This window comes from Gouania willdenowi, unplaced genomic scaffold (assembly GCF_900634775.1).
Source record: "Gouania willdenowi unplaced genomic scaffold, fGouWil2.1 scaffold_306_arrow_ctg1, whole genome shotgun sequence".
NCBI lineage: Eukaryota > Metazoa > Chordata > Actinopteri > Blenniiformes > Gobiesocidae > Gouania > Gouania willdenowi.
In genome coordinates, this window is record NW_021145067.1 from 1 (window position 1) to 52191 (window position 52191).

Sequence of the window (52191 nt, forward strand, 5' to 3'; positions counted from 1 at the left end):
AGGGACTTGTGTTCATTATGGGGAAGTGAAACAATACTGTGACTTCTGTCTTTCACTTATGGAATCATTTCTCCTTTTACACACACACACACACACACACTGTACTTGTTTATTGCATTAAGTGCTGATTTACATTGCAAAAAATTGAGAATAATGCAAAGGGTTAATGAAGTCCAAGTTTTTGTCTTTGGATGATACTTTTTTGTGTTGGTCTCAACCTTTTCATGGCTATTTATAACGTTAACAACAATAAACTACGACAGATTAAAATGCAGCTTTCAGAACATAACAGCCATTGATTCCTGGCCTTTTTTCCTCAGCTCATGTCATACTTTAGTCTTTTAGGTGTCGAGGAGACTTTTGTGAAGCATGCTTTTATATTTGCTTGACCTTCTGTTCTTCATGAGCCACATTTATTCACTTCGTCAATCGTTTGACCCAGTCAACGTCAGAAAAGGCTCCGTAACAGTCAGTGGTCCCATTTCCACTTCATCTCCAAACAGCGTGTAACCTGATGTGATGTTCTTTCAGCGGAGCAGCATCTCATCATGGTGGTGCATGTCCTGGTCCTTTCTGGAAACAGATCTGTCTCCCTTTGCTCTCATTGACTGTCCTCCCTCTCCCTCCCCTGTGTCCCATCATTCATCTCCTCCCCCCCCCCCCCCCCACCTCCCTCTCTCTCTCAGTCTGGCTGTACCTCGTCCTCGCCTCCTCTCCTTTAAGAGGTTTTCTCTGTTCTCTCGGTTGCCAGGTAAAACGCCGGCATGTCTGGGTGCTGTAAGGCAGGGTTAATGAACATCTGATAACAGAGGGGGTACGAGATTCCTGAAAGGTTTAATAGTAGGTCATGGGTAAGGTTTCTTCACTCATGCTCAAGGACTTTAAGGAGACTTGTTTCTCCAAAGGGATTTGTGTAGACTCATTTGCGCGTATCATCTTTTTTTTCTTCTTCTTACTGCAGTTATTTATATCTAATATTACCATTGAATGCATACATTATTAAGATAAGTCTAAGGTACACTGGATTTAATTTAAAAACAAACACGTGCAGCCTAAACTATTGTTTAACTTCCCCACACTTACTCAAAAACACTAGGTGTTGTTGTCCTTGAGCTATTCCTTATTGCTGTTACACTACCTCATGTCTGCCAACTGCTGTACATGCAGATTATTGCACTATATTTTAAGAAGGTAGATATTTTTGCAAAATTGGAGAGAGCTTGTAGAATCAGATGCGAGAACTTGAAGGAAAAACATGTGTACATGCATGTTAACATTTTAACTTGTATAAAAATATTATTTATTTATATGATGGGAAGAAATGTGAACCGGTAAAGTTAAAATTAAACCCAAAGAAAATATTCACATGTGCGTGATCTGAATATGAAGTCACAGAAAAAAATATTTACAAAAGTATATACTGATATTTACAGTCATAGCAAAACTAATTTGTACCTGATAGGGCTGGGGGATTTTCGCTAAAAAAAAATCTCAGATTTTTTAAAGAAAAAATCTAGATTCGATTTTCAATGCACTTAAAAATGACTGCGAACATCAGATATGATATCAAAAGTGCAACTTTATTGCTGTGATTGTCCTCAGGAGGTAAAATGTATAGAACAATCCCAAAATAAAAAGTAAATAAGGCTCTGTCATTCAACAATTTCAAGCTTTAACCCAGGTTTAAGAAAAGTGCAACAGCAACTTCACAATAGCTTCAATTTTGTTTACGAAATCAGATAACTACATATTTTATAACATATAACATTACAATTAAAAGGGTAAACAAAGAGGGGGCTGGCTCACATTGCACCACAGGAACTCACAAGGACGGAACAAAAATGGGAAAAAAATAATATATAATATATATATATATATATTTATTTTTTAAACTCGAATTTGCAAAATAAAAATGGTTTTTTTCCTACAAATTCAATAAATCGATTAAATTGATTTTTTTTTTTGCCCAGCCCTAGTACCTGTTGAAATGTTTCCTTCAACTTCTCACATCACATTCTATTTTCCTATTTTCCCAATATATATTTACCTTCATGAATTTTGTTCAAATTGAGTTATTATGAGAGAATTACTAAAAACTTAGTGTTTTTAGTGCAAAACTGGCTTTAAACTGGAGGAATAGGAAATGATTGTCTGAGCTTTTAAAGAAGAGGGTGGGATGTGAATCCCCTGCAAGGATCAAGTTGCCTCATCTTTAAATGACCAAAGCTACAGAAGATGCTTCCGCGTAGCGTCAAGTTATTTCTCTCGTTTCTTTACGTCACCATTTTTATGTCGGCTAAAAAAAAAACGTAACGCTTTGGGGTGAGTATTTATTCCAACCTAATTTTAGTAATTATGTTCCTCTTTCTTACATCAATACTGTTTAATCCAGTGGTTCTCTACTTGTGGGTCAGAACACCAAAGTGGGACACAGACATATTTACAGTAGGTCGCAGGTCTTTCCTTGGTCAAGAAAAGAGAACTGTCCTCTTATTTTGAAGGATATTTTTGTATCCTTTAAAATAAAATCATTATATCAGAAATTAACATCTCTAACAATTGGTGGTGAATCTCATTGTGTTGGTAAAAGGTCCAATAAATTACACTTTTTCAGTGATTAAGTAGTAACACATTTTTATTTTTTTGTTGCACTTTCTGTTTATTATTGTCTAAATAATGGGGTAGTAGTTTAGTACTCAAGGAAATATTTGTGCTCCGTAGAAAATAATTAGATTTTAAATGTTTTACTGTGTACATTACATTTTTTTTCTAATGTTGCTCTATTATAATCTTGATTATTTCACGTTCACATTTGAACAGTTTACTAGGTTTAGGCCATGGCTTGTTATTTTTAGGAGGAGTTGCGTCCCGATCCAAGAGCAGTTGAGAACCAGTGGTTTAATAATTAAAAATCATTAGCTTTCCCATTAGATCATAGACTAATAATTTCACTGCCCAGCTCCAAAAAGCACCACTTTACTCCTTTAGTGTTGTGAAGATCTCACAGGTTTGTAGTGAAAGTTGTTGTTTTGGAACTGGGTCACTTCATTCATCCATAATAACTTTATTCACACTAACTCATCACAGGTAGGCTAACCATAAACCTCTCACACCTACAATGCTTAAGGATCCAGTGGGGGAATTCATTACAGGGCAGAGGTTCTCAACTTGTGGGTTGGGACCTAAAATAAGGTTCAAGTGTTTGCCAAGGTGAGAAAAGAAGTTTTGTTTTAAAAAAAAAAAAGATTTATTCAAGTAGCCATTTTTTTTTTTTTTTTTAGACGTATCATACTTCTGGCACTTGTTGGTAGAAATGTGGTAGTTATCAAATAGTTTATTTGGTTATGTAACAACGACCCAAAATGTCACAAGTCCTGAATTATTATTAAAAAATTGTAATAAAACCAGAAATGTAATAGCTGTTCAATATTGTAACAAAAAAGCTGAGCCCGAAATGTAAAAAAAAAAAAATAAAAAAAAATAAGGTAATAAACACAAAATGTTAAATTTAGTCAGTAATTTAGCAAGACGCTCTATAAACTTTATATTTATATATATTTATTTGAAGGTAAGTGTCAATTCCCCATAAGGCTTTAATTATGTAATAACGCTTAAAGTTTTTACATTTTGGGCTCTGCATCTTGTTACATCATTGAGCAGTTGTAAAAATTTTAGGTTTTTATCACATTTTTTTTTTTGTTTTTTACATTTTGGCCTCAGCACTTTTGTCACATTATTGCCCAGTTATTACATTTTGGGTTTTATTAAATCTTTTTTTTTTTTTTTTTTTTTTTTTCAAATAACAATTTGGGTCTTGTTACATTTTGTGTCATTGTTACGTAACCAAATAAGCCGCTTTTAAGTTGTATTATTTGATAACTACCACATTTCTACCACCTAGTGTCAGAAGTATGGTACGTCTAAAGAAATGGCTCCTTGAATAATTTCCTATCGAGGTCTACCAAGTCTAAGACAAATGCTGATGTGGAGAGAAAAAAAATATAAATATGTTTTAATATTTTTGTTTTGCTTCAGTATATAAACTGTTAATGGAATAAAGAGCACACTACATGTATTTGGTTGGTTTGATATTTCACAGTTTTTGACTCAAGGAAGTTAAATGAACTTAAGAGATTTAGCTAACCTGTGTATGCATGTTTATTATCAATATATTAAAAAAAAACCAAAGCTCCAGACACAAACATGCATTAATTGTCAAACCAACCAACCTTTACTTATATTTCTCCTGTTGCTAATGCTAACTAGCATAGGATGATAATCATGTTGTGGTGGGCTTTAAATAAGGGATGAAATCAAACGGTGCCTGCTGGATCTTTAATGTTTCCACATTTTAAAAACTAAAATCAAAGCTCTTAACTAATACAATGAAATCTAACTACTAGTCACTAGATAGAATTGAGTAGACTAGTTGACGTTGATGAAGCTAATGCCGCTGATGTGTCCAGGTAAAACTGTTTCCTATGACTCACTGAGGCACCCCGCTGGACGACTCACGCCAACTGGTAATAACACACACCATGTAACAAGCCTGCATCCGTGACTGGAGATGAGTGTGTGTGAGTGACACGTGTGGAAGATTCTGTAGTGTAGATACAACCATAGAGAGTTCTGCCAGTATCATTTTTTTTTTTTTTTTAGGCTAATTTTATATTTATTTTCCTTTTAGTATTTTGATCATCTATTCCTATTTAAGTCCACTATGACCCAATCAGAATGAACCCCCACACTAGAATATGAATTCTTATGAAAATATGATGCTGAAAATAGTATGGGTGTCTCGATCCAATATTAATATCTAATATCGATCCAATATCACCAAAAAAAAGAGTATTAGATTAAATCTCTAATATTAGCACTTCAATACATGTTTTTCTTTTTATTGGATTTATTGAGGTTATTTTTAGTGTCTTCTAATTTAGTTTTCATTTATTTTATTCAATTGTAAAAACATTATTAAGTTTAAGCTGGTTTAAAGTTTATGCAAACTATTGGTTAAGAACCAATGGGTCAGTTTTACTCATAACTACTGTTGCTGACTTTGGTTTGACTCATTTTGACTAATATCACTTGATTAAGCCTTTTCTAACATTCGACACACAAAGTAAGTATTGAAAGTATGTATGATTCATGCTGAAATCCCATCTGATCAATATCAGTATTGCACAATATCCAAAGCTGTAATATTTGTATCATATCAGAAGTTAAAGTAGCTGTATCGGGACATCCTTAAAAATGAGCACAACTGGCATTTATTCCCTATGTGTTATCAAATGTAATCTTTTTTTGAGGGAATAAAGTATCTGTTAAACATGTTTAATCCTGTAGCCAGTCCTGGGTGCAATACCTTAATAGCCCACAAGGGGCACCAAATAATAGTTCACTTTTTTAGGGATTAGAATTTTTTTGTGTTTTAACGAGAGTTTAAGGATTTTTGTTTTGATGTCATTGAACTTGAGTGTTACTTCCACTTCTGTGGGCAGCATGCACCACTTTTAGTCCAACAACACTCGTCTGTAGAGGAATGAATCATTCTCGTGATGATTAACACACAGAATGCTCGTGTAGATGTAGACACCTGACGCGTGCCTTTGAGTTTTAGATGTGAAGCTGATAATGATTGAAATAACATGACTCGCTCCTCCTTCATCCCGCCGACTAAGACTTGGTTCACTTTGCATTTTTCTGACATTTGCGTGTGTGTGTGTGTCTTGTTTTTGTGTCACTAATTATTCTTTTCAGAAATCCTAACACGCCTTCAAGGACGCACTGCATCTAGTACTTACAAGGCCTCTTTTGATATGATTTCACATCATTACATAAAGGATCATGTGATTGCTTTTGTAGTGTTTAGTATGCAGGACAATCTAAAAGACGGTTATCACTTGAACACACTTTTGAGTGGAGTCCGTTACCAACATGTTCTTTCTTCATTTTGTGTGCAGATTTTCATTCTCCGTCACACATCAGTGGGTTGTACCCCGTTCAGCAGTACACACCTGACTTCTATGTTCGAGCTCTCACCGACGTGCAGTTTGTCAAGGTTGGATCTATTATAGATATTATCAATGTATCATTGTCCCACACGGTGCATTTAGATTTAACTCCAGCAACTTAATTTTGCCTTTTTTTTCTTTTAAATAATATGTTCAGGTTTAATTTATTCAGTCAATTTACTTTGATTTCCCGACATGTTTGGACTGCCAACTGTCAGTCTGAATAAATGAAACTTTAACCCTATCCCTAACATTAACCTAGGAAATAACCTAAAATGTTTCTTTTTTTTTTGTTTATGTATTTTTAAAGGTGGAATTTGCTGTGTTTAATATGTAAAAAAAAAATAAATGTCAGAAGTGGGATTCGACACCACACCGGACTCAAACAAGGTCCAAGGGTTTGGAGGAAGACGGCTGAGGATTAGAACCCAAGCTGCTTGAGGTCCAGTGTGAAATATCCACAGTCAGTCATGATTTGGGTTGCAATGCTCTCACTTTTTTATGCAAAAATTGAGAAGTAAATGGTGATTTCTTCACAGTATTCTAAATTTTTGAATTCCTGTTTTCATGAGTTTTATGAGCTGGAAGCCCAATTTATGTAAAAATAAACAAATAAATACTTGAAATCGTTTAAATTGTGGACCCTGAATCTATAATCTATGAAAGTTTAACTTTTTGAATGGAATTATGGAAATGAAACAACTTTTCCTATGATATTCAAATTTTTTGAATAGGGTCTGTACATGTATGCACATACATACAGTACATACACATGCATGTACATAATATTAATATTTTACTGCTCATTATACACTACTACACAAATATCAATTGAATTTGAAATAATACAAAATATAGTGGCAATATTTAAATTCATAATATGCTCTATCACAATATATACTTTTTCTTATGTTTGAGTATTAATATATTTTATACTATTATATGCATATACATCCTAGGTCAAATTGTTGTTGTACGGTATATGATTTATAAAGCTTGTTCAACTGGTTTATGATGCTGCTTTGTTTTATTTCATCATTTCGGCACTTCCATAATTTAGCCCCTGCTATTGTTATACTCATCTTTTTCATTGTTGTTCTAGCACATTGCATCTTGAAATGTCATTTTCCTCTTAAATTATATTCCCCTTCTCTCTCTGGAAATCTTTTCTGCAACTGTTTTGGAAGTGCTTTATGTATCATTTGGACAGTTTTGAGTTGGATGAGGTCTGGGAGTTTAAAATCTGCTATGTTGAAGAATAATCCAATCCTGATGGCTCTTTTTTTTTTTTTGCATTATGAATAACTGTTGGATGTTAGTTCTGTACATTTTTCCCCAAACTCCTACACAGTAACTCAAATACGGTAAGACAAGTGTAAAATAATTTAAATGAAGCAAACAAAAGTGGCTGGAGACGCTTGTGATAAACCTCACACAGGACCATCACACCCAGCTTCACACCACGAGTGTTTTTTTCCGCCTCCTACTGAAGACGAACCCATAACGTTCCGTCTCCTTCCTTCCCGTAGATCACACGAGATCAATACCAAAACGGCCTGATGACGTCGCGGTCTGTACAGCACGCCTCAGTCCGAACACAACCAACGACTCCACCTGCCAGCATCATTGTTCCTGAAACCCAGATCCTGTTGAAAACGGGCCGGATGAGATGACGCTTCTCCTCCGCAACGAGCATACTCACCGCACACAACCAACCACCACAGCCAGCTGAAATAACGTTTGACCCCCTTCCTCCCCTCCACGCCGCCATCCCAACCTGCCTGATCTTCCGCTATATATAGTTTATTAAATACAGTACAGCATGCCTCCTAACCAGAGTTTTAATTATTTTAAGCAGTTTCTTGTTTTGTTTTTTTTTTTTTTTTTTTTTATTAAATATCTCTAATTGTTAATAAGTGTCGGCTAATGCTCCGTTTGGTTTTAATTATAGTTTATACTAATAGATACCATCTCTACAAATGCCATGAGTTGTTGTTTTTTTTTGCAGTTAAATAGGACTAAGGGAGAAATTTCACTTAAGCAACTTTATCCATTCTGTTTCTATTGTTTCCATATTGTGAGAGAACCACCAGGTGTCACTGTTTGGATAAACTGGTTAATCTCATCCTTTACACACCTGGCCACAGGACAGTCAAACGTGTGACTGGTCGTTTGTTGGCCGAAAGAAATGAAAAGCAGTGCCTTACAAATGAGGTAACTCTGTGACGGACTGGTGCTCTGTCAGCGTCCTGTGACCCTGTGAACTGGTTTTCAAGTCGAGGTAGTTTTATCCTGAATAATCTGATCTTTATTGGAATTTTCTGACTTGTTTTGACTCATCAGTGTGCATCCAAATACAACACCTCATCCTCTTTTTTTTAAACTGTAAATGCATGTATTCCAAGTCAGCCACTCAGCCCACAAACCTTCAGACAAGTTTCAACTTGCGCTTCTTCCTCTGTATCGCTTCCAGTCCAAGGACCTCCAGTCAGAGACTCAGGGAGACTCCGCCCTCTTCCCCACACTCCTGTCCTTTTATGATGTACATACATGCAAGTGTGGTTTTAAAACTGACCTGCCGTCACCTCCACCCCCTCCCACTGCATCCATACAGCTAGAAGACAAAGACGAGCCCAGCATGTCGACAGAAGCGAAAGAACGTAACCTATGACCTGTAGAAACTCCTAGTGATGTGTTTATTGATGTATTCTGAGAAGGAGGGACACAGAACCCCCAGGGACTGTATTTATATAAATGGAGCTGAAGTTGGGGGTTCAACTCTGTACATAGATAAATATATATGTAAATATATATATACAGACGTGCGTCCAGGGGAGACTCTTCGACTTGGAATTACACCCAATGACCACGATGAGATTATCCAGATTAGAATCGGAGGTTTGCACATGTGACATCCCAGCAAATTCTACTGCGTGAGATCCAAAAATCTGTAACGAAATCCCTCTCTTTTTTTTTGCCCAATGTTGCCCACTTATACCAGGTATTTGTTCGAATAAAATGCGTGCTGCACTATTGCAGAGATGACATTGGTGTCCTCAGGGTTATTCTTCCTCTTGCACATGCCTGTATATACGTATATAGAGCCTTGAAACCCGAGTTGTAAAGAGATTTCCTGCTGATAATAGACAGCCAGTCTGTTATTGTGATTTGTTTTAAATTTTTATTTTAGTTTTTTGACAATCATCAACATTCTGAATGTGTAGGTACGTTATTCGTGACGCCCTTTTTTTGAACTGCTGAAAGGGAAAAAAAAGGTGCACAAAGACTTTTTTTTTTTTTTTTTAAGGTCCAATTTTAGTGTGTGTGGATGTTTACTGTCACTTAAAAGCTTTAAGGCTGAGGCAGAACAACGCTGTTTGTAGTCTGTGAGGGTCTAGAGTCCTCTCCACATGTCTGAGCTGTTGTTTCCCTGGAAATTATCCTCAACTATTTCTTTATACTGCCTCTTTTTGCAGTTTTGATGCCCCTGGTTAATGCAGCCCTGGCCTGCCTGTAGGTGTCCCGGTCCCCGGATCTGTCTGAGTGCAGCATTGCGGGCCCCAACGTTAACGTTCCTCACTGTGTTCTTGAACCAGGGCTTCTGGTTTGAGAACACTTTTTAACACTGTGGAGGAGTACTGCTCAATGTCCAAGTCCATGAAAACTTTCCATTTTGTGTCATCAAAGCAGTTTTGGAGTGATGAAGTGTCCTCCTTCCTCTATATCTGTACGGTTTTTATCTTAGGCTTTGTTGTGGCAATGATTGGACTGTAGGCTGGTGTTAAAAACATGGAGAAATTATAAGACTGTCCCAGGTGGGGGCACACTGGTTTTGTATGCTCCAGATATGTTTGTGTGTCAAGAGTTTTATTTTTCCCTTAAAGTTTTTGTAAAACCTGGGTAACACGTCTTTCAGATTGGTGTGGTTAAAATCCCCTGTCACAACAAAAGTGCTCTAAGGATACCTATTCTATTCCCTGGCGATGACGTTACACAAAGTTCCCATGGCAACCCTAGCGTTGGCCCGAGGGTGCACGTATACAGCCATGATATAGATGGCACTGAATTTGACACACCACTCATTCATCAACATCCCACAGAAACCTGCTAATGTGCCTAACGCTGTGTTACAATTAGCTACATTAACTCTTGAAATCCTTAATTTGCTTTGTGTGTGGTTGGCCGCTGCTGTCAGACCGGGTTACCCTTGGAAATGCGCAAAATCGAAAAAGCTCTCAAATATCGCAAAAATGTGTTTACTCTTTCATGAGGAGGACCACCTAGGTGTAACACTGCTCTCCCTTTTTATATCTTCCCTATAATAAAAGGTTTCTTACCCTTTCTTAGGGAGGGCTGGTGATGGTCATAATTAAGCAATAAAATAAATCAATTTATTTTATTGCAATAACAAAACATGCATTACTGTCTCATAATGATTGCACTTCTTGTAGTGTTGACCTTTTGACAGCATGTGCAGACAAGGAAAAAAATTTTTTATAAAAAATAAATAAATAAATAAAACACATGTTGAGCTTGATGTCCACTTTAATATGTTCCCACACTTAACACTTTCAGTTTTTCCTAGCTCCCCGATGCTTCGGTGTTATTTACAAAGAGTAGTATTTTAAGTAGCAAGTACTCTTGAAGACTAAATTGCTTTAATTGACAAAATGTCATTTGAGAGAGTTTTGAACAACTACTTTGTAGTTGACCTTTATTTAAATAGCTTTAAAAAAACATTAAAAATACATTAGATTCTTTTTTGGTGACACAAGTAAGTAATCTATAAGTAATGTACTGTAATGTACTGCTTCCAGTAGTTACCTTCTGGAAGCAGTAACTAAGTAATGTTAAGTAAAAAAGTAAGTTGCTTTTTTGAAAAGTAATGAGTAATTTGTAACTTACTCAACACAACGCACGAAAGGACAACAGAAACACAAAACAAGAAAATAAAATATACAAAATGACATCCAAAATACATCAAAAAATATTTAACACAAACATACAAAGCCTTCCTGTGTTAATGCTCAGGTTGCTTGTTATTCTAATGCTGATATGAATGGTGATCATGTGACCCTCCGATCAGATACAATCACATGTTTGTGGCCTCCCTGTGATTAGTTGCCCATGTATGACTGCCTTTTCCTGATGTTCCTTTTCCCAGGTGAACCTGGTGTCTGAACACATCTGGTGTAACGACTTCCTGGTTCGCAGCTTCTACCTGAAGAACGTGCAGACGCAGGAAACCAGGACCCTCACTCAGTTCCACTTCCTCAGCTGGCCAGCTCAAGGAATCCCCACCTCCACACGCCCTCTGCTGGACTTCCGCAGGTACTGTTAGCACAGGTCAGAGGTCACGACGGTCAAACCCTCAAAAGAGGAATCAAAACTTTCAGTTTAAATGAAATAGCACCTTAAAATGTTTTAATCTTGTAAAATGAAATAATAAAACAAATCACAACCCTTTACCCTTTGATTCTGCTCAGACATTGCTGCTACGTGCTAAGCTTTTTTTTTTTTTTTACCTTGTCTGCACATGCTGTCAAAGGTCAACACTACAAGAAGTGCAATCATTATGAGACAGTAATGCATGTTTTGTTATTGCAATAAAATAAATTGATTTATTTTATTGCTTAATTAACCTAAGGAAGGGTAAGAAATATTTTCTTATAGGGAGAAAAGGGATAAAAAGGGAGAGCAGTGTTAACACCTAGGTGGATGTGACCATCAGATCAGATACAATCACATGCTGTGATGAAAGTTGCCCGTCTCTGCTCTAGATCTAAAAGGGTCCAGGAGAGCCTGCAGATGTTTGCTAATTCAAGTGTTACCGAGGACGCTCGTGCCCGATCATCGTGCACTGCAGGTAAAGCTGCTTTTACTCGCTGCTTGTTAAGCTCGGACTCATCCCTCTCTCTTTCTCTGCAGCGATGGCACCGGACGTACTGGAACGTACATTCTGATCGACATGGTTCTCAACCGCATGGCCAAAGGTGAATACAAATATCACAGGAAGTGTCAGTCCTCCTTTCAAAATAAAGTTCCAGTTTTTTTTTTACACTTCTCTGTCAATCATCTTGTGCTTTTAGGTAAAATACTACATAATAATACTGATATTTGATGTAGCCTGTTTTGATTACATCAGAAATAAGGAATGATAACACACATGTCAGTCAGTTATTCCGTCTTTTTTGTTGTCCCTCTTTGTCATTTTATGTGTTTAGTTAGTAATTTTGTGTGTTTTTGGAGTCATTTTTGTGTATTTTTCATCCTTTTGTCTATTTTTCTGTTTTTTGTTTCTTTTCTATCATTTTGTGTATTTCTGTTGTTGTTTCATGTACTTTTCTGTCATTTGTGTATTTTCATTTTGGTGTATTATTATTGTCTTTGTTTATTCTTCTGTATTTTGTTAAAGGAGTCATTTTGTGCATTTTTTTTAATTCTGTTTTGTGTTTTTGGAGTTGTTTTATGTGTATTTTTCATATGTTGTGTTTTTTACCCCTGCTATTTTGTGCATTCTTTATGTTTTGTGTTTTTTCCCCCCATCATTTAGTTCATTTTTGAGTATTTTTGTTGCTGTTTTGTGTACTTTTGTGTCATTTTGTGCATTTACTTTGGGGGCAACCGCTGCCACTGGCCCATTTCTGCTCTAAATGATGTTTCATGATTTTGATGTTTCTATTAGTAGTTTTTAATTTTAATTCTATTGATTTTCATGATTTTTTCTTTGTGGAAATCCCACAGATTGGTTACGTTATGAGCTTTTTGTCCATGATCTTTACACATCACACAGTGTTTCTGTTGTTGTTGCAGGAGTGAAAGAGATTGACATCGCTGCTACACTGGAGCACATCAGAGATCAGAGACTTGGGATGGTTAACACCAAGGTCAGTCCAGAGGAATCAATGCTTTGACACCAGGAGGGTCAAACTCAAAGCCTGCAGACAATCTTTCTATGCTGAGCGCACATTTTTTCAAATTATTGTGCATTTTTTTAGGAAAGCAAGAAAATACTGATACCATATTTTGCACCGTATAGGCCGTATTTTTTGCCTTTAAAGTTTAGGGTGCGGCCAAGGTGGAAACTCATTGGTTGAAACAGATCAGAATACGTGGTAATACTCTGTTAACAGGAGTACAGCAGCCTGTTGTTTGAAGGTCACCCTCATCAGCCAATTGGGTGCGACCTATGTCACATAGCGGCCTTTACGTGGATTTTTCTTGGAGAATTGCTAGATTATTAAATTGCGACTAATACAACGGTGCGTTCAATAACCTGTGCAATAACTAAGGTGTCGGAATTGCTCCTTTTACCGCCCCAAAAAAATTGGATTTGTATGATCGGGTTTGTTTTTGTATATTTTGTGTGTTTCTGTTGTTTTGTGTATTGTTTGGAGTCATTTTTTTGTGTTTACTTTGGGTGCTGCACAAAACCACTTGAGTGTTCTCTAATAAAAAACCATATTACTATGATGTGATGATTGCAGAGGATGGATGGTCACACCTTGTTGTGCTTCTTTGGCGTTTCCAGGACCAGCTTGAGTTTGCACTGACGGCCGTGGCCGAGGAGGTGAACGCCATCCTCAAAGCTCTCCCCCAGTGAAAAGCATGGGAAACCAGCCTCTACACATGATTCCTGCTTTAGCTCAAAACAAAATACAGCTCTGTGTTTGTTGCCTTTAACAGTCCGCCATGATGTCAAGCTCAAAGGAAATATTTCATTACTTATCTTCCTGAGAACCAGGATTCCTTTAGATTTCTGCCTTTGGAAGCTCACTTATCAAATGTCTGTATTTGTCTTCGTCAGCAGACAACGCAACAACTTCAACAAATAAATCAATAAATATCATCTTAAATAATATGTTCATTAAAGTTCAGATTCATAAAAAGGTTCTAAATTCTAGATTCTAAATTTAAGCTCCTGAAGATGGTTTTGTGTGTTTAGGGAGTAAATTTGTGTGTCTTTGCAGTTATTTTGTGCGTTTTTTTCCCCTGCCATTTTGTGCATTCTTTGTGGGTTTTTTTTCATCATTTAGTTCATTTTTGCTGTCATTTTGTGTATTTTTCTCTAATTTTGGGTATTTTTTGCATCTATGTTGTTGGACAGTTCCTTCAACAAATAAATCGCTAAATATAATCTTAAATAATATGTTCATTAAAGTTCACATTCATAAAAAGGCTTTTGTTTTTTCCTAAATTCTAAATTTACTCTGACGTTTACAATATGTCCGTTCAATCTCAGCAGTAAATAAAAGGATATGTATCACAAAATAATAATAATATCAATGTGATAGAGAAAATAAGTTAAAGCAGACATGGGCAGAGGGCGGCCCGCGGACCAGATCTGGCCCTCGGTCTAATTCTGTGTGGCCCCCGAAGTAAACTCACAAAATGAGAGAAAAATCCCCCAAACGACCACAAAAAAAATTCACAAATTGACGACAAAACAGACTCCAAAAACAGAACTAAATGAGCTGATTCTCAGAGGATATGAATGAATGAGGGCTGGACTGTGACTGACGCTTCACTCTGTTCAAAGTGAAACCATTCAATCTCCATTTGTGTGGCTCCAGCTGTGGAAAATGTGTTTCCTGTTGCAGAAAAAAAAAAACAGCGTGGTCCTCTTTGTGTGCCATTCAGATCACGTGACCTCGCTGATTGTGTTGTTTACCTCAAGCAAATGAAAACTATAGCTAAAAAAAAAAAATGATATATATATATTCTAACTCTGTTGTTCAAATGCTATTTTGTATATGTGAGATCTTCAATAAATCTATTTGTGTTCAACTGCTGCAGGTGCCACACGTGTGACTTCTTCTGGTTACATATATGAATAACAAGAAAACTAAAAATAATAGTGCGTAGCGATGAGAATATCTACAGAAATGTAGTGATGTAAAAAGAACAATATTTGTCTTTCATATGTACACTCTAAAAAAAATCTGTAAATTTTACAGTGATATACTGTTAAACAACGTCAGTATTGGCCTGTAAAAGTAGAAATTGTATATTACTGTAAAAAATACAGCTCTTTTCTGTCAATATTGCAACGGTATAATACTTTAAAATTTACGGTTAAAATTGGATAAAAACACAGAAAATTACTGATAAAAAAACTAAATTCTGTTAATTCAACATACTTTCATTGTAATTATTTTTACGATTATTTTCCATATAAATAACAGTCGAAAGCTGGCAAATTTTACGGAAAAAAACGTATAAAAAGAAATGTTATTTGCCTGGAAAAATAGAAAATGTATATTACTGTAAAAAAATACAGCTTTTTTCTGTCAATATTGCAACAGTATAATACTTTAAAACTTACAGTTAGAATTTGATAAAAACACAGAAAATTACTGATAAAAAAAAATAAATTCTGTGAATTCAACATACTTTCATTGTAATTAATTTTACGATTATTTTCCATATAAATAACAGTCGAAAGTTTGCAAATTTTACGGAAAAAAACTAATAAAAAGAAATTTTATTTGCCTGTAAAAGTAGAAAATGTATATTACTGTAAGAAATACAGCTCTTTTCTGTCAATATTGCAACAGTATAATACTTTAAAACTTACAGTTAAAATTTGATAAAAACATAAAACATAAAATTACTGATAAAAAAAACTAAATTCTGTTAATCCAACATACTTTCATTGTAATTAATTTTACGATTATTTTCCATATAAATAACAGTAGAAAGCTTGAAAATTTTATGGAAAAAAACTTATAAAAAGAAACTTTATTTGCCTGTAAAAGTAGAAAATGTATATTACTGTAAGAAATACAGCTCTTTTCTGTCAATATTGTAACAGTATAATACTTTACGGCCGTGATGACCAAAATACCCATTTCGTCACATTTGGACAAAAAGGTTAAAATTAGGTGTAAGACACAGCTGGTCTGAGGAGAGATGTCGAGTGTTTGATGACCAGTGACTGACCTCTCTACAAATAACCCACTATCACTGTTGACATTCATGATAATGAATGATATCAAACAATGATAACAATTATCATTGTTTGAATTTATATGTAGTATTTTACAACTACAGATGTTTAATAGATATCATAAATATATATAAATATAACCCTCACAGCACCCTAAGGACTTTTTGTGTACTTTGACATTTTCATTTTTATGGCATTTTTTCTGTTTTTATTGGATGTTCCTCAAATTTGTCTAAGGATAATCATTTTTGGAGAAGTTCATTTTGGCTATTTCAGTAGTTTTCCATAGCCTCCCAGAGCTGGGACTGGAAAAAAAAAAAAATCACGCTCAACACCCATAAGGCCCGGAAAGTGGCCTCTACTTTTAGCAGCTATAAAATCACTATATTTTAATATTTTTTTATACTTTAAAAACTCAAGACTTGTAGAACCACTTCTGCTCGACACAAACATACCAAATATGTGTCATAACTTATATGTAGTTAACCCTTTATTGACCCGTATGCATTCTAAACGCATTTTTGCTCTTGAAGAGTCAGTAATACTTGCATAACCTTCATAAATGGGATCCAAACTGAATGAGCTTTCTTTGTTCATTTGCCCTAAGGGTTGGTCATACAATGATAGTAACCTTGTTTTGAACAGTTTTAAAATTTTTCTGTTGTGGCACACTAAAATGAACAAAATGCTGTCATCCCATTGAAAATCAATACAAATGTTCCATAGAAATTTTGTCTTCTGGGGGATTATCTCAGGAGCAGTTTACAAATGTGGGTATATTTTTATACAAGTTGGGATGACTGTGCATAAGATAAAAGTTCGGAGGGTGTGGGTGTGGTGTAGTGAGGGGGGATTTATTTGGGGGCGTGTGTGGCATCAAAAGACTTTCCTCTTTGAAGAAACAACTAAAAACAACAGCAATAACGTCAGTAAGAAAAGGTCAACTAAAGCGTGCAGTGTTATGATTTTCCCACAGTGCTTTCACAGGTGCACTGGTCACTATCCCAAAGAAGTTCATTTGGACTATAGCAGGACTAAATCAGGAACCTGGACTAAACCAGAACTAAGCAGGGCCCATTCACTGTTTCATTAAACTATACCAAGCAATCATGTAATGCACAAAAAAGAAAATAAATACTAGCATTTTCAAATCTCTCATCACACTTTCAGTGGTGATTCCATAAAGTTGCAAGTCTTTTTATTTTATTTGCCCATCTTTTCTTTCAAATGTGTCAATGTTATATTGTGTGTGTTGCAGTCAGAGACTCAGACAGGGGTGCAGGTGCAGGTGCAGGTGCAGGTCACTGAACTCTTCACCTCGCTTCTCGGCCTCTGATTGGATAATTGGTTAACAAGCCGTCTATGGCAAGCCTTTTAACATTTAAAAAGTCTGGCTGACATGTAGCAATTTAGTTTTCACTAGTGGAAATTACATTTGAACATGTTGAAATGTAATTTTGACATGTTGAAATGTTAATTCAAGATATCTGTAAAGCCATTTTCACACGTAACAAATATATTTCTACATGTCAAAATGTCATTTCGACATGTAGAAACTGAATTACAGATATCTGCAATTACATTTTTACATGTAACAATTATATTACAGATATCTACAATTACATTTTTACATGTAACAATTATATTAAACATATCTGCAATTGAATTTCCACGTGTGGAAATGCAGTTTCGGATATGTGGGCGAGACAATGACGTCATTTCGGATATGTACTCCAAATTACCATATTCATTTCGGATATGTAGGCGGGATAATGACATCGTTTCGGATATATGGTCGGGATAATGACGTTGTTTCGGATATGTAGTCCAAATTACCATATTATTTATAGATATCTACAATGTTATTTCAACATGTGGGAATTCAATTGTAGATATCTGTAATATAATTTACATGTAAAAATGTAATTGTAGATATCTGTAATATAATTTACATGTAAAAATGTAATTGTAGATATCTGTAATATAATTGTTACATGTAAAAATGTAATTGTAGATATCTGTAATATAATTGTTACATGTAAAAATTTAAGTGCAGATATCAAGAATGACCATTTTCACATGTGACAATTGAGTTGTAGATATCATGAATTAGAATTGCCACATGTCAAAATGTCATTCTGGATATGTCGACGTTGAATTACAACATGTAAAAATTGAATTGCAGATATCTGCAATTCAATTTGAATGGAAGTCAATGGCACATTTTGACATGTTGTAATTAAGTTACAGATATCTACAATGACCATTCTAACATGTGACAATTGAGTTGTAGATATCTTTAATTAGAATTGCCACATGTCAAATTGTCATTCTGGATATGTCGACGTTGAATTACAACATGTAACAATTGCAGATATCTGCAATTACAATTACCGCTACTTATTAAATGTTAAAAGGGCTTGCCATACGCCATCAGCGGGAGGGGGAGGGGGAGGGGGCGAGAGCGCACAGGAGCAGCTCTTGCTCTGAAAGTATATACTAGAACTTCATGTCTTTTTACATTTCACCTAATACAGGGCCAGAATTCTAACTTTCTGATTTATTTATTGAGGAAGTTCAAGCACAAATCAAAAGATATTTTCAATAAACTAGAAAATTAACTAAAATTAACTAAAACATATTTCTATTAAAACAAGCTTTTTTTGATCATATATTCATGAAATATTGATTATGTATTGTTTATATTTTATTTCTGTCTCCTAATCTGGTCATAAAAACTGATACTGAAGAAAGTTTGAGAATCTGCCTATCCCCCACACAGGCCTCATCCGCCCATAACTTTTTTGATTTGATACCACCACCACTTCTATTACTACTAATAAATGATAAATTGTAAATGGTCTCAACTTGTAAAGCGCTTTTCTACCTTCATCAGGCCCAAAGCGCTTTACAGGAAATGAACCTCACCCTCTCAATCACACACCAATGTACGCAGACACTGGGAGCAAGGTGGGTGAAGTGTCTTGCCCAAGGATACAATGACAAGTGCATCTATACATACTAACTGTCCTCTAATCTAGTATGAAAAAACTGATATTGAAGTTTGAGAATCTGCCCATCCCCCACACAGGCCTCAGCCGCCTTCCCCCTCCACCACTGCCAGAGTTTAACCCTTTCCTACCTCCTGGAGTGCGTCAGCTCCCAAATTTGATTTTCACTATTCAGCCAATTGTTGTTTTTTAAACTAATGTTATTCAGTTAAATTTACAAAATCAAAATTCAAATGAAATGTTTTTGTTTATATTGATATTCAAAACTGTATTTCAAAAAGTATAAAAGGTAGACAATTCAAAATAACTTTTATCTCATTTACAATTTTGTGTAATAGAGTTGTGCACGCGGGTATCTGCTATGTGTTGCAGTCTCTTGGGTAGTCCCCAGTTTTAGGAACAATAAGCGAGTCGTAATCTTGTAGTGTGCATGTGCAGCGCTTCCAGTCAAAGGTCAATCGGGATAAAAGCGCTATCTCCCAGTAAACCCAATGTCAAATATGCATGAATAAAGATTGTTTTACAGGCATTAAAAAGTGTCGTACATTAACAGATCATCAAAAATATATCGAGGGTGAGTATCTGCTTCCACGAACATTTTGGTCAAATATATTTGTTTTAATTTCCAATTGCAGACGGCACAAGCTAAATTAAATGATGACTTTTTGGGTGGGGGGATCATTCTTTCCTTAAAATTACACATTATATATAAATTGTACAATAGAAAAGCAGAAAGTAAGTCATCTTTACTTTTATCTAAACAATGAAAGAAATTCTACTTCGTACTTGGCACTGAAGTAAAACATTTCCCTCACCATCAAAATGTATAGAAACTGAAAGCTTTTCCTTGTTAATAATCTGACACACTGGAAAAAAGGCCACTCTAAAAATAAGCAAAAAACAAGTTAAAACAAGATATTTTTGCTTGAATAAAGCAAAAAAATCTGCCAATGGAACAAGTGAAAATTCTCTTGGTAAGATATCTTGAAATAAGACAATATCTTTAAGCCTTAGAAGATTATGGTGATCTTGAAATTAGCTGGGAAAACTCCTTTTTAGCTATAATTTACTAGTATTGAGATGTTTTTTGTCTCATAATAAGCTTGTGATGCTCAAAAAGAGTATTTTCCCCTCAAAAGTAGCATCTTCACCCTGTTTGTTACAAGCATATTTAACTCATTTTTATTTATTTAATTGTTACACTGTTCTAGATTTAAGTCCACCACCTACTTGAAATGAGATTAGAAACTGGCATTTTGAGACAAAATGTCTTGAAGTTATCATTCCTGACTCATATTAGGCAGTGCTCTTTTGCAATAACAAGACATAATTGACCATTCTGTCATCATTTTAAGTGTATTTACCTTATTGTAAGCGCTACAAAAGTAATACTGTTCTAGACTCAAGACACTCACCTACTCGATTCAAGACATTAACTTCTTCTTATAAGACAGAAAAAATGACAGTCTTGCACTTCACCAACTGTTTTTATTTAAACAGCAGCAAGTCCCAGAGGACTGCATAAAAGGGAAACAGCTTAATTTACCTCAACATTTTGGCTCACAGTATCTATGGAACTGCAATATAAAAACATAGCAGAACATGACAAATATGTGAGTGAGTTAAGGCCAGGTACAAACATCTGACCAATGTGCCCCTCAAAACATGTACAAAATGCACATTCAAAGCACTTGCTACACTTAAACTGCAGCTGCTGAACAGACAATTAGCTGTTTAAACTCAATATCAACTGTTAAGTTAAAATAAAAACATAAGCAGAATCTGCACTAAATTATGCAAATAACACACAATATATCACATGATATCGGTATGTACTAATGTTGTTGTGTACCCCAAATTAAACTAACTTTCAACTGACAATCAATACCAATGAACAGGAACTGTAGTACCTTTTGAAGGGAGAGGGGCAGTGCTATGCTACACCATATCTGACCACTGGATTTATTGGCCAATAAAAGCTTTCCACTCAGTCATGCTCTTCTTGTAAGACGATGTGAGATCTCTCTCATGGATTTTGTCTAAGAGGACCTCTGTCTGGATGACTGAAAGCAGAGTGGCTACACACTTTGGATAAGTCAGGTGTAGCGTATAATAGTAGGCCATGAGGTATAAAACACTCTCGCTAAGCTCGTCTTTTGGAAAGGTGGTTATTGCCACATCTCCTACCGCTAGGAGGCAGTTGGAGGGACAGACAATCACGACTGGGCAGGAGAGAGGGCATTTCTTCAAGTAGGAATTGGGGTCTTCTGCTTCCTGTAACACATAACAGATATCCTTCCGTTAGGATAAAGCAATTTGGTCATTTGGAACCAAGGGTAGAGGGTTGTTTACAAAACACAACTTTACAAAGCAAAATTCTGACAAAAGTTACAGTATTCAGAAGCTCCACCTTAAAGTGCTGTTTTTAAACTATCCCCAGTGCATTAACTGTTACACACACATCTAGCCTTCCAAAAGAACTAAAAACCAAGGCAAGGCTATTCTTGCTTGGCAGCAGGTTTTTTCACTCTTATAATAACCATGTAATGCATCCGTTCTTGTTCATACTGTGACATAACCAAAGACATCTACCCAGTGAAAATCATCTTTCTAAAAAACACTTAAAAAGGTAGGGTCTGGGATTCTCTTTTTTGGCCATTTTTACAAAATCACTTGAAATCCTATTTCTAACCCCATTTACAGCCACAAAGTTGGAAGCACTGACATGGAAATGAAACAAGTTAATCATCTGTGGAATGGACAGGTCTTGAAAAACTCCAGCCAAATATTTCCAAGACCACCTAGTAGCATTGGACAGTAAATTTGTCAATCAAACGGTCGTCGAATGGGTGGAGTCAGGGGCAGCGTTGGAGGCAAGAGGGGAGGACCATTTGGGTTGTGTATTTTCAAAATCTGCCGGCTGTTTTGCGAATCCCAGACCCTACCTTTAAGGCTTAGAACATACAGTATGTGAATAGGAATTACATTGGGTGTTGTCTGGGGAAGCACCTTCAGTTATCATTTTTACTACAGTCAAAATGATCCTGCAACATTTTACACAGCTCACCTCAAGGACATGCATCAGAGCCTCACTCGCATCTCGTACCCTCTTTGGAGGAGCAGACGTGGAGGGGAACAGTGATGGCAGCACACGTAGGATCTCAAGAGCCTGTTCAGCTGTTCAGGAAAAGATTTATGACTTTAACACTTGGACAAAGTGCACAAGGTAAAATCAGATAAAAAAAAAAAAAAAGGTGTACAACAGACAATGCTTAAAAAACAAAACATTTAGCAAATAATCGGATAGCAACCATAGATGAAAAAGGACGACAAAACACTAGCTCATGTACTTGACAATAAACATGCCTGAAGGTCCACTCTTTACCCTATTCTCTAATAACACCAAGAGAGCATTCCCTACCTTTGTCCATTCCCATTGGGGGTTTCAGCACCTTTTTACATACTCCAAAAAACTGCACGCTCTGGCAGAAGTCATGCCATCTTCCCTTCAATTCATTGATGAAGTTGGCATTATCCTTATCCAAAATGCGCTGAAGCTCCTCCATCACCTATGATTTAAGAGGTTATTGGTATTTTAAACATTGTTTGTGATACCATGGTTTTAATCATGCACAGTCAATAATGACTTACATGTCCAATGTCTTTAAAACAAGGATATGCTTCTAAAACCTTCTTGGGTCTGTCCTCCTCACGAACGGTATTTGAATCAATGAATGCTCGTCTGGCTACAAATTCCAAATCCAAGAGATGAGAGACATCCTGGTGGTTTGGATTTTTTCTTTTATACAAAGTTTGTAGGGTCTTGTAGTGCCTGACCAAGTTTGTTGGACTGTCAACATCTGCAGACTTGTTAGCTGTAAGACACAAAAATGCATAATTAATGCCTCAGTTTAAAAAAAGTTCATCTCATGTTGTTGGATGACAAAAAAAAAAAAAACATCAGAAATGTATTTATATAGCACCTTACAACAACGCTCAGGTTGATAAATGTTCTTTACAACTGTGAAAACCCACAAAACAGATAAAGAATTACCAGAAAAGGACAAAGTCAAAAACACGCCAAAACCATACAGTAACAACAAAATTATTAAAAGAATATAAAAAACACCTTAAAACCAAAACATCAAAGTGCTAAAAATCTAAAAAGCCTGTTTAATTAAATGGGTCTTGAGTTTAGCTTTGAACAGCGGCAGGTCAGTGATGGAGCGTAACTGTTGGGGAAGATTATTCCACATTGTTGGACCTGCCACTGAAAAAGACCGGCACCCCCCATTGCTTGTATCTGGATCGAGGCACCTCCAACAAATGTTGACCAGCAGAACGTAAAGCTCTGCTGGGCCGGTGGGTTTTCAGAAGCTCCGACTGATAAGGTGGTGCAAGACCGTTCAGGGCTTCTAAAACAAACAGCAGTAGCTTAAACTATATCCTGAACCGAACTGGGAGCCAGTGCAGAGACATGAGGACAGGAGTGATGTGATCATGTTTACGTGTTAGTTAGGAGGCGGGCGGCAGAATTCTGTACCAGCTGTAAATGGGAGGTGCAGGTTTTATTAATACCGACATATAAAGCGTTGCAGTAATCGAGTCTGGAGCTAATGAAGGCATGGACGGCCTTCTCCAGATCATTGCGGCTCAGAAATGGCTTTACTTTAGACAGCAGCCGAAGCTGAAAAAAAGCTTATTTTTACAACAGAATCTACTTGTTTGTCCAGTTTTAGGCAGCGGCCCAGTTTCACCCCCAGATTCCTCACCATCTGGAGGTTAAGACCAAGACTGGGCAAAGCCATTTCAGGTTTATTGGAGGCATCAAATAAGATCCACTCAGTTTTATTATTGTTTAAATGGAGGGTATTTTTGGGAGAGCCAATGTTTTATGTCTTTAATTAACAATTAACATAATAAGCCATAAATAGTATATTATTTTTTGTTATTATTATTATTATTATTATTATTATTATTATAATAATAATAACAAAAAACTACCATAAAAATCATATATTAATATTAGATCAACTTTAAATATCAGCCCTGATCCTAAATACCAAACAACTATTCATTTCTGGAATTTTAACCATTTAAATGCCATTTAAAAAAACAAAACAAAAAAAAAAAAACAACATTTTTTGTATAATAAATGCATGAGAACTAATTGCAATCTCATAAAATTGCATGTACGCACAAAACTACACCCCTACACAGATGCACATACCCCTACTACACACAGTCATGAGGCAGTTGGACAAACTCACCATCAGGACTGGAGAAGGCAGAGGGTGCTTCTTCAGGAAGGCTTTGGGATCTTCTTCCTTCAACACATAACACAGAAATATTTCTGATAGGATAATGTAGGATAATTTTGGAACTAAAATTAATTACATTCAATTAACAAGAGCAAAAATGCCACAGATGAGACATATGGGTTTTAAATACATAACATTTGATATGCTGGAGAGGATATAGAAAGTAATAATACCAGCTTTTTATTAATACCAGATTTCTGGTAGAACTTAATTTCTACAATAATGTTAATACTTTGAAAATAAAACAGTACAAATATAGTGTAAACAAGAATGCTCTGATGATGTCAATTTAAAAGCCTTTCACTTCTGTCATGTCAGTACTGTTATGATGACCAAAAAAAAAAGTGGGTTTATTAGTTAATCTAAAATATAAATACCTCATAAGGACAAATGTGTAAATGCAAAGTTGAAACTCACCTTCTAACTCACTTTCTTTACCGTTTGAGCCTGGGCTGCCAGTTCCTTCTGTGGACCGATCCAGAATTATAGTTGAGTCGCTTGAATCCATTTCATCCGTGTCTTTTGGCGGCTCAAGACAGCGTCTCTTTGAAGAGCTGCAAAGATTAGTCAATCAATTAGTTGTCAACAACTAAAATCAATCCATCTGACTTTATTTGTATAGCACTTTTCATACAAACAAAATGTAACACAAAGTGCTTAGTAATAAAGCAATATCCCCCGCACACATCCAACGCAATTACCTTGTGGTCAAACACTAAAATAAGAGCATCCATTAAAAAACAGGAAGTGAGGAATTTTTTTTTTTTAATGTCCAAATATGATTTAAGTTTCTATAATGTGAAAAAGTTCTAGCTTCTTTAGTCCTCTATGACAGTGACATTAATATCCTTAGGTTGTGGACCAAACAAGACTTTTGAGGACATCACCTTGGACTTTATATTGACCAGACAACTGATCAATTAATCTTGAAAATGATTAACAGATCAATCTTTAATGAAAATAATCTTTAGATACAGCTCACCTCTTTGAATGTCTCCAATCTGGGGTTCTTTTTTGGGGGGATCTCACATTTTGTAATCTTTTGTAGAGCTGTGAGTACACAGTGAGCTGCACAAGAAATTTAATACATTATTCAAATCACTGCTAAAAATGTCCAACATGAAACACAGTCATCAACTGGATACATTTCACTTACCCATGTATGGAGGCCTTGGTCCTGCAGCATGGGATAGTACAGCACGATTCTTTTTGCCATTGCTGTAATTTCTGGCTTTGATGGGTATCTGTGTGATTCTCTATCACCCTTTGCCCTCAGGATTGCGATCATACTGGTCATGGTGTTTCGAATGAGCCGGCATCTGAGCTCCTTTGACATCTGGCAGTTAAGCTGTTCACCTCTCTTCGACAACTCAAAATACTGTTGTCGGACTTGCTCAAGTTCTGTGTCGGTGTGCAACACATATTCCGGAAAGGTTAATTTCACAACCTTTTCAGGGGTTGTGTACTTTGCAGGACTTGCTTTCACAGGAGTGGATGTCTGTTGCATTGGTGATGTATTACAGGAGGAACTGCTCGATGATTTTGAGTGTTCTTGGCCACACTCCTGTAAGATAAAAAAAGATAATGAACTACTGCAAAAAGCAACATTTGTTTTTTTGTGACAACACAAATGTAGCATTGACAGCTCTGCACATGTATAAATAAACAATGTTCCATTTTAGGGGTGAATTGCTTACATCAACTAACTGAACACCTATCAATCTAAACTGAATTGATCACACATGTAGACTACCATGGCTGTTCCAAAGATACCATGCTGTTAGCTCAATGTGCTGCTGCCAACTTAAATAGGTGGATAGTTTAGGCCACTTAACTGAGAAACTGACCTCATCCAACGCACCATGACAGGCACGCCAGACTGCTTTTCTCCGTAAGAAGTTCTCTGGGCGGCTTAGTGGTTAGCACGTCCGCCTCACAGCAAGAAGGTCCTGGGTTCAAGCCCTGGGGTGGACACTTGGGTCCTTTCTGTGTGAAGTTTGCATGTTCTCCCCGTGCTGCGTGGGTTTCCTCCGGGTACTCCGGCTTCCTCCCACAATCCAAAAACATGACTGTAAGGTTGATTGGAGTCTCTAAATTGCCCATAGGAGTGAATGAGAGAGTGAATGCTTGTCTGTGTCTGTGTTGCCCTGTGATGGACTGGCGCCCTGTCCAGGGTGTACCCCCGCCAAGCGCCCTATGAGAGCCGGAGATTGGCACCGGCAGACCCCCGCGACCCTGTTAAAACGGGAATAAGCGGGTAAGAAAATGGATGGATGGATGGAAGTTCTCTGGGCCTGGGAAAAGATCCCGCAAGTCTTCACGAGACAGGGTGTTCATCATTGTCTCTGTGATGTTTGCAGCTATGAAACCATTGGAAGACAAACATAGCAAGATGAAACAGTGCCATTGCAATGAAACTGCATGAGACTGTTAGAAGTTCACACTACATTCAAATTAGGCAGCTAGTGTTAACCAGCTTAGTATAGAAATACAGAAACCTCATTGGCTGCTGTTGGATGTCATATAGACGTTACTAGTACAACAACTACAGCTGCCACCAACTAAGAATTTTCCTAGTGACCAACAATTTTCATTTGACCATTAGTTTACTAGTCTTCACAGTTTATGAATTTAGCTGGAAAATTCACTTTGCTTTTGGTCTGAACACAACATAATATTTATTATAATAATTTGTTATATAAAATTTGTCATAATATAACATTATCCCCAAAGCGCAATTGAGTTCCTACAGTTCACCGATCACACACAACCCTTCACACAACAGGTGGGAAGGAGCGTGATGTGACCAATGGGAGAGTTTGAGGCCCACAGTCATATGTGGAGCAGCCAGGAAGCAATTAGCTTCTTCTTTAGCTTCAATTAGGTCTCTGCATTCCTACGTTCAAAATGATAAAGAATAATATTTGCATACATTACCCCTTAAAATCGACACTGCGACATCATCCAAGTCTTCCATGCTGTTAGCTGACTTAGCTAGCTAGTTAGCTCCGCTAACCGCAGTTCGCCTAGCTGTCTCTGTTCGACTGCAACGATACACAATATATACTGAAAACGCACAAAACGTCGATAACATTCAAAGTGTGTGCGGGATGAACTACAAAGAATAAGCACGTATGTCGAAGGCTCACCTTACAATGAAACACACCGTCAATCCTAGTTCAAATTCTTTATAACGTTAGATTACGTTGGTTTACGGCCAAATTCTCATTTGCAGCAGCTAGCGGGCGGGTGTAACCATAGTAACGAGGTTTTACGGCAGACTTGCTCTACCGCCTGTGACCTGCCTGTGACGACTAGTTAACCGTCATCTTGTCTGCGACATCATTGCTTCAACATGATTTGGCGTTGCTTCATATGCTACATATTTGTGGCATTGTCTCTGAAACAACTTCTGAGTCACATTAACACCATGCACAGTCGCAGCCCTGACTTTTGCGTTGTGTGCGGGATTGATGGCTGTCCAAGCGAGTACAGGGTGTATAACTCCTTCTACTATCACGTGAAGCGGACACACGCGCATCACCTTCTCCATGTTGAAGCGGCGGAGGAGGAAGGGTCGATTAGTAGAGGTTTACCTGGAGCAGGTGAAAGGACAGCCGCAAACGACCAAACTAATGCACGCCCTGTGGCTGAAGCGGAGGCATCTAGCATCGGCATCCCTGCGGTAAGTTACACTAAGCTAACATTTAACGTAACATGTAAGTCAACTGTGCGTGATCCAAGCGCGTGCACTAAACATGTTTGTTTTTAGCCTCAGGTTGTAATTTTAAGATAAAGTAATAGCAGTGTTGAAAGTAATATGGTACTGTAATTCCACTAGTTTTGGCAGTAACGAGTAATCGAGTAACCAGCCTACTGAGATTTAAACATATGAGACAAAGTCCTGATAAACTTACCTTGGCTGAAAGGTGTAGTGGAGTGCAGATACGTAGATATAGTGGACTGCAGCTTTGTTTATCTGCCTCCTGCTGCTGTAGGTAGACAGTTGTTACTCATCCATCCCCAGGTAAATGCATTCAAACTTAATAGCAAGTCCCGTTAGTTAAAAGTTGTAATCCAGTGTTGAAATAGGTTGGAATCAGCCGGATGTTTACATATGCGTTCAAGTTGGGCTCAGTAAAATGACTATTAGGCAAAGTTAAATAAAATATCATCATGATGTGTTCAAATGTCAACGTCAAGAAAAATAATTTAGGTATACTAAAATAATTTAAGTGTATCGACACATTAATTAGAGAATTAAAGAAATGATTTATAAGTAACACAAGTTCCTTTTCTGACAACTGCTTAATTTTATATGCAGTAATTGGTAACTTAATTCACTTATTTGATTATTAGTTTAATTTGCTTATTGGAATTATTAGTTATGTAATTCAGTTGCCAGACTTAACTGAAAAAAAATCAGTAACATTAATGTTAGTCATTTAAATAACAAACTAGAAATTACAGGTTATCCTTTAAGAGTTTGAATCAAGCATAGAGGCTGTAATATGTGTATTATTGGCTTATCATTGGCTGGTGAGACATGTGTCATGACAGTGTGTGACAGGAAGTTGTCTCCTTCTAGCTTATTGGACTACATGTTAAGTTCAAAGGCCTTTAGTAATATTCATTTATTGGCAAGAGAGCAGGTGAAGGAAAACAATTTAGTATGTGTGTAAACCGTAGCACTCATGAAGTACAGATTTTTTCTGATGCTGTCAAAGTCATTGTTTTTTATAGTAGTTTTTTGTTTTCTTTTTATTAGTAGTTTTTGTTATTTTATATACTCAAAATAAGGACACCAATCAGTAAAAATATGCCCATCTTGTACCTTTTTTTTATAGGAAGAAATCTAACCAGCTAGCTTACCCAGGTAGTTGTCAGATTGTCTGGAGGTGCTACCTACAAATGCCAATATTTTCCCTGTTTTAATAGATATGTTTATTGTGAATCTCTTTCAGAGTGGATTTCAAGAAGATGGAGAGGGTCGCATGAATGTTGACCTTTCTAAACATGCAACTGCATTTCTTCTTCAAGCCAGAGAAACGCATCGACTGACACAGGTAATTTATGCCATTGATTTTCCAATTAGTTATATTTAATTTTTAGTAGCAAGTTTAAAAGCAATAAGCTTAAACTTTCAAATAACTCAGCCACTGTTCAGACCTGAAATCTTGATTGATCTGATCACAGGTGGACAGTTAAAGGTATGTCAGAGAAACACCTGACATTAGAATGTGTCTCCACATGCTTCTTCAGTGACCACTTCTGATCAAATCTCACTTCCCCGCTATATATGCATATGGCCATATACCTTGCTTACAAAATCTGTCCATCCACTATATTTGTTGAGCATGAGCTGAAAATAGAGACAACATAATACACCCAACACTTAAACTTTTATTTAGCACTGTCCACTTGTGATCCTATTGCTCAAAACGCATTTTAAGACAAAGTGTAAACAAAGTCTTAAAGCAGCAAAAGGCAACAATATTTCATGATAGTTTTGCTGGAAATAGCCTATTTTGATCATCGCACATCACTAGCAATATGTAATTGAAGGGTTATTACTTTTTTTTTAAAGTGTCTGTGAATTTGCATGTTGACAGCATTTTTATATAAATTTTATAATGTAGTATTTTTTTGTTTGTTTGTTTTCTGCTCCCCAGAGTGCTGTTAACCAAATGGTGATTGGAGTCCAGCAATATCAGGCCGCATTATTGGAGCACCTTAAACAGAAAATGAGCAACATGATTGAGAGACATTCTGGGGACCCAGTTCAACTAAAGAGTGATGCAATGGGGATATTTGACCAGTTTGTCGACCCTTTCTGTCAAATTTCTTCCACCCATTTGCAGGATAAGACAATCAAAGAACTGTTAAAACCAGTTGAACCAGAGATTGTTGTCGCAAAACAAACAGTATGCTATGTGAAACATGGAGACTCCAGAGTTCTTACCATTAAGGACCATTGTTTTCATTATATACCGTTGGTGAAAAGTTTGGAGCAGCTGCTATCACATCCAAGAACAATTGCAATGATTGATGAGAGGCCACAGACATGCAAGGTTGGATTTTTTCATGATTTCATTGATGGAGACATTTTTAAGTCACACCCACTCTTTTCCAAATTTCCCACAGCATTGCAGTTAGTTTTATATACTGATGAAATTGAGCTATGCAATCCTCTTGGATCTCGGGCAAACAAAAACAAATTGTTATTGATTTATTACACTTTAGGTAACATCAACCCTAAATACAGATCAAGACTTGCTGCCATTCGTCTGCTTGCCATGGTAAAATCAAAAGATATTTCCCGTTGTATTGATGAGATATTTCAGAGGATTAACCATGACTTAACTGAGCTGTGTGATGGTGTCCAGCTTGTCACTGCAAATGGTGAGAGGACAATTTATGGGGCACTTATGTCTGTGTGTGGAGACACTCTAGCTCAGCATGAAGTGGCTGGATTTAAGATAGGAGTGGGATTTGCCTACAGTAAATGCAGGCACTGCGAATGCAAGTTTGAAGACATGCAGGAGCAATTTAATGAAGATTTGTTTGTTAAAAGGACAATGGCAAGTCATAACAGGCAATGTAATGACATTGAGAAGGCAAATACTGACTTTCTGAAAGAAAATCTAAAAATGACATATGGCATAAACAGGATAAGCAAATTAACAGAATTTCCTCACTTTGATATAATCAATCAAACCCCACAGGACATCATGCATGTCATTCTTGAAGGGGTTGCCCCTTATGAAATAAAATGTGTTTTAAAGCATCTTGTGCTTTCAGGGCATTTGGACTTAGATGTATTCAACAGTGCAATTATTTATTTCCCTTATTCTCCTGTGGATGCAAGGGATAAACCTTGTCCCATATCTGTCAATACACTGTCATCAAATGACAATAAATTGAAACAGTCAGCTGGGCAGATGCTGGTTTTGTTAAAGATCCTGCCATTTCTCATTGACAAAATTGGAGAAAATGATTACACACAAATGCTACTTAAGTTGTTAGAGATAGTCAAAATTCTGTTTTCACCTATTATTGCTCTCTCAACTCTTTCAAGGCTGAAGCTTTTAATAGAGCAACATTTAAAACATTTCAAACAGCTGTTTCCAGATGCAAATATTATACCTAAACAGCATTACTTGCTGCATCTTCCTTCACAGATTAAGGCACTTGGTCCTGCAGTGAGGCATATGTGTATGCGCTTTGAGTCAAAGCATTGCTTTTTTAAGCAGTGGGCTTTGAAAAGTAGTTTTAAAAATATCTGTAAGTCTCTTGTGAAGCACAACCAACTTTATGAATGTAGTCAGAATGTGCATGAGAAACATCCAATTTTTTCAAGTGAAGTTGACATGGGCCCAGCCTCTGAGGTGAAAGATGCTCACTATGTTGAAGGAAAGATTAAAGACTTCTTAGGAATAGAGCATGTCGAACATATAGTTTCAGTACGGTGGATTATGCAACATGGAAATAAGCATACATGTGGAAAATCTTTGGTTATTTCTAATGTTATCAATGATACTCCAGAGTTTGCACTTGTGAAAAACATTTATATTTTAAATGCGTCAGTGTATTGTTTTGAATGCCAGCCTCTCTCTACAGTTGGGTGGAATGATCATTATTTAGCTTATGAAATAGAAGTTCCCGACCTAGCGCAAGCCAATATTTTCATGGATGCTGAAAAGCTTGTTGATTATACACCATACTACTTTGTTAACTTCAATAATAGCATGTACATTCCCCTGAAGTATGAGCTCACAGATGTCATCAAACATCATTCTTCATGAGTCTTTGAGTGGGGTACTTGTGCTGATTTTTTTTTTTTAAGGACAAACACAATTGATGACAGCATTTATTTTTACTTGTTACTTTTGGAATAATGTGGTGCAGTATGTATGAGTGTAACAGAACAGAGAAGGAAACATAATTCCAGCTTTTGCCTCTGTCTTTTTTACATATCACATGGACATGGTTTGATGGAAATGTAAGAAATATAGCCACACTGTACTGCATTGTGAGTTGGGCATGTTGCAGTTTTCAATAAAGCAGATTTGTTGTCTCAATTCAAGTTAAGTCTATTTCTTGAAACAAGACAATTCATCTTTTGCAAATAACACAGCAGCTTAAAAACCTTGTGAAATGTCAAAAAAGCTTGTTTCATCTGACATATGACTCAAAACAAGATGTTTTCAAGACAGTTTCACTTAACAAGGTATTCAAGATGCACTGTCTAAAAACAAGTTCCTTTATCTCACTTAAATCTTGCTCTTTAGGTGATTTTGTCTTATATTAAGTGTGATAAGATATTTTGACTAGAAATTAGAAAAATATACTTGGCAAGATTTTGAGTTTTTGCAGTGAGGCTATACATATCTCACTTTGCATGTAATGAGTCTATCATATATTAGTTTCACAGTTTAAGTTGAATAACAGAAGTGACTTTTTCATGATATTCTAATTATAGGACGAGCACCTGTGTATATATTAGAGTGCTGCAACCCGACCGAAGTCCGACGGGACCTGTCGGAACCCAACGGATTCGGTCGGGCTCGGACAAATATTTAGAACTTATCTAGAAATATCTTAATGCCTATCGGGCTCGGTTCGGATTCGATCACTGCTCTGTCGGACGAGGGCGATGCAGTTCCGTCTTTGTGTGTGTCACAGTTGTTAAGGAGTGTTTCTATTATCATGTACTTTGTTCAAACTTATATATTTGGGTGAAGATTTAATTAATTGTTTGTTTTAGTCAGCAGAGGACCCCAACACTTACCTTCAATCAAGACCCTTGGTCAGCCCTGTGGTGATTGTCTGTGAGACAAACTGCATCCTGGTCATTGGAACAGTTCCTCTGCTGACTTTCCCCAAAGAAGACCTCAGTGAAAGCGTGATGTATCTTCTTGGCTGTTATTACACCTTTCACCTCACATATCCCAAGTGCATTGCTACCCTCCTGTCTGTGCTACAGACAGAGGTTTTGTTAGATGCCATCCATGAGAAGGACATGACTACTTCCTACAAAAAATCTATGGCTGAATGGAGAAAGTTTCATGATTAAGACAGTTTAAACATCAGTTTTAGTTTAAGTAGTTCAGCAGCATTAAGTCCCTCCTTTTAAAATGTGGCTCCTGTTCAATGATGTTAAACTACAGTCGTGTGGGGCTATTGGTTATTGCTCTGGTTTGTGGTCTTGACATTGTGATTTTTGCACAATAAAAGTGTAGAAAGATATGTCTCAAATGTTTGTTTTGTTTTTTAACTCTTATTTTAAGGTAAATTGTCTTTCATTAAATTCTGATTTTAAGCATTATTTTCTTGTAAACATTATCATATTTAAGTGAAATGTGCTTGTTTTTGGAATAGCTGTTCCTATTTCAAGTTTTATTTACTAAGCTAATTTTTCTTATTTACAATAATCAGGTCTAAATAGGCCAAAAATAAGTGAATATTTCTGATTTTAAGAAAATTGTTCTAAACATTACAGCTTGAAAAAAAGACAATATTGCTTGTTTTTAGTCTAAAACTACTAATTTCAAGATTGCTTCATGGTTCTTTTTTAACATACGATAATTAAATGTTGTTTTCAGAACATCTAATTTCATCTTAATCTAAATCGAACAACAAAACCATGTATGTAAGCAGAGACAAAACTGATATAATCCAGACAGTAGATTAACACTAAAAAGACAGTTTGAGCAAAATACACAAAATCTAAATTGTTAACAAATAAAAATAATTATATTTTAAATATTAAACTTAATACACATTAAACAATTCATATATACCTTATAAATCAAATAAAGCAGACACAATAGAGCCCTAAATGATATATAATTTGATAATAACAATAACATGTCTACCTAAATAAATGCAGTTTGCTATTCTGTACATTACGTGTTGTTAAAGTTAATAGTATTCATAGATCTGCTTGACAATGTCATATATTCTCCTTTTTCTATGATAGTGTAATGTTGCTAGGCGACCAGCCTGCTAACTAAACGTTAGCTAAATACTCTCTGGGTTCTAGACTCAAACACGCTGTAATTCAGTCTTTAGATCAATGTGTCCAACTTGTGATACAGTAAAATCAACACCACTGTGAACATTTGAACACACTGTCAGACTCAGATCCACCTTTTTCACTCAATGATGTTCTGATGAACTTACTGCAGCACTGCCAACAGTAGTTGTTGATGTAACTCACTTTCCTTTACACAGGAGATCTGATCTTTAGATATTGGTGTATTTTTTTATTCAGCCTCTGTTGATCATCATAACTTCATAGCATTTATTCAGACATTCTCAACACAGACACATGGTGATACAGGACTGTGGACCAGAACATGTTATCAGGAGATACAAATGATTTCAGCCTGTCTCACTGTGCCTGATAGAAAATGTATCCCCTCTATAATCCTCAGGTGATGGACTAACATCATCTGCTTTATTCTGTACACATTTATCATCATTCATAATAAAACTTGTGAATTAGGAACAGTTTCACTTTTGTGGAGAAGAAGAACATGAGACAGATGTGACCTCATGCTTTGTGTTCTCAGATGGTTCCACTTTTAGGCGTCCGGAAAGAAGATATGTCGTGTTGACTTCAAAATAGTGTTGGATGAATCTTATAAGATGGGAACAGGTCCTGATAGAAAAAACAGGCTGTGATCAGTGGGAGGGGCCTATAATGTCACTGTAAAATCCTTCGCCGTCACATTCTAAATGATGTATCTTTGCTATTTTTTCAATGGATTCACATCAAATTTACATGTAATATTGACCCCAAGATGAGCAAAAAGATACATTATAACCCCGCCCAAAACCAAACAGGAAGTCAGTCATCTTGTCTGTCTGTCTCACAGAAGACTCAGAGACACTTCTGTCTATCTCTCTGTCTGTGTGGCTGTCTGTTTTGTGTCTGTCTGTCTGTCTGTGTAGCTGTGTGTGTCTGTACGTGTGTCTGTGTGTGTGTGTGTATCTGTCTGTTGGTGTGTCTGTCTGTCTGTGTAGCTGTGTGTGTCTGTCTGTTGGTGTGTCTGTCTGTTTGTCTGTGTGTTTGTCTGTCTGTGTGGCTGTGTCTGTCTGTCTGTGTGTGTCTGTCTGTCTGTTGGTGTGTCTGTCTATCTGTGTATGTGTGTGTGTGTCTTTCTGTGTATGTCTGCCTGTCTGTTTGTCTGTCTAATTGTCTGTCTGTCTGTGTGTCTGTCTGCCTGTCTGTCTGTTTGTCTGTCTATGTTTCTGCCTGCCTGTCTGTGTGTGTGACTGTGTAAATGTGTGTCTGTGTCTGTCTTTCTGTGTGTGTGTCTGTCTGTCTGTCTGTGTGTTTGACTGTCTGTAGGTGTGTGTTTTTCTGCGTGTCTGTCTGTTTGTGCAGCTGTGTGTGTCTGTCTAAGTATCTGTCTGTCTGTAGGTGTGTCTGTCTGTCTGTCTGTAGGTGTGTTTATCTGTCTGTGTGTCTGTCTGTCTGTGTAGCTGTGTGTCTGTCTGTCTGTAGGTATGTCTGTCTGTAGGTGTGTGTGTGTGTCTGTCTGTCTGTGTAGCTGTGTTTGTCTGTCTGTCCGTCTGTTTGCCTGCCTGTGTGTATGTCTGTCTGTCTGTGTGTCTGAATGTCTGTAGGTGTGTGTGTGTGTGTGTGTGTGTGTGTGTGTGTGTGTGTTTGTCTGCGTGTCTGCCTACCTGTGTGTCTGTCTGTCTGACTGTCTGTCTGTCTGTCTGTGTGTCTGTTTGTCTAAGAGTCTGTCTGTCAGTGTGTGTCTGTCTGTCTGTGTGCCTGACTGTCTGTAGGTGTGTGTGTGATTGTCTGCGTGTCTGTCTGTGTAGCTGTGTCTGTCTGTTTGTGTCTGTCTGTCTGTCTGTCTATGTGTGTGTTAGTCTGTCTGTCTGTCTGTCTGCGTGTCTGTCTGTCTGTCAGTCTATGTGTCTGTCTGTCTATGTTTCTGCCTGCCTGTCTGTGCGTGTGTGTCTGTGTAGCTGTGTGTCTGTGTCTGTCATTCTGTGTGTGTCTGTCTGTGTTGCTGTCGGTCTGTCTGCCTGTCTGCGTGTCTGTTTGTCTGTCGGTGTGTCTGTCAATGTGTGTGTGTGTGTGTGTGTGTTTGTCTGTCTGTCTGTGTGTCTGTCTAAGTGTCTGTCTGTCTGTAGGTGTGTGTGTGTGTCTGTCTGTCTGTGTAGCTGTGTTTGTCTGTCTGTCCGTCTGTTTGCCTGCCTGTGTGTATGTCTGTCTGTCTGTCTGTGTGTCTGAATGTCTGTAGGTGTGTGTGTGTGTGTGTGTGCGTGTGTGTGTGTGTGTGTGTGTGTGTGTGTGTGTGTGTGTCTGCGTGTCTGACTGTCTGTCTGTGTGTCTGTTTGTCTAAGAGTCTGTCTGTCAGTGTGTGTCTGTCTGTCTTTGTGCCTGACTGTCTGTAGGTGTGTGTGTGATTGTCTGCGTGTCTGTCTGTGTAGCTGTGTCTGTCTGTCTGTCGGTGTGTCTGTGTAGCTGTGTCTGTCTGTTTGTGTCTGTCTGTCTGTCTGTCTGTCTATGTGTGTGTTAGTGTGTGTTTGTCTGTCTGTCTGTCTGTCTGTCTGTCTGTCTGTCTGCGTGTTTGTCTGTCTGTCAGTCTATGTGTCTGTCTGTCTATGTTTCTGCCTGCCTGTTTGTGCGTGTGTGTCTGTGTAGCTGTGTGTCTGTGTCTGTCATTCTGTGTGTGTGTGTCTGTGTTGCTGTCTGCCTGTCTGTTTGTCTGTCGGTGTGTCTGTCAGTCTGTGTAGCTGTGTTTGTCTGTCTATGTGTGTGTGTGTGTGTTTGTCTGCCTGTCTGTTTGTCTGTCTGCCTGTCTGTGTGTCTGTCTCTTTGTCTTAGTGTCTGTCTGTCTGTGTAGCTGTCTGTCTGTCTATCTGTCTGTCAGTCTATGTGTCTGTCTCTCTGTGTGTCTGTCTAAGTGTCTGTCTGTCTGTCTGTCTGTCAGTGTGCCTGCCTGTCTGTCTGTCTGTGTAGCTGTGTGTGTCTGTTTGTCAGTCTGTCCGTCTGCCTGTCTGTCTGTGTGTCTGTCTGTGTGTCTGTCAGTCTGTCTGTCTCTTTGTCTTAGTGTCTGTCTGTCTGTGTGTGTCTGTCTGTCTGTCTCACAGAGGACTCAGAGACACTGAGGAACCAATGGACCCAATCCCAAACCCAGGATACAGAGTGTCAGTGAAGGAGGTACAGACGGTGTGGATGAGTGTCAGAGAGTCAGAGGAGACTTCATAGAAGGACAGACGTCCATCAGGACAGTCCACATACACTCCTACTCTACCAGAGGAACCACAGGGACAGGAGGTATGTGTGTCTATGTTATTGTGAATGAAGGAGTAAAAACCACTGTAACATCTCAGACTCCAGGACTGATTATTAAATCCAAACCAACAATCATTACTGTTTCCTTTCCTTCTGATTCCTCTGTAACTCACTGCTATAGAAACATCTCCATTCCTCTCCACCTCCCAGTAACAGCGACCAGTCAGACCAGTACTACACAGAACCTGATAGTAGTGATCAAATCTGTCCTGATGATCAGGATAAAGCTTCTTCTCCTTCACACGTGTCACCATCCTGTTGTTGTCAGACAGTCTGAGGTTTCTGTTGATGGAGTTTGTGTCGAGGTGAATGTGACAGAAATCTGATGAGACACAAAGAAACAACAGTTGATCATGTGATGCTTCATTCTCTCTGTATCACTGACATGTTCATTCACTCAGAGCTTCATGAGGACACTTTGAATGAACACACACACACACTTACACTTCCTCACACCAGCTTTGATCCTCTGCTCTCCTCCATGGTCCGCCCTGCAGGAGCAAACACAGGCAGTGATTTACACACCTAAAGAGTCCAAAGTGCTGCTCAGAAACCTGATGCCATCTCCATCAAGCTCTCCATGTTTCTACTGGTTTGTCTTCAACAGCTTCACCTTCTTCATCTCCTTCAAAGTGTTCCTCTCTTCATCCTCACTGATTGGTTCCACCTCCTCTGATCTTAACTATACACTATTATATATATGTATATTTACACTATTTGGTCCTTTGCAGTTTAAATAAGTTTGGTAGTCGTACATATTTTTATTCTTTTTAGTTTTTGAATGTGGATAATATCACACACTAAATCATAATTCTCCCTTTAGAAATACATTTGTCTTATGAATTCTAATACATTACAATGATAAATAAATGAATAAACAAACCTATTGATTGACTGTATATAGTGATTATTTCAAAAACATAATAAAAAGGAAAATTAAACATAAGACATCAATACATATTCACAGGAGTATAATTTACTAACCTCTCAACACTTCTCTTTAATAAATAATAACAATAATCTTGATAAAATATATTTATGACTTTGTATCTAAAACTTCAACATTCACAACATTCACATAAATGTACATATATATACACTAACACATATAATTACACACCCATATATAACTGATAAATAGAGATTGATAAAATACATATACACCCATACATATATATCTACACATAAACACACACATTAAAAAAATAAAATAAAAAGAAACATAGATTTGAACATTAGCTGAACAACTTTACACAAATAATTAACACTAGAAATAATAATTATAAAATACTTTAGTTTAAATATATTTTACTACTTTAACTTTTACAACTAGAATAGACTAAAAATGAATTAAATGAATAAATGAAGACTGACACACAAATAAATATAAAAATGAATGAATTAAATAAAGAAATAAGTAAACAAATATTTAAATAATTCAATAAATAAATAAATAAGTTGATCTCCAAAGGCACCAAATATGACAACACAAAATACTTTTGTTATAATGACAATTTACCAAAAACCTCTTGGGTAATAATAAAATAAAATAAAGAATCAGGACAACTTTGTTTTTTGAAAATAGCCAAACACACATTATAAAAACTTATAGACTCAAAATGGCTCCATCCAGATAGTTTTGATTATGTTAAACTCAGAAGAAAGAACAAAGTGTTTCCTACAAGAACATGACATCGAAATAATAATAATAATAATAATAATAATAATAATAATAATAATAATAAATAATCTGATCTGACTGATCTGGACATGTCATCTACCAGTGGCTGTTAGTGATTGGTAGATGACCGTTGCTATGGATACTATGGACAAATACAGAATGAACTCTCCCTCAAAAGGAAACACTCTGAAAAAACTCTGCTGCTGGGAAAAGACTAAACTAAAGTGTTCTAATCATTCCCTCCTGATAAAACAAGTAAAGACTGAAGGACACGTCACAGAAAACAATAATGCTGATGCTGCTAAAATATGTTGGTGTATGTTAACATGAAACACATCAGTTTAGAAATCATTAAATCAAAACTATATGTTCAATCCCATAAGGTTTTATAGATAACGCTAATAATTCTGTAATTTGTCTCATGTTTAATTAAAAAACGAAAACATTAATGAAATAAGATAAAATACTAATTATTGAACAAACTAAAAAACTTAAATTGTAATATCAAATTAGGAAAATAAACTAAAATACATTTTGGTTGAGAAACTTTTTAATAAAAGTTCAGCCTTTGTTTCAAAGTTAGATTTGAAATGTTTCACATAAAAATATCTCCTCCATAAACCAGTAATTATTTTATTTTTAAACCTAAAATATATAAAGACTAAGAAAAAAATAGGAACCACAACAATATTTATGTTTTAGTTTGATTTTGAATATTTCATTTAAAATCACTAATGTCCTAAAAAGTCACAACTTTCACATTATTACATTATTTAATAATAATAAACATAGAAACAAAACACATCAAACAAATGTTTTTCTGATCTTAAATCATAAATGTCCAAATCAACATATATTAAATTAAAACAGCTTTAATAGATAAACCAGAAATGAATTTCTCCTCTTTTTGACATGAATGAAATGAATGATTATGAAACTATATCTTGTGTGAACTGCAGTGAACTGGTAGAAAGAACATTAGATAACACACAACACAACTTGTTCACAACTGATACAGAAAGAATATAAAAATAACATTGTTTGACCTAGAAAATAAACACTTACACAACAGAATAATTACAACTAGGGCTGGGCGATATATCGAATATACTCGATATATCGCAGCTTGTAGTCTGTGCGGTGTTGAAAATGACCATACCGTTAAACTCGCGGACTTTTTTTTTTTTTTTTGATTTTTTTTTTTTTTAAATTTCTTAGTGGCATTATGCACAAAAGGTGCTGTAGTGGCAACACACAAAAACGAAGTTTTACCACTTCCTTGCAGGACATGAAGTTTTCTGACTCGTCTGTTCCAAACATAATCCAATAAAAAATGAAGAAAAAAGAGGCAAGCGTAGGATGAATCAATCTGACTCTTTAATCCACAAAAAATAGAAAAACTAAAATAAAAGTTCCAAAATCAAAGTGTCCTTATATTTAAAGCTCAGTCTCAAAGTCCCAAAAATAATAAATCCTTACGTAAAGACCACACTGACGTCCGACCGCGACAATGACGTTTCCGATGGCGATGACGTCATTGACGGTGATGACGACGATGACGTCACTGACGGTGGCACTGACAATGCTGACCACTTTGACTGTTTAGGTTGACGGTTTGAACAGTTTTTACGGTCAGAAACACTGTTGCTCCTCGTCCTGCTTCACTAAACTGCTGTCCTTTGACCGCATGGACTTCACCAGCCTGTGTTTTCCTTCACTTTTCGACACTAACCCACACTTTACGGTAGAAATCCAGGTTTACAGCAGCAAGTCAAAACCAATGGAGCACAGAAACTCTGATCATTTAAAAACGTCAACATAAATCAATATTTAAACAATATTACCTTTAAAACTATTTCAAAATTACCTATTCCAAACATATTAATATTTAAACATAAAAAATACTGACATAATAATGATATGGCTCTAACAGGTGCACTTAAATTTAGTGTTGTTTTGAAATGTCATCTTAATGACAACATGCACAAAAGGGCACTATTTGTTTTAAAATATTGTAGTGGCATTATGTACAAAAAGTGCACTTTAATTTTGTGTTTTGAAATGCCATGTGAGTTGCATCCTGCACTAATGTCTTGTTTTGAAATGTCTCCGTGACAATTTTGCACAGAACGTGCACTTTCTGTTGACAATTTTATGTTTGAGCCACTCACTGTTTAATAAATACAGTTATGTCAACTTTGACTTAGTTGTGATATCCCCTTTTTTGCATGAAAGTTTAAAATTGGCATATATTAATGCAGTATGATCAAGAATGTTTTAATGTAGACATATAGAATCATCATACTGGTGTGATTTTGTGCATCAAAGTGTTAATTCAAGGGTAATGCAAAATATCGAGATATATATCGTGTATCGTGACATGGCCTAAAAATATCGCGGTATTTATAAAAGGCCATATCGCCCAGCCCTAATTACAACACATAAACATTGATTAAATAAGATATTATGGAAACAACACACACACACACACACACACACACACACACACACACACACACACACACACACACACACACACACACACACACACACACACACACACACACACACACACACACACACACACACACACACACACACACACACACACACACACACACACACACACACACACACACAGAGAGAGAGAGAGAGATATATATGTATGTGTGGGTGAATGAATAAGGATGATGTCATGCTGTATGTATGGAGAAACGTGTAGTGAGTGTGAGTGTGCTAGTGGGCGTGTCATAGAGTGATTGATTGATGGATGATGACACTATGTATAACTGAGAGAAACGTGTTGTGAGTGAAAAATGTACCAGGGCGTGTCTTTGAGTGAGTGATCATGTGATAGAAGGATAGCTGTTTGCACACATATATACATACACACATATATACATACACACATACAGTACATACACAATGTAGACCCTGATTAATATTAACATATTAATCACATCTAATCTGTCTGTGTTTACAAACATTAATACGATCATATATCAGGTTGATCAACAGTAACTGAATATTTAAAAATAAATAAACTCTAATGCTTCACGTTTTAGTCGATTATATCTGTAACAGATTTAGTCGACAAAAATCTTCATGTCATTTAAATCAGGGTTTGTCAAATGGGGGTAAGTGTACCCCGAGAGGTACACAACAGCACTGGAGGGGTACGTGAAAGAGTAAGAGTGTATAAAATGTACAAATAAAAGCATGAAAAATATGTAGATTTTAAAATATGTATTTTCTGTTAAAAATGATGATGATAATGATGGTGATCATAACATGAACTAAAATGATAAAGGTCAAAAAGTGCTTTCGGCTAAAGATGCAGAAGAAAAAAGCTGAATCACAGAAATCCAGACAGTTCTGTGAGGAGTACGTTGGGATGGGCTTCACCTGCACTTCACAGGACCCACCGTTAGCACAGTGCTTTTTATGTGGCTAGCTGCTTGCTAACAGCGCCATAAAGCCCTCTGATCTCCAGCAGCATCTCCAGACTAAACACCAACCATATGCTGGGAACACAATGGAGTTTTTGTGAAGAAAACTGACTGAATTCAGCAGGGCTACAGGAAGTAGGGGTGCTGGGGGTGCTCAGAATGTAGGCGTTTAAATGTAACCTATGAAAAACATTTAGCACAATTTATAAATTCTTTATGAATATTTAGGGAAATGATTTTGACACACGTAGGCTATTACGTGTATTTTGTATTTGAATGTAATTATTTTTAGGCCTAATCAACACAGGTTCACGTTGACTTTTGAAGACATGGGTACGCAGCACCATGACCCAGAAAAGAATCACACACCTTTCTCTGATACACACCCACACACAGATTCTGAACTCCCTGGACATTCATCACCTCATGAGAGACTTTATCTCCACTCCCCCAGAGCACACCTCCACATCTGGACACCTGTAACCATGGCAACCCTCCCTGCAGCTCAAAGTAAGAGCATGGTGCCACCGTACACTTTCATATCTATTCATACAGTTTAACGTCACACTACAGTATTTTTACAAGGTGGTGGTGATGGAGATGGAGTGTGTTATTATGATTGTGTGTTCTGTGTGTAATGGATGTGGAGAGTTGTTAAATAATGTTTAAATAGTCAGATTATTTCCTTGTGGTGTGCATAAAAGGATTTTGGAGTCACGTGACATAAACATAGATGGTGCAGTGACTCAGGTTCATGTCAGCTGATCTAATCTATTGCATTGTTATAGTGTTATTGTGAAGTTTAGCTAATAGTGCATATATTCATCTGAGAACTGATGATGTCTGTGCGTTACAGACCCTGGCTGTGAGTGTGCACCAGGGGCGTAGCACCACATTTTGGGCCCTGGGTACAAATCATCTTGTTGGGCCCCTCCTGTAATATTTAATATGTACACTTTTTTCACCTGGAAACTATACTAGTATTCTTATATAAGCTTTATTTTGTCTTCACATTAACTCAGAAGTTCATGTATGTATTTATCATAGAGTGATTGATTGATGGATGATGACACTTTATGTATAACTGAGAGAAACGTGTTGTGAGTGAAAAATGTACCAAGGCGTGTCTTTGAGTGAGTGATCATGTGATAGAAGGATAGCTGTTTGTACACATATATACATACACACACACACACACATATACATACAGACTTACACACATACCAGTTTTTGTTTAATTCTTTAAATATTTATAATTTAAGATGGGTTAGGATCTTTATTTTTAAGGAATTACTAAAAACTTTTCCTTGTTGGTCATACGTTGATATTTTTGAAATGACAATTAGAATAACTTTTGGATATCATATTTATAGATTTCATACTGTTTTCTTTCTCTTGATGATTAGAGTTGATTGACTTTATTTTTTTGTAACACTCCCCAACACTTTACAGTTGTAGCTTGAATAAAAGTCATATTTTTTAGTTAAAAGGTAAATAAACAAATGATCTTAATAACAGACATGGATAACATTATTTCATATATTGAGGAATCATATATACTGTATAGACCCTGGCCCAGAATGCAGAACAGTGGCTGATCACCTGAGGTTATAAAAAACAACCTCACCACCTAAAACGTCTAATCAAAGGTGGGGGGGCTGAACTGTACATGGTACGTGGTCTATAGATTTAACTAGGACTCTTTAGAGAGATAATAAAGACATAAATACAATCACAAATCTGTTCCCTTGTAATCTATATAAATATTAGTAGAGGCATAAATTAACATAACACCTGGTTACATCTCTGTTTTGTTCTAATTACTGTTTTATTCTAATGATTTGATTTACTTTTCAGTTCTTTGGGTTATTTTCTTACTTTTTTATTATTAATAAAATTAATAATAAAATAATAATAATTATTATAATAATAATAATAATAATAATAGTAATTTTCCTCTATTTATGTTCTAAAAATCTCACAACTAAAACTCTTATGTGTATTTATATCCTCAGATAGATAAATACATATTTAGACATGGATAGAATTAGATAGAAATTATAACTTGAAATATTAAAAAAATTATTTTTCAACCTTTGAAATGTATATAAATGTAGTTTTTTGTTCACAGGATACAGACATCACCAGCTGAGAACAGAAACCATTGGATAAGTATTTGATTTAGTCTAGGACGTATATGTTTAACTTTAATTATGATTTATTGATTTTTAATAAATATAATAAGTTACAAGAGAGGGCAATGATAAAAGACTTTAAATATAAATTAAAATAATCTGAAACAAACCACCTGCTCAGTTAGGAAATAGAACAGCTGATAGAATAACACTAATTAATTAATATGGATTCATATAATTGTAATTTAAATGAGTAAGCAATATCACTGTGTTTCAATTGATTTTTATTTAACAAAAGTTTCTATATTATATTGATAGATTATTTCTGCACAGTTTATATTAGAGGGTGATCACGTGTTTTTGTCGTTTGTGCTTCAAAAGCTTCCATATAAATTTTATAAAGATTGATATTAATTTCTGAAAGTCATTTCCTGATTGGTCGCTGTGGGCAGGCAGGACCGTGAATGTATTTTTCCTCACTAAGAAATAAGAATCAATCAATCAATCAGTTCAGGTTCCTGCTGTGGGTTTTCACATTCACATGGAAAGAGAAGTGATATTAAAATAAAATACACACACACTACATAACAATCATAGACTCACCACACTATGTGGTTGTATGTAATAAAGAAATTATAAAATCTGTGTTGAATAATTCTTACAACACCTTTTGTAATCATGTGATGTTTTATAAGATTGATTTTGATGAGCGTGTATTCAGTTATTGTTTGTACAGATAAATATAACTGGATAATTTCAAGTTTACTATGTATATTCAATTTAAACACAAATCATGTTTGTATTTTGTTCTGTTCTACTTGTAACTTTTTTCTTATATTAAAACATAGTCTAACAGTAAATCCAAATAAATGTAATAAAGTTAAATAAAAGTTTTTGACCCACTCTAACAATGGTAAACAAAATAAGAATATAACTTGAAATAAAATTGAAGGAAAAATAACGTTAAAATAAATTAACAACCTTACTTTAAGTAACCTGATATAATTTCCAAATAACGTTAATATAACATATTAAAACATAGTCTAAATTAAATATTTTGTCTTATTCATAATTTTATATAGTCACACTGTTAAACAGTGTGAAGAGAGGGAATGTTAGAATGGATTATTAGCCATTGTTTCTTTTTGAGTGTAATACTATAATTATATATCTTTATACCCTAACCCTAACCCTTTATAATCTAAATCTAAAAATAACACAACCATGTACGTAAATGAAGAGACAAATCAGATATAAACAAGACAATCAGATTAACACTAAAATGTCAGTTTGACCCAAAATGTACAAAGTCTAAATTATTAACAAATAATTATAATTATATTCTAAAATTAAACTTAATACATGTTAAACAACTCATGTTCTATATACCTAAATAAATCACATAAACAGACACCATAGACCCCTAAATGATCAATAATAATGAATAAATCATTAAATCTTAAACATAATTTGTATTGCTTTAATTCACCAGTAAATGACATCTTTAACTAATTACAAGGAGCTCATCATTTGATTTCTAAATATATAAAAACACTGATAAATCTATGTTTGGGGTCCAGGGAGTGAGCAGACCCTGAGGACCACAGCTGTGTTTTAGATGAGTGTCTGTTCTTCTATTGACTTGTTATGACTTGTTGATTCATTTTCTGTTCATCTTGTCAGGGCAAAATTGTTAGTTATGTTTATTAACATATTTACTCATAGACCTTGTTCTTTTTAAGGCTTTAAGTTGAGACTTTTCATTTCTGCTGTCTTATGTTTTCTGCTCTCTTCTCGAAGTCAGCTCCCAAAATAAATCTTATCCCTCAGACACGGAGGCATCACACAGTCACATGCCTACACACACTCACATAGTCACACATACACACCCAATACACATCCATTCATACACACAAACACCATACACGCACACACCTTCAACACTCAGGACAATCAGGAGATACCAGAGAACTGGTTGTTTTGACCTAAAGAAGAAACTGTCTCTTTTCACTCTCTTCCCTCACCTCCTCCTCTCTGTCCTCTTTATCTCCCGGGGGGAGGAGGGAGGGGGACTGAGGGGGAATATACGTGATGAGTTAGAACTCGATCATCGGACGTTCGCCCGGGGCAGTCACTAATTTTGTCCATCTTTGTACTCCTTTTTATTTAGTTTTATAATAAACCTTTTTTATAAAATCATCAATGCCTCGCCTGGACTCCATCACTCAACCAGAGCAATAAATCATGTCTCCAAATGAGGTCAACCGCAAATTTGCCGTAACAATCTCTAATAAATTGATTGATTGATTCAGTAAAACCTCTGACTATGTCTCTCTGTATGAAATCTCAGGTACTGAACACGAGAGTTAGCTCGAAAATCTAACAATTGTTAAACAATGATATTTATAACATAAGTCTACAGTTTGAAATAAATTTAAAACGTTTTAAAAACATACATATTTCTGTTTTAATAATTGTATGAGTGGGTCAAGTTAAACATTTTATTATTTTATTTTATATTACGCATTGTTGGAATGTCAATGCTAAATAAATATTTACATATTTTAAAGGCAGGGTAGGTGATTTTTGAAAGCTAGCATGATTTTGAATGTAGCTTACCCCCCTCCCCTCTGTGCTCCGTCTCACTCACATGCATTAGCACAGCTGCTGCAGAAGTGAATCTAAGCTCATCGTTTGTATTGTGTAGAAACTACGTCGTCTCATTCAGCAGTAAGTAAACACTAAACTTTATCATTATATACTGTATGTTAAAAAAACGTGACTAAAAACTCTGTTTTAAGTCCGTCACCTATGACGCGCTATGAGTGTGGGCTCGTGCACGTGAGGGATGGAGAATGAGCAGGGACACAGAGAGACATGATTGGTTAATAAAAACAAACCGTCTTTTTTCATTGGTCAAAGTTTTTACAGGTTTACAGCTGCTATAGATGATGGATTTTCTTTGTTCCTTTTTCAGAGCACATAAGATCTTAATTTCTGTCAGAACATTAAGAAAATTTCAACCAAAAACTTAAAAACTGTATCTGGAAAAAATCCCCTACCCTACCTTTAATTGATTGATTATTTGAAACATTGGTAATAATTTATACAATTGCAATGTTGATTTTAGTGGTTAGTAATATTCAAAGCTGGAAATCATTTATTTCAGTTTTCGGCCAGTAATTAACATTTTGGTCAGTCCCTAATTTTTGACTTGATAACTTGTGTCAGAAAAAAGATTAAACATAATTTCACAAGATATATTTATATTTTGTATGAACACAATCCTCACTGATTGGTTCCACCTCCTCTGATCTTCTCTCTCATTCCTTCATCAGCTCCTCATAGTTCTCCATCAGCCTCTCCTCACACCTCACTAACTTCTTATCTCTGTCCTTCATCCCTCTAACCTGTCCCAGTCCTCCTCCTTTAGTGTCCCACCTCTCACACCTTCATCACATTCCTCTGATACAGCTCTCTGTCACACATGTGATGGGGATTGATGTGAACATGTGATGAGCTGCTGTGATGTGTCTCACCTCAGAGTGTTCAGTCTCTGAGAGAGCAGCTTCACTGCTGAGTCTCCTGGATGGTTGTAGCTCAGGTCCAGCTCTCTCACACTGGAGGAGTTGGAGCTCAAAGCTGCTGCCAGAGAAGCCCCGCCCACCTCTGTGATGACACAACCTGACAAACTGGATTCAGAAAAACATCCACAACTCAGGAAACAAGTGAGGAGATGAGGAACAGGACAATGTTGATGGAACATGTGATCCACTGACCTGAGATAGTCCAGTTTACAGTGAGGACTCTTCAGTCCTTCACACAGCAGCTTCACTCCTGAATCCTGCAGATCATTGTTACTCAGGTCCAGATGTTTCACACGGGAGGACTGAGAGCTGAGGACTGAGGACAGAGCTGCACAGCTTCTCTCTGAGAGACGACAGGAACTCAACCTGATGAAGAATCAGAGAAACCTTATAGATGTTTGTCTGTGAGATAATTAAAGACATGTTCTTCTAAAGTCACATACTTAACTTTCTTGGAGGCTTTGATCACTGGGAGCAGCTTCAGAAAAGCTTCCTCTGAAGGAGAGAATCTCTTCAGGTCAAAGACATCCAGATGTTCTTGTGATGACAGTAAGATGAAGACCAGAGCTGACCACTGAGCAGGAGACAGTTTCTCTGTGGAGAGACTTCCTGATCTCATGGATTGTTGGATCTCCTCCAGCAGAGAGTGATCATTCACTTCATTCAGACAGTGGAACAGGTTGATGCTTCTCTCTGTTGACAAACTCTCACTCAGCTTCTCCTTGATGTATTTAACTGTTCTCTGATTGGTCTGTGAGTCACTTCCTGTCTGTGTCAGCAGGCCTTGTAGGAGCTTTTGATTGGTCGGCAGTGAAAGACCCAGCAAGAAGCGAAGGAACAAGTCCAAGTGTCCGTTTGGACTCCGTAAGGCCTCGTCTACAGCGCTCTTGTGGAGAAGGCTTAAGTCAGGCTCATATCCACTATGGAGAAGGTTCAGAGTTTTTTTTTTCAGATGTGAATATCTTGATCTTGTTCTTCTTCTTCTTCGTCTTCAGTGGTTGATGTTCCAGCAGGTTGACTTTAGAGCTGATGAAGGTCTGATGGACATGAAGAGCAGCCAGAAACTCCTGAAGGCTCAGGTGGATGAAGGTGAACACCTTGTCCTGGTACAGGCTGCTCTCCTCTCTGAAGACCTGTGTGAACACTCCTGAGCACACTGAGGCTGCTCTGAGGTTCATGCCACACTCTGTCAGGTCACTCTCATAGAAGATCAGCTTTCCTTTCTGCAGCTGCTCAAAAGCCAGTTTTCCCAGAGACTCCATCATCTCCCTGCTCTGTGGACTCCAGTGTTGATCTGTGGCAGCTCCTCCATCAAACTTCACCATCTTGACTTTGTTCTGAAGGACCACATAGTGGCTGTAGATCTGAGTCAGAGTCCTGGGAAGCTCTCCCTTCTCTCTGCTCTTCAACATGTCCTCCAGAACTGTAGCAGTGATCCAGCAGAAGAGAGGGATGTGGCACATGATGTGGAGGCTGCGACACGTCCTGATGTGGGACATGATCCTGCTGACCTGCTCCTCATCTGTGGACCTCCTCCTGAAGTACTCCTCCTTCTGAGGGTCCGTAAACCCTCTGACCTCGGTCACCATGTCCACAAACTCAGGAGGGATCTGATTGGCTGCTGCAGGTCGTGTGGTTATCCAGAGGCGGGCTGATGGAAGCAGTTCTCCTCTGATGAGGTTTATCAGCAGAACCTCCACTGAGGTGGACTCTGAGACATCAGTCAGGGTCTGAGTGCTGAGGAAGTCCAGAGGGAGCCGACACTCATCCAGACCATCCAAGATGAACAAAACCAGGAAGTCCTGGAAGCTGCAGATTCCTGCTTCTTTGCTTCCAGAGAAGAAGTGATCAACAAGTCCCACCAAGCTGAAGCTCCTCCCCCTCAGCACGTTCAGCTCTCTGAAGGTCAGTGGGAATGTGTAGTGGACCTCCTGCTGGGCTTTATCTTCAGCCCAGTCCACAGTGAACTTGTATGTTAAGAGTGTTTTCCCAATGCCAGCCACGCCCTTTGTCATCACTGTCCTGATTGGTCGAGGTCTTCCAGGAGGGGCTTTAAAGAGCTCTTCTAGTGTGATGGCTCTTTCTGCTGTGTCTGATCTCCTGGATGCTGTTTCTATCTGCATGACCTCATGTTCCTGGTTGACCTCTCCTCCCCCTCCCTCTGTGATGTAGAGCTCTGTGAAGATCTCCTTCAGGAGGGTAGGACTTCCTGCTTTAGCCACGCCCTCAGACACACACTGGAACTTCTTCTTCAGCTTGGACTTCAGCTCACGTTTGTATTGAGGAGCCTTTGTTCCTGAATGAAGACAAACTTAATGTTAGAGTGGAGAAGTCAGAGCAGGTTTGAATATTGGAGATCAAAGTGTGTGATGTTCTCAGTCTGGATGGTTCCTCAGATTAAATGTGACTGATTGAATCATGCTTTGAAAAAGAAAAGCCAGCTTTGTGTCCTTCATGTGATGTTCCTCACAGTGAAAATGTTCACATGCTCTTACTGCTCTGCAGACGCTCAGCCAGCTCCTCCTGCTTCATTCTCTTCAGGAAATACAGTGTGATGTTCAGAAAGGCCTCCCTGCTCCTCCTCTGCTCCTCATCTTCACCCTCCATCTGACTCTCTGAGCACTCTGGATCATCTCCATCCACAATCTTCTGCATGTGTTTGAGTTCAGCCTTAACAAAGCTGATGATGTTGTCCTCCAGCAGCTGGAACACAAACACATTAAAGGTGATGAGTGAAGGCCTGCTCCAATCATCTCTGTGTGTGTGTGTGTGTGTGTGTGTGTGTGTGTGTGTGTGTGTGTGTGTGTGTGTGTGTGTGTGGTGTGTGTGTGGTGTGTGTGTGTGTGTGTGTGTGTGTGTGTACCAGTGGTTTGATCACAGTCTGACACAGGTTTAGTGTCTTTGTAGACGTACACACCGTAAAGATGGAGTCAGGCTCAGCTCCAGAGGAACCATCCACACCCTCCAAGCTGCTGTGGAGAAGACACAGACACTCAGACATGCTGAGGAGGCAGCTGGAGGAAAGCACAGGAAGCTCTGCTAACATCATGTGAACATCAGTAACAGTGGGTGATGTCCTGCAGAGCCACAGTGCAGTGAGTGTGGAGCAGCCTTTGGAGCTCAGCTCACGTGTGGAACATCTCAGCATGTTTTCACTGAACAGGAGAACAAGTTTGTTGGACTGAGGCTTTATTTGTCTTCAATCCTTCACAAATCTGAAGATCACACACTGTCTAAGACTCACCTACACACTGGAGACCAGTCCTACAAAGCCTTTTCTCTTTCACCTTCCACTGTTTTGCTGAGATTTACATCAGCACCATTTCATATAACAAACATAGTCCATCAAAACTGATGAGTCATGTTACTGATGCTTTATCAGTGTGGAGTGTGAAGAACCTGGACCATCAGGAAGAAAAAAAAAAAACCTTATTTTTGTTCACTTACTGTGGGTCAGTTAGATTGTCGTCCTTTGAAGTCAATGAGTCTGTACATGGACTTGTTACTTCTAAAGGACACACAACTGGGTTCAGGTCCAGGTCCACTTTAGTCTGGGCTCGGTTCTGGTTCAACACCATACAGAGTTTTGAGTGTGAAGAACCTGAAGCCTCATTTATTACATGTTGATAAGCACGATCATTCAAATCAAAATATGTTATTTATTAAAGTTGTGTGTGAACGTAGAAACAGGTGTAAATCTAAATATAATATAAACAC

At 37.0% G+C, this 52191-nt stretch overlaps 3 protein-coding genes and 2 long non-coding RNA genes across 5 annotated transcripts; 3 read left to right on the forward strand and 2 right to left on the reverse strand.

The window, feature by feature from the left end:
• The first annotated feature begins 3811 nt into the window (after window positions 1-3811).
• Window positions 3812-7584, forward strand: LOC114459372 (uncharacterized). The gene is made up of 3 exons (XR_003673325.1): window positions 3812-4523; window positions 5964-6061; window positions 7544-7584. It is a non-coding gene; the product is annotated as an uncharacterized LOC114459372 (long non-coding RNA).
• Window positions 7585-11163: 3579 nt separating this feature from the next.
• Window positions 11164-13788, forward strand: LOC114459366 (receptor-type tyrosine-protein phosphatase-like N; the record flags this gene model as incomplete). The annotated part of the gene is made up of 4 exons (XM_028441640.1): window positions 11164-11345; window positions 11943-12007; window positions 12828-12901; window positions 13546-13788. Coding segments are annotated over 4 exons (393 nt in total), but the record flags the coding sequence as incomplete, so codon positions are not given.
• Window positions 13789-21176: 7388 nt separating this feature from the next.
• On the reverse strand, window positions 21177-22453 carry LOC114459367 (uncharacterized). The gene is made up of 3 exons (XR_003673324.1): window positions 22396-22453; window positions 22042-22151; window positions 21177-21248 (listed from the first exon to the last, which is right to left on the reverse strand). It is a non-coding gene; the product is annotated as an uncharacterized LOC114459367 (long non-coding RNA).
• Window positions 22454-27725: 5272 nt separating this feature from the next.
• On the forward strand, window positions 27726-33371 carry LOC114459371 (uncharacterized). The gene is made up of 5 exons (XM_028441643.1): window positions 27726-27980; window positions 29260-29361; window positions 29968-31497; window positions 33063-33200; window positions 33282-33371. Exons 1-5 carry the CDS (start codon window positions 27726-27728, stop codon window positions 33369-33371), a joined length of 2115 nt encoding a protein of 704 aa, XP_028297444.1.
• Window positions 33372-37307: 3936 nt separating this feature from the next.
• Window positions 37308-51171, reverse strand: LOC114459370 (protein NLRC3-like; the record flags this gene model as incomplete). Its single annotated transcript, XM_028441642.1, has 7 exons — window positions 37308-37944; window positions 38067-38113; window positions 48427-48579; window positions 48667-48840; window positions 48918-49400; window positions 49444-50770; window positions 50970-51171. Coding segments are annotated over 7 exons (2919 nt in total), but the record flags the coding sequence as incomplete, so codon positions are not given.
• Window positions 51172-52191: the final 1020 nt, after the last annotated feature.

What these genes read in the sequence shown, in the direction of transcription:
- LOC114459371 (XM_028441643.1), top strand. Translation starts at nt 27,726, where the DNA reads ATGCACAGTCGCAGCCCTGACTTTTGCGTTGTGTGCGGGATTGATGGC. An exon ending in CTAGCATCGGCATCCCTGCG is followed by an intron (nt 27,981 to 29,259) that starts GTAAGTTACACT and finishes AATCTCTTTCAG; the next exon opens with AGTGGATTTCAAGAAGATGG. An exon ending in AAGAAGACCTCAGTGAAAGC is followed by an intron (nt 33,201 to 33,281) that starts GTGATGTATCTT and finishes TCTGTGCTACAG; the next exon opens with ACAGAGGTTTTGTTAGATGC.